Source organism: Ipomoea nil, unplaced genomic scaffold, assembly GCF_001879475.1.
Source record: "Ipomoea nil cultivar Tokyo-kokei standard unplaced genomic scaffold, Asagao_1.1 scaffold0684, whole genome shotgun sequence".
Lineage (NCBI taxonomy): Eukaryota > Viridiplantae > Streptophyta > Magnoliopsida > Solanales > Convolvulaceae > Ipomoea > Ipomoea nil.
The window spans coordinates 676625-748713 of record NW_017617112.1 but is presented as its reverse complement, the minus strand read 5'-3'; the positions used below and the strand labels follow the sequence as shown (position 1 = coordinate 748713).

The following is a 72089-nucleotide window of genomic DNA, read 5'->3' as shown; positions in this document are numbered from 1 at the left end:
GTTTTAATCTTTTTTAAAAATCATATTTCAATCTGTAAATAATTTCTTTTATTAGTAGGTTGATGCCGAGGCATAGTGCTGGATTGAAGAAAAAAGTGAAGACTTAGAAGGGTTCAAGTATTGTGTAGCACATTTTACTATAGGTTTCAAGTATTCTGTAATATAAAAATCTGTTTTTTTTCAAGTGTATTAAGATTGATTCTATTATTTTGAACAATAATATTTAGGGAATTGTGCTCTTCGATCTACAGTACACTAAAAAATTTATTCTATTGGATTCAAATAACTTAATGTATCAATAGATTGACAATGGTGAAGTTGTGGGTGATAGTTCAGTGGTAAAGAGACGCCTTCTGAATGAGTTCTCATCAACCTTAACATCAAAGAACAAAGGGCGAGCCTCTCAGTGTTAAGCTTGAAGGAAACTCATTGATTATAATTTGTGTGGTTGAGGCGTCTATTCTATATGGACAATAATGCCTGGTGGAATTTTATCTTATATATATATATATATATATATATATATATATATATATATATATATATATATATATATATATATATATATATATATATATATATATATATATATATTTTGGGCTACTGGTGGCACATAAGCTTTTCTAAGGTTTTGTAAAGCTCATGTAGATTTTCAAGTTTTCCAAGCACATATTCTTCGAAGTAGGTGATTGCATTGTAATCAAACTGTTTGGATGGTTGAATTATTCTTTTGCAGGCAGTTCAAGTATCATAGGACATATATAGCTAATTGGGTAATGGGAGTCCATCATGAAGTTTTTCTACACAACTCTTTAGTTTTCCATTATTCTTTTGGATGTATATTATCGGTTTGAGCTCTATAATATTGTAAAGTATTGAGAATATGTACTTTTGATAATTCTTATGTTTTGTTAATAGACTATTATAGGTTTGAATTGTATTGTAAAGTATTGAGAATATGTACTCTAAACTTTAAAAAGTATATTACTAATTATTTCTATACCTTGAACATACCCTGACAAACTATATATCCTATACATTGTTGATTTGTAACCTATGGTAAGTTTAAATATATGGAAGTACCAAACTCAAATTTTATTAAACTTTCAATTTCATATAATTTTTCAAAAAGTCTTTTAATATTTTTTTCAATTTCATATAATTTGTATTGAAATTCATGTATATGAATATAAAAAAGATAGAAAAAATGCAGGATTTTTCATTACTTAGACAAACACTTATAATGTCTTCTGCCAATACTTCAGAACTGCACATAACAAAAGTATACTACATACTAAATTAGTGTTTATGCTAAATAAAAAAAAAATTGTACTTCATAAGACTGTATTAAACAAAGTGAACTTAAAGAATAAAATTCTCACTTCTTCTTAGGTTAACTAATTAACATAAATTGATTAGTGATACTCTCTCTCTCTCTCTCTCTCTCTCTCTCTCTCTCTCTCTATATATATATATATATATATATATATATATATATATATATATATATATATATCTTTAAACTATAAGATTTCAGGTTTCAAAAAATTGATACAAAATGCAGAAACTTAAAGTCATTATGTTCTATATTAATTTGTTGAGAAATAACACTGCAAAATATGAATATGCAACACAATTAAATATGAATATGCAACACAATTAAATATGAATATGCAACACAATTAATAATCATAAAATAATATGTTAGACTTTAAACTATAAGCTACCAGAGATTTAAAAAAATAGATACAAAATGACAGAAACTTAAAACCATAATTTATAGATTTTTTTTTCAACATTTAACACTGCAAATATGAATAGGCAACACAATTAATAAGAGAAATATAGATTATGGTTACAAGGTGTACAATGGATTGCTGAAATTTACCACATGTGATGCTATTGAGAAATATAGATCACTCATTAGGACTCTGTAATGGTTACAAGGTTGGTTGATCATGTTTTGGAAGCTCAGATTATGTGTGGAACGAATGCAGGAACAAAGGTTTTAATTTCTCGAATGTCGTTAACACCTTCTGATTCAAGATTGCCTTTCAAGTTACAAAGAAAGAAATTTCCTTTGATGCTATCATATGTCATTATTATAAATAAAAGTCTGTAACACCCCCAAAACTAGGCATACATTAAACATGGGAAATAAAGGCAACGTCTAACCATAATCATATAAAATCCAGTGGAAACTAATCATACTATTAGGGATGTCATGCCACATCTAGATTTCCAACCTAGATGCACAAGGTTACAAAAACTATTATCCAAAGAGTCTACAAGTTCAAGGCTCACAAGCCAAAACATCTAAGCTAGAGGAAGGGGAAACTAGTCTAAACCGGGCTCCAACTATCACGCTCTCGGATTGACTATTCACCTGAAAACATAAGGTATAACAACTGTTAGCGAAAAGTGCTAAGCAACCCAACTCCAACGCGTTGAAATACATAATCGTATACTTTATAGATAAAAACTATTTTGAGACTTGGGAATACATAAGTATATCCTTAAACAACTCTAGCTTTATAAATCACGAGGAATAGAAGTAATACTCCGACCAAACAAGAAATGTACTCAACAATACAACTCAATACCACGAGACAACGATAAAGATCAACCCAAGGAATAGAGATAACGAATCAAGAGATAACAAGTAAGGTAAGGTAAGCACATTCATCAACACGGTGGTTCTCAACAAGTAACACAATCAATTAGTCACCGACAAGGTTCCAAATCCTCAAAGGACATAGCCAAACCAAGTCATTCACCGTAGAGTCATCGCAACGAATCGAATCATAGTGGATCAGTGTGGAGGGCTCCAAATCAGTACCAATGTCACCATTGACCAAACAATCAAAGTACATTGGAAACAGATCTAGCAACTTTAAGTGTATACACCTCCTATTGGGATTCCAAGCCCAACGGGTTAGCTACCTTCTCTGACAACCCAGAATACGTTTTGACCGGGTTGCCCAACAAATCAAATAATCCAAACGACAACCCGGAGCTTTCCAACTACCGGATCAGTTCAAAATGGTTGATTGAGGCTTTCCACACCACTGACCTGTCAAGAGCTTCCCACACCAACATAACCCATTGCAAACAGAGCCAGAGGCCCGCCAATCTCATATCAGTAACAAATAAGTCCCCACGCTGTCCACTGTTCCAACATAATCATCACAACACGAGTTCAATACACAAGGAATCTAAGATACAAAGCAAAGATATAGATTCCACAAGAAGTGTGTACAACAACGGATAAGCTCAAACAATAGCTCAATCGAAGAATCATCAAGGATAAAGTACAACGAATGTACAAGCTCACAACAATAGATCACAATGAAAGGGATTCACGAAAGAGATACGAAGAAGATATTCCAAAGGCTATACAATGATATCAAGGATTCCAATCAAAGGATTACAACGAATAGATAGGCTCTAGTATCAATCCAATCACGAACCAAGGAGTTATCACAAGGAAATCACACACTAGTACCAATAAGCAACGTAACTAGCATGCAAGCCAACAAGGTAATCACAAAGGCTCATACAAACAACATAAACTTCATTCGAATCCAACGAGTCACAATATTGGATTACACCCACGATTCAAGACTCATAACCTAACCATAAGGTTCACCCAGTGTTGTAAAACTCGGCCGCCTAGCCGCCTAAGCGCCCGCCTAGGCGCTAGGCGGCCACTTGCCTTGGAGTTTTGGCCTATAGGCGGCCAAAACTCGGTCGGCCGCCTAGGCGGCCTGGGCGGCCGCTAGGCGGCCTGGGCGGTCAAACTCGGCCGAGTCGGTCAACTCGGCCAACTCGGCCGAGTCGACCGATTTCGTCCGATTTTGACCGTTTTGACCGATTTTGATCGATTTTGTCTGATTTTGACCGATGTCGTCTTTCATTAATTATTGATTTTAATATTATTATGACATTATGACTTATAAATTATCATTATTTCATTTATTTAGATGTGTTATTTGAGTGAACGTTGAAAACAACCTCATTAAAATTGTCGAACTACAAGTCTGTCACTATTTTTTTTAATTTTTTTGGTGCCCGCCTAGCGCCGCCTAGAATCCGCCTAGGCGCTAGGCGCTGCCCGGCCGCCCGACTAGCGCCTAGCGCCTACTGCAACCTTGGGTTCACCACACATCGCTCTAGACTTACGAGACATCAATAAAGACACACAAATACTTGGGGATCAACAAATCAAGAAGCCAACAACATTCGTACCAGTGGGCGGTTTGGACGGGTGGCAAAGTACCCGCCGAAAACCCCACTCCGTACCAGCGGGTGGTTTCGGCGGGTGGCAAAGTATCCGTCGAACCCCTGCCATACAACCATGTACCCGCGGGTGGTACTGGCGGGTAGTAAAGTGCTCACCAGGTACCCGCTGGTACCGAACCAGTAGGAGGAAATCTCACTTCAGGAAAAATTTCAAGAATGCACAAATCCAAGTCCAAACACCTCACTACTCACATCAACAACAAAAGGGACTGGAATACAAGGAATAGCTCAACAAATAGCATCAAACAATCCTAGATACAAGCTCTACAATAGCATAATCACAAGAATATGCATTTCACCACTCAAGAACATCAAGAAATCATATTAGCAAGAAAAATAGGCTTTGTTGGACATACGGTTTCCTCCTTAATTATCTTAGCAAACACCTCTAATCTTCACCAAGATCACTCTAGCAATCTTCAACTCCTTAACATCTAAGAACCCAAAAACCCCAACATAGAGATGAAGAAGAAGAATCTCAAAGATGGTGAAATAAAGAAGGAAAATAAAATAGGAAGAAGTTTCTTACCATTATCTAGCTTGAAGAGTTATAAAAGATGGATCTTTCTTTATTTCTTGAAGATGAAATGAAGACCAAATGTTTGAGTGGGGAAGAGGGTGAAGATGGCGTGAGGAAGAAGCTAGGAAAGAAAGAGGAATGGTATTGGGTAGGGTTTTAGTCCTCATCATATAATACAATATAGATATACATATATGTATAGATTAGGGTAGGAGATATTTTAGAGTAAGGTAACATATGGGCTAGGGCTTTTATTTAATTCAAGGGGATCCACATTGGGCTTTTGCAATTGTAAGGAACATTAGTGTAGATATAATAATGTTTACATGGGTTTGGGCTAGAAAGGTTAAATAGATTTATACAAGGAATATATCACGAAGTTCATACTAAGGATCCAATTAGATATATAAGACTTAGAATATTTGAGATTGGAATAAATATTAGGCTAGGATTATTTAAAATAGGGAAATTGGACTCATTAAATAAGGAACTTAATTCCCAATTAAGAAATACTCGTAGGGATTGGTTCAGAAATTAAGTAAAGATTTTCGGGGTGTCACAAAGTCAATGGCAAACACTATCACAGGTGGGATTATTTTTGAGAAGGCCGGTCTTTAATCATGGTCAAATATACGTAGCAGTCTGATGAATGTCTAAAACTAATGCTTTTTCCTTGCACATTTTGGTATTTTTATTGGTTAATCATTATATTATGGAGTCAATTTGGTAACTTATGGAATGGTTGTTTGTGCTTAGGTGACTTGACAAGAAAATGATGTTTTGAGCCAAACATTGAGCTATTTGATCAAGATTTCAAGTCATCATAGCATGAAGATATTTTTGTGAGGCAAAATGAAGAAAAGAAGATTGAACAACACTTTTTCATGTGCCAAATATTTGTGCCTTAGTGGTCTTGATGATATAGGCAATTCAATGCAAAGGCAAAGAAAAAGATAGTAAGGTGGCATTTCTCGCCCAGATTGGCGCTGTCTCCGTATTTTGACCATATCTCGGTCTAGGAGTGTACAAATCAAGTGATTTTTATATCATTGGAAAGCTAACTTCAAGGGCTACAACTTTGATGAAGACCAAAAAGGCTAATTCAAACGTTTCAAGGGTGAAAATATGCCTAGAATATGGGCTCAATGCACAGGCAGTGCACACTGCCTGTGGCCACGGCTCTGGCCACACCCGTGGCCACTGGGCAGTGTGCCCTGCATTTCTGGCCACGGGTGAAGCCACACCCGTGGCCAGCCTCTGCAACTCAAACCAAACCCGTTTTTACCCCTTTAAATTGGATTTTTCCACCCCAAAAACATATCTTTCATTTCTTTTTCATTTCTCTAGTTAGAGTTAGTTAAGAATAGCTTAGATTAGTGTATATTTGTGTATCCTTTCCATTTCCAAGCTCAAGAACACATTGCAAATCTTGGATTTCAAAGCTTCAATAGAAAAGTTTTCTTATTCATCTCTTCTCTTTTGTTTTCATCTATGTTTTCAATTACTCTTTTAATATTGTGTATCTATTGTTATATTATGAGTAGCTAAGTGTTTTGGGACTAGGATTTGGTTTGATTTCTTGCTATTGATGCCTATTTGAGTTGTATTGCATAAAGGGGATTATTTGGGTGATCTAGGGTTGTTGTGTGAAATGGGTTTGTTGAGAAATTTGTGTATGATTGTTGGATCCCAATTATATGCTTAATTTGGAGTGTGTTTGTTGCTACGAGAGTAGAGCTTGTACACTAGCCACACATTCACCCACTTAATACCCAATACGAGAGTATTTTGGGTGTTAAGGGGAATCTTTGCCTTGTGTTCTTGTTTGGGCATCCTTGGGTTGAATTGTCACGAGAGTGGAGTTCAATGTGAGGCTGCAAGTTCAAATAGCTACGAGAGTGGTATTTGGACATTTTTGTGCATCTCACTTACCCTATGTCTTGATTTAATTCCATAATCCTTAGTACAATATTTGGCATCTTAGCTTGAATCAACCAAATCCCGGTCCTTTGTTTTACTTGTTCTATTTGTTATTAGCTTGTTCGTATCAAACCATCTCCTTATCGATAGGTCTAGCTTCTGAAAGAATTGTTCTAGCTTGTGCTTAACTCCACTTTGCATCAATTCCTAACATTACAAGAGTCATCTCCAGTGGAACGATATCTAAACTCTATACTGTAATTTGATACTTGATGGATGTGTGAAAAACGTCCTCATCACAGTCTCAAGAGTAAGTAAATTAAGGAGATTAAAAAATTTGATATGTGGGATATTGTACCATTTGTAAGTACAACTAAAAATGTCGTATACAAAGAAGTTTTCAATAATGGGTAATACAATTGTAGTGTTAATCATTTTTAAATAATTATTTCATATATAATTCTAATTTTTTTTAAATATTGTTAATCTTTTGTCTATGTCATATGTTCGTGCATCGCATATATTTGCCCCGTGCGATGAATTAAACACGGGTCATTGAATTTTGTTATAATTACAATTAATTATTTGATTATATATATATATATATATATATATATATATATATATATATATATATATATATATATATTATTTATTTATTTATTTATATTTAGGTATTATAATATGAGAACAAGATAAATTAGCATTCTCATTATTCTATATAATTTATATGGTAATCTTATGCTAATCTCTCTATATACTTTATATTCATAAGGTGTAATAGTATAATTGCACAATATTAATATATTTACATAATAATTATTATGGTAATTAAGGAATTAATTGCACAGATATTAGTATAATTAACTAATAATTATTATGCTAGTTAAGTTAATAATCTATACTATATATAAAAATAAAATTCTAAACTTTAACTTACCGCCCAATTCCTAAAACATCTCGATTTCTAATAAAATATATTGTTTTCTTTTTTTCTATTCGTACTATAATTCTAGGTTAAAATTCCTATTCTAATCTATACTATATATAGAAACAAAATTCTGAACTTTAACTTACGGCCCAATTCCTAAAAAATCTCGCTTTCTAATAAAATGTACTATTTTCTACTTCCTATTCGTACTATAATTCTATGTTAAAATTCCCATTCTAATATTATAAAATAGTGTAATACAATTCCTATGTAATAATCTAATCTATACTATTATTAAAACCAAAATAATAATAATAATAATAATAATAATAATAATAATAATAATAATAATAATAATAATAATAATAATATGATTAATACTAATAATAGAATAATAAAAAAGTTAGCACTACAAAATGAAAATAACAAAAAGTATCTCTAATTCACTTAAAATTGAAAAAGGAAACAGAATTTACTGATTAATACAAATAATAATCATTAAAAAAAGTTATAAGTAAATAAAATAAAAAAGGATCCCTAATTCACTGAAAATAAAGTAGGAAACAGAATTCACTGATTAATACAATATATTATTTCCTACTTTCCTATTCATAGTACAATTCTAGATTAAAATTACTAATCATAATAATAATAAATAATAATAATAATCTATATCTATACTCTATACTATTAATAAAAGTAAAATCCGCACCTTCAAATTCCTATTCTAATCCATACTATATATAAAAACAAAATCCTGAACTTTAACTTCCCTGCCAAATTCCTAAAAAATCTCACTAATTCTAAGTTAAAATTTCTATTCTAATATTATAAAATAGTGTAATTTAATTCCAATGTAATAATCTAATATATACTATTATTAAAAACAAAATCATAATAACAATAATAATATGATTAATACTAATAATCTATACTTCTATCTATACTATATATAAAAACAAAATTCTGAACTTTAACTTCCCGCCCAATTCCTAAAAAATTTCGTTTTCTAATAAAATATATTGTTTTCTTTTTTTTCTATTGGTACTATAAGTCTAGGTTAAAATTCCTATTCTAATCTATACTGTATATAGAAACAAAATTCTGAACTTTAACTTACGGCCCAATTCCTAAAAAATCTCGCTTTCTAATAAAATGTATTATTTTCTACTTTCCTATTCGTACTATAATTCTATGTTAAAATTCCTATTCTAATATTATAAAATAGTGTAATACAATTCCTATATAATAATCTAATCTATACTATTATTAAAAACAAAATAATAATAATAATAATAATAATATGATTAATACTAATAATAAAATAATAAAAAAGTTAGCACTACAAAAGGAAAATAACAAAAAGTATCCCTAATTCACTGAAAATGGAAAAAGGAAACAGAATTTACTGATTAATACAAATAATAATCATTAAAAAAAGTTATAAGTAAATAAAATAAAAAAGGATCCCTAATTCACTGAAAATAAAGTAGGAAACAGAATTCACTGATTAATACTAATAATAATAAGTAAAAAAGTTAGTAGTAAAAAATAAAAATAAAAAAAAATCATTAATCCATTGATTAATGAAAAAGAAAAATCATATCAAAAATTACTAAATAATAATAATAATAATAATAATAATAATAATAATAATAATAATAATAATAATAATAATAATAATAATAATAATAATAATAATAATAAAGAAAGTTAGCAGCAAAAATAATAATAATAATAATAATAATAATAATAATAATAATAAAGATCCCAAATTCATTAATTAATGGAAAAGAAAACGGAATTCACTAATTAATGAAAAAGGAAAATTCACCACTAATGATGCACAAACACTATTTTGAGGCTTTAGACAAAACCATGAGGGATCTATGAGGTTCGTCATATCGGGTAGTGCTAAAAAGACTTTTGGTGGAAAGACAATAGTTTTGGGCGGCGATTTTAAACAGAGCCTACATGTTATTCCGAAAGCAACAAGACCAATTGTTGTCGGAGCAAATATTAATTTCTTCATACATGTGGACAAATTGCAAGGTATTAAGGCTCACCAAGAACTTGAGACTACGGACCTTAGCTTAAGATGAAGATAGACAGACGATTGATTAGTTTTCAAAATGGATTGCAAACATCGGAGATGAGATTGCAAGGGGTTGTAAACAACGGTTCATTTGAGATCGATATTTTGGCACAATTTTTGTTGAAGTGTGGACACAATCCCGTAGCAACTATAGTGGAAAGCACATTCCGAAGCTCAAGATATGGCATGCTTGATGAATCGCATCTAGAAGGTCGAGCGACCCTCTCACCGACTTTAAATGTTGTTGATCAAATTATTCAGTACATGTGCGACATAAATAGTGCAAAAGGATGAATATATTTAAGTTGTGACTCTTTATGTAAGGTAGAATCAGACATTGAAAATCTATTAGAAGTACACACTCTTGACTCCTGAATTCTTAAATAGTTTGAGATTGTCGGGTCTTCATAATCATTCATGGACATTAAAGGTTGGTGCACCTATTATTTTATTGTGTAACATAGACAACTCCCTTGGTCTTTGTAACGGGATGCGACTCATCTTCACAAGATTTGTAGATCACATTGTCGAAGCAAGAATAGTTAATGGGACACATGACGGAACCAAAATTCTTATCTCCCGAATGTCTCTCACTCCTTTTGATATGAGATTGCCCTTCAAGTTCCAGCGTAAACAATTCCCGTTGATGCTTGCCCAATTGCCCAATTTATAAAAATCCTAAACAATGATATATAAAAATCTCTAAAGTTATATCACGGCATACGTACATCTACACATTAACTATTAATTTGAGCAATTACTTGCTCGAATTTAAGCAATGATAACATCAACAAACATAAACGATCCAAACCATATCTTAATTGTACTATATAATACGGAGTATTTAATGTTATAATTTAAATAATTGTATATCGATCAAAATATTCTTAATATATTATTACAAATAAACATGGGTCATTAGATTTATTTTTTTTTTTTTTGACTCTATTACATTGTAGTATCTATTCACATACTTTCTCAACCTACTGAAACACAAAGAACCAACCAATAACGCCTCCACTGAAGCTCGAACTCACAACCTTCTAAATGAAAGTCCAACCCGGGTACCATTAGACCACATAGTGGTGGTCAATTGATTACTATAACTAAGTTGCTAGAAAACAAGCACATTTGTCTAATATATAAAAATTTTAAACAATGATATATAAATTAAGGAAAAACAACACCTTTGGCCCCGAAATTGTTTCACTTTTGAAAATTTGGTCCCTAATAATAGATTTAAACAAATTTAGTCTCTTAATTGTCCATTATGTTGTACTTTCAGTCTTTTGTGTTAAATAATTATCCAATTCTGTTAACAGATGCTTTTTATAAGGTTCTTTTTGTCATTTAGAATCAATTTCCATGGATAAAGTTTCATTCTATCCATGTGAATGTCTTTTTTAATCGTGAATATTAATTCTAAATTATAAAAATAATCTAATATGTTAATCAAGTTTGACAATTATATAATACTAGAGACTAAAAGTGAAACATTATGAGCAATTAAGGATCAAATTTTGTTTAAATTAACTTACAAAAATCAAATTTTCAAAACTAAAAAAATTCTCAAGAGCTAAAGGTGTCGTTTTCTCAAATATTAATGTGCACAAATATAATGAGCTTAAAAATTAAAATTGTGCACTTTGATTGAGACGATGTCCATTGAGTTGGGCTTCCGTAAAAGACAAACTTTCATCAATGGATGAGTCATGAAACGCAAGAGGAAGGCTCATGTGAAGGTCAAGACCACCATACTTTTCCTCTATTTCTTCTGGTCTCAAAGGCTTCCACTTATGTGCAAAGGGACCAAGAACATTAACAACATGTTCCGTATTAGGTCGTCGAAAATATTTGTTAGCAGTGCAGTGAGCTGCCAACTCTGCAACCTTAGAAACGCTCTCAAATGTTTGGTCATCAAGATCAAGAGTTGGGTCGATAGCGTTTCGAAGGTTGTGACCTCTTCTTATAATCTTGTGAAACCATGTGACCAAGTGACACGTCTCGTCAGGCAACGTCTCGTCTACTGCTTTTTTGCCGGTGATTATCTCCATTAAAACAACTCCAAATGCATACACATCTACTTTGTTTGTGGCTCTCCCTGTTGCTGTTAGAAACACATCCACATGTATAAGCTAGACTAGAAGCTTTATAGTGATCAATTATGACTTGACACCACAATTCAAACAATATATATGATGGATATATTAGAAATGGAACAAATCGGTCCGGATGAGCAGAGCAAGGAGGATTCGGAGCCTCGGGGTTGGGTCTCGTACTTGACCCGGGCCACCCAAGCTATGGCCGAGCCCTAGGTCGGGGTGGGCCTAGGCCTCGGCCAAGGGGAACGCCTCAGCTAGCCCGAGGTCCGGTTGCAAGATCAAGGCGCGGTCAAAGACCATTGTAACCATTCCCACTCATAAATAGCTCCCTTTTTATCACACTAAGATATTATATCTATTCTTTGTTCTAATCCACGATTATAATAGCATTACATTCTCCCTATAATAGCTTTGGAACAATGATCTAATACAATATTTGGTCTTCGATTCGTTCTACCCGCATTAATTAAATCCATCCACATACTTTTTTTTTAAGACTGCTCCATTTCCAAAGCCAATGATAGAACCCTTATGTTTTGGTTAAGGATAGATAAGTCCCTTTCACTCAACCACACTCTCCATGTTAAATCCATCAATATACTAGTTGTAGGGTGAGTACATAATGAATTATTTGATTTTACGAAACTTCTATTGGAAGTGCGGATAAAAAGTGCAGTAGCCATCTTTTTCAGATAGTTTTAAACATTGGTATTTTGTCCTTTTTTGGGTATTATAATTGACTATTCTACCACGTACTTTTTAAAAATATATTACAAGCTAAAATTTAATGTAAAAATGTTAATGTAATGAGTTTAAAATCGGCTTAAATATGCTGAGAAAATATATTACAAGCTAAAATTTAATGTAAAAATGCTAATTGGGATTAAGCCTCAGTAGAAGTGATATTGACTCTTTTTGCTTTAATTAGTTGAGAAAGTAGTTATGAATAGATACGACATTATAATAGAGTCATAAGTATTCAAAAAAATGTAAAAATGCTAATGAAATGAGTTTAAAATCGGGTTAAATATGTTGAGTAAATATATTACAAGCTAAAATCTAATGTAAAAATGTTAATGGAATGAGTTTAAAATCGGGTTAAATATGTTGAGTAAATATATTACTCCCTCCGTCCCATTTTATGTGTCTGGTTCGGTTAACGAGGCTTGACTGAAGTTATTTTTAATTCAATTTTTCATAAAAGTAAGTTTAATGTTAGTATACAAAATTTATATATTTAGAAACTACACTAAAAGTACTATTGAACACAAAAAATCAAATTTAAAAATAAGTAAAAAATACTAAGGAAAATAAACAAAGAAGAAAGAGTTAGTTAGACCAATAAATAGCAAGTAAGACAGATAAAATGGGACAAAGGGAGTACAAGATAAAATTTAATGTAAAAATGTCAATGGAATGAGTTTAAAATCAAGTTAAATATGTTGACTCACACTGGTGTGAGACAATCGTCTCATGGATCTTAATCTGTGAGACCGTTTTATGGATTTGAATTCGTGAGACATGTCAAAACTAGGGTAGTTGTTCGTTACTTATGATAGAAATCATAATACTTATTACATAAATTTTAATATATAAATTTAAAATAAATAAATTGTTACTTATAAATATTGTAATAATATATGTGAAACTTTAATATTATTTAGGATAAAATAATTGTTACTAATGATAAATATTGTAATACTTATAACTGAAATTATGATACTTACCCACCAAGTTGTCTACAACTTGTCCATCTCATGGGATCGGATATGAATTCGTAAAACGGGTTCACACAAGTTTTTGCCAAACATATTTAAAATTTTATCATCATTGCATGTTGGGTTAGTTTTTTTAAATATCTATCTAGATTTTCTTCTTTAAAAAAAAAAAAAAAAAAAAAAAAAAAAAAACATCTATCTAGCTTATTAGTTACACACAATCATATTACTTGAAAAAATCATATAATATATCTCAAATTGTAAAAATTAAATATGCCATAACTAATACTTACTAGCATATTCAGGTGCAAGATAACCAAATGTTCCAGCCACTCGAGTCTCAAAAGAAGATTTGTCATTTGGAGCCTTTCTAACTAATCCAAAATCCGCGACCTTGGCTCTCATGTCATCACTAAGAAGAATATTCGAGGACTTTATGTCTCTATGAATGAAATTTTGATGAGCGAAGCTATGAAGATACTCGATTCCCCTGGCCACATCTAATGCAATGCTCACCCTTTGCTTCCAACTTAGAGGATCAAAGCCATGCTTCTCCCATTCAAATAAATGATGACCCAATGTACCTTGTGACATATACTCATAGACCAAAAGTCTATTGTTGTCATTGATGCAATAACCAATTAGTGCAACTAAATTCCTATGCCTAACTTTGGTAAGAAAGGCAATTTCTGCTTGGAACTCATTCATTCCTTTAGTATGCATTGCCCCATCTTTCATCTTCTTCACAGCAACTTTAGTTCCATCATCTAGTTTACCCAGGTAAACCACCCCATATCCTCCACTTCCTAACACATTCTCATGACTGAAAAAGTTGGTGGCTTTTTGAAGAACTTGGATTGGAATAGAAATGTTTCCATCTTCGAGAGCAGGAAAAGTTCTCCCATAATCAACTATGTCCCGTTTCTTTATCTCAATCGAAACAGTAGTGCCGTTTACATTAACCTTCATCTTATGTTGCCGCTTCATGTAACACTTGTAAGACACAAAAAACACAACCACAACAACAATAACAACAGCTATAACCACACCAACAATCATTCCACCTGAAATGGAGGACCCATTTGAATTGCCAGATAATGGATTGTCACTGGGGATCAGAGCATCTGAATTCTGGCCTGAACTCGGTGATCCACCAATACTCACATTCTTCCCAAGAAATAAGTTGCCGCCATGAGAAAAGATTACAGAAGGTGGAAAAACAGGTATAGGCCCAGACAAATTGTTATTGGACACTTCTAGTTCTTGAAGATTAGGCAAAGTTGTCAAGCTCTCCGGGATTGGGCCAGTAAGATTATTATCATTCAAATACAGGTTCCTCAATGAAGTTAAATTGGCAAGTGCGGGTGAAATAGTACCTGAAAACCCCTGCTTTCTAAGAGTCAGGGAAATCACATTCCCCTGTGCATCACATGAGATAGGTGCCCAATTGTTGCACGCATTATTCCCATGCCAAGATTGGACGAGCGTGATTGGATAGCCAAGATCCCCAGCAACAGCAAGAAGTGCAGTCACTTGTGGATCACAAGGTCCAGGTTTATCATTACAGAAACCATTACCAAGATTCTTCTTGACGTTATTTCCAAACTCAGGCATGGGACCCTGCAAAGTGTTGTGCTGAAGAGTAATGTTCACCAATTTCGGAAGACCCGTTATGGAAACTGGTACAACCCCGGTCAATTGGTTGTCTCTGAGCTGCAAATCGAAGAGATTTACGCATTTGGAAAGGTCAGGGATGGGACCCGTGAAGGCATTGGCATGAAGCCATACTTGGGAGAGTTGGGTCATTGAGGAAAGCACATCAATAGTCCCCGAGAGCCCCTGTTGTTGGTTATTCAGCCACAAATTCTGTATCTCAGAGCTCCCAAACGACGCAGGCAGAGACCCGGCGAGGTTATTGTAGGATAATCCCAGGTTCCGGAGATTCGGGAAAGAATTGAAGAAATTAGGAATGGCACCGATGATGCTGGCGTTGCTCGCGCAGAAAGATCCCAAGTATGTGCTTTCGGCCAAATAACTAGGAATTTGCCATGGGCTGAGTTTGTCATTGTCGGAAATGTTGAAAGTCCCCAAATTGGGAAGACCCAAGAGGAAATCTTGGGGAATTGAGCTGAACTCATTGCTGTCTAGGTAGAGTTCTTCTAGGCTAGACATATTAGCGAAAGACGGCAAGGGCCCGGAGAGGGAGTTTTGCTGGACGGAAAGTGATCGGAGAGACGCCAGCTGTGTGAGCTCGGAAGGGAGTTCGCCGGAGATGGACTGGGAGGCGAGGCTGATGATGTACACATTTCCGGACTGGCACGCGACATAGTCCCAAGCACAGTAATCTGCAGAGGTGGACCAGCCGGAGGGCGTCGGAGAGAGCGCGGCTAAGAGCTTAGCCATGACGGCGGCGTCATCGCAAAATGAAACAGTAAGGAGGTTAATTAAAAGTAGTAAACGGAAGAAGAAGAATAGAGCTTTTGCGTAGGCCATTGAGCGTCGGGGTCTAATCGTGGGTGGAGGAACCATGTTATTGTTAGTTGCCCAATTTGCCCAAGTAAGAAATTTGCATCAAATGGTTGACTTTTAAATAATAATAATAATAATAATAATAATAATAATAATAAATAAGAAAAAAAAATGATAGATGTAGATTTACAATAATATTAATGGGTGAGATAATAGAAGTTATAACGGTAAAGATGTTTATATCTAAAAAAAAAAAAAAAAAAAAAAAAAAAAAAAAAAAAAAGATAACGGTAATGATGTTTAATGCGTGTCATCCCGCCCCATTAGATCAGCATCCAATCATTATTACATGGACCATGATCCACACAGCTGTGTGGACTATAAATAAAAAGTATATTTTTAATATACTAAAATTACATTATTTGTCTACGTAAATTACATTATTTGAGCACAAAAAGTATATTATTTTATATACTATCAAATAATGTAGATTCATTATGTTGAAAGTATATTAAAAATGTACCGTATATGCATGGTCTATACAATAATTTGTCGTCCGCCTCGCATTGAGCTTTTTTTGTTGGCCTTTTCGGGGCGGCCCGCGAGCTAGGACTATGAAACCCTGTGGGCCAACTTCAATTTTTTTATAAAAAAAACTTACAATAATATTATACTATATTTTAATAATTTAACCTAAATAATATTAGATTATTCCTTCTTTAGAAATTAGAAAATTTTAATTTTTTAATTTTTAATGTTGTGTGTATGTATATATATATATATACTATTTTGTATGGAGACACGCAGCCTGTTCGGACCAAAAACTTTAGGCCCTAGCTCGCCCTACTGCAATGCAGTTTAGGATTGACTTGCAAGTTTCGATCCACTTTAACACCTCTAATATTCAATTATACTTTTGATAAAATACTTTTAAGGAATGTATTTGATGGAAATGACTTTATGGGAAAAATTAATTACATGTTAAATTACCTTGAAAATATAAGAATTAAATTACTTACAAAATTAAATAAGATATTTGGTTCATTTAAACTTTTATATGAAACTTTTAAAAATCTCTTTATATCATTTATGTCCTTCCTAGGAATTAGATTATAAACAAGATATAAAACTATATTAAAATATAGTAAATGAAATTAAAAAAGAATAGGCGTACATCATTATTGATGATTATATTTGAGATAGAAAACTAGTCAAGATGATGAGAACTGTAATGAATTGTATTAACAATGATGAATTACAGTAGTACAAGACCTATGTATATATACAAGAAGAGACGGAGACTAAGATTGGGAATCATAAGTAGACTCAAAATACATAGATAGAGTCCTAATACGTACTCCCCCTCAAGCACAGGGTACAGATGTGACATGTAGCTTGTCTCTAACAAAAGAAAACCTAGGACCTGCTAAAGCTTTTGTAAATATTTCAGCAAGTTGATCTTTGGTGGAAATAAAGTGGACATGAATCTCTCCCTTGGCAACTCTGTCACTCACAAACTGATAGTCAATTTTAACATGTTTAGTGCGAGCATGAAAAATAGGATTAGCACACAGATATGTAGCACCAAGATTATCACACCACAGCTTTAGAACAGAAAAGTGACGCCAATCTCACGTAAGAGGGAGAGAACCCAGATTATCTCAGCACAAACATCAGCTAAACCCTTGTATGCAACCTCCGTAGAGGATCTTGCAACAGTTCTTTGCTTCTTGCATACCCAAGATACAAGATTTAACCCAAGAAAAGCAGCATAACCATTGGTTGACTTACGATCCTCAGGGCAGCCAGCCCAGTCTGAGTCCGAGAATGCATGCAACTCTCTTGACTCAGATTTTCGAATACGTAAACCATAAGATAGAGTCCCCTTGACATACCTCAACACACGTTTGGCTTGTTCCCAATGGGTGACTGTAGGGTCATGCATGTGCTGACAAAGTTAATTGACTATAAAGGATAAATTAAATCTGGTCTGGTGATAGTGAGATACTGAAGAGCTCCAGCCAAACTCCGATACTGTGTAGGATCATCATACAAATCTGTAGAGGTAACAAGTGATTTTGAAACAGGTATTGGAGTGGAAAGAGGTTTGCAATCAGTCATACCGACACGTTTTAAAATATCCATCATATACCGTTGTTAAGATAAAAGAATTCCATCATTGCATTTAATGGTTTCAATACCAAGAAAGAAACCCGGTTCACCAAGATCCCTAATTTTGAAAGCGGTAGATAATTTTGACAATAGATAATTCACAAGATTGGGATCACTGCCCATAACTAGAATGTCATCAATATAGACAAGAAGATAAACATAAGTAGAATTCTTGGAATATTAAAATAGTGGAGTTAAATCCACTTTTGGTCCTACATTTATTGCGCGATAGACACATTTTGTCAAGTTTTATTAATTTAGCCACATTTTACCCAGCCTTTTTAAAAGGTGGACATTTTTTGTCCACCGTTACATTTGTTGTTAAACAACCGTGAAGTGGGAGGGCAATTGTGTCCTTTCACGTGCTATTCTCGAACTTCGTTGTCCTCCGCTCTTCTTCAACCACTGTTACCTACTTCTTCTCCTCTTCGGCACCATCCTCTTCAGCGTTCTCCGATTTTCTGAAACCATGCAAGTCTTCTATCTAGGCCAAGCTCATAGTCGCCGGCGGCCTCTCGGCTAACCCAGAAACGACGTGCTTGCAGCTTGTGTTCTAGTGGAACAATTTGATCAATACGATCACGTGGTTTTGCTTTTCCTTATGTGCTCAAGGCTTGTGGCGAGCTGTCTTCCTTCCGTAGAGGAGAGTCTGTCCACGCTTTTTGCGGTATATCAGAGGCACACTCGACTATGGCCTTCGCTTCTCTTCCACACCGTCTTCAGATATCCATGTCTTTTCAGACTCGGATTGGGCTGGGTGTCCGATTGATCGCAAGTCCACCAGGGTGTGCAGTGTTTCTTGGTTCCAACTTGGTTTCATGGGTTTCTCACAAGCAGCGCACCGTTGCCCGATCGTCGACTGAGGCCGAGTACAAGGGGTTGGCTGACGTTTCAGCAGAAGTCACGTGGGTTGTATCACTCCTACGTGAACTAGGTCTTGATTCTGGTAAACCAGCAACACTCTGGTGTGATAATCTTGGGTTCACTTACCTGTGCGCCAATCCGGTGTTTCATGCAAGAACCAAGCACGTTGAAATCGACTTTCATTTCGTCTGTGAAAAGGTTGCCTCAGGGGACTTCCTGGTTAACTTTGTGTCTACGAAAGACCAGCTCGCCGACATTTTCACGAAGCCTCTGCCAGCATAGCGCTTTGGAGTGCTACGTGACAAGCTCAATGTTGTCTCCCTCCAACCTTCAGCTTGAGGGGGAGTGTTAGATATATTAGGAATACTTGGTATTACTTTCCTAGTCTATAGCCTATTGTATATGGAGTCTATTTATCTCTATTATTGTAATCCCTCGATTAGATAATCAAATCATAACAAATCACTTCATTGTTCCTGGAGTACCGTTCTTTCCTTTTGAATGTTGATTATCATCCCGATGGTCATTTTTACATGGCTCTCCCCACAGGTGGTGGTTGATTGACTCCATTATCATTTCCATCTCCATTGAGATTCAAATTGATTTGGTTCTATCCATGGGCCATCCTTTCTTGCTTTCTAAGAAACTTGGCTCTCTTTTCAATCTCAAGGTCCAAAGGCAATAATCATTCTTTCCCAAAAGATACAAAACTAAGTTCTTAAATCCAAAGATCACAACTCAACAAAAGAAACTTGTTATCGGTTAGCAAAAATAAAGTAAAACAAAAAATGAATTATACTCCTAGAATAAAACTTTCACTAATGTCAATACTTAAACGCCACTTCCCCAGCAACGGGGCCAATTTGGTTGCAGTATATTCCTCAAACAAATAATTACCCGGAGTATCGGGTTATCGATCCACATGGAAGCGGGACATATTAAGCACTAGTTACTAATTAATTTATTCTTGTGAAGCTAATCCTAACGAAAATCACGGATGGTTGATTGTAAAACTAATTAAAAGAAAAGAGTAGCAGGTTTGTGAAAACAATAGAGAGAGAATAGAATTTCTGGTATTCAAGTGTTTAATCACCTAGTGCCAATCTAAGGATCAATATTTAATTCGGGTTCAAACAAGTGTGAGAATGCAAACAAAGGAAGAAATTACTCCCATAATTCCAACCTAAAATAATGCGAGTTAATATTCATTTCCATGATATAAACACTCAACAATTTAAGAACAAGTATTCAATGTAGACTCTTAACTAATCTGCCATCTCCTAACGTGCAATCGTCAAAAGTTAACTCCTTAACAAATATGTCATCTCCTAAGGTGCAATAGTTAAGTACAATTGTGGGTGCTCTAAAATATGCCCTAACTCCCATTAAGACATAAAGATAGCTATGAAACAAGTAATTTGGATCCTTAATTACTAGCATCAACAATATAGAACATAGTTGCAGCACAAGTTGTAAACCCAAAAGTAAATATATTAATGAATTTAAGAACAAGGCACATGGGTTCATAAACACTTTAACCCAAAAATTCCTAAGTGAATATTTAGCCAAGCTAAAATAGAATTCGTTACAATAATACAAAAGAGTTCACAAGCAACAAAGAAAGTAAAAGAATAGACCAAGTGATTCTCCCAAATCTTCCTAGCTTTTCTTCTTTATTCCCAAGACAACTTGTAGCTCTTGATCTCCTCTTTTCTTGTCTCCAAAATGCAGCTTGATTCTCTAGGGTTGAGGAAAGATGGGCTTTTTATAGCAGGTGCCAAGTAGAGATAAATTAGGAAGTTTCCGTGCCACTTTCCAAATCCAAATAACGAATTCTCGACGCGTCAAGTCCTGATTCCCGCCTTTCTTCGCATCGCGCTGGAAAGTTTCGACGCGTCGAGTCCTCGACCTTCGAACATCCTAAGCTGCTGGAAATTTTGGACGCGTCGAGCCATCTCCTGTATCAGCACCCCAACTTTGTTTTGACTCCAAGCATGCTTTAAAGGCTTCACTTTCTTTTGCATTTGCACTACAACGGTTTCAAAACACTAACAAACACCGTAAAACATTCAAAACAAGTATTAGACCATATCTTCATGAGAAAGCAAGGAAATAGGCACTAAGAGTAACAATTTAACGAACTTAAGCCCACAAGTAGATTCAAATTAAAAAGAGAAACAAGTACAATTAAGCTCACATCATATACACAGCAAGACAAATCTAAAACTTCTTATATCATAATCTCATTGTCTGACGATGCTCTCTATGCTACCACCAGTAATCCAATTGCACATGACACACTACCAATTAAAAAAAATGACAAATACGTACTGAAGATGAAGACAAAGGCAATGCTACCCAAAAGAGAATTGAAAAGACTATCGTTAAAGACTAAATGTTAGGAGAATTTAAACCAAAATTAGTATTTATTTAGACTATCGTTTGTAGACTAAAAATTTAGATTAACGTTATTACAAAGTTGTAAACGTTTATTTTAGTGACAATTATAATCAATCTCTCATGTATTATCTTACATTTATATACTTTGAATTATTTATTTAAATATAAACAAATTCAACATTCAATTACATATGCATGAACATCTCCTATATAATCTTACATTGATATACTTTGAAGTACTTATTTAAAATAATCATTAAGCATTATCTCATTCGCGTAATGCGCGTAAAAAAAATAGTAACACGTATGAGACAACCAATACAACCACAAGAATTACAACAACAGCAATAACCACACCAGAAATCATTCCAGCTGACATGGATGACATATTTGAATTGCCAAATAATGATGGATATTGTCACTAAGAGCATCTGAATTCTGCCCTGAACCGGGTGGTCCGCCACCGGTAGTCACATTCTTCCCAAGAAATAAGTTGCCGCCATGGGAAAAGTTTACAGAAGGTGGAAAAGGAAAATGTTATGTTTACTCTATTTTTTACTCTTAATTTTTACTTTCACACATAAAATTTTGATGTAGATATTTGTATTGTGACTCACATGGAAAAGGTAGCTTATCAGAGTCTGTCACATCAGAGAATAAAATTAATGGAGTAAGATTTGCGAGTATATGTAGTAAAACTCGGTGGAAAAACAAGTATAGGCCCAGAAAATTGTTATTCAATTGTTATGCCATTGAACAATATCCACCTTGCAATGTGAACACAATTCTATATTCATAATTACTGAACTCTATGTTTATAATTATAAAATTGTATGCTCATAATTTTTGAACTTCATATTCACAATTATTGAACTCTATATTCACAATTACAGAACTCTATGTTCATAATACAAGACACAAAAATTCACAACATAAGATACATACACATGCACCAAGATCCATAGTGCACTGTGAACCTTGGTCCATGGTACAAGGATTGGTTAGATCAAGTTTACTATTATGCTAAAATCTATAGCTCATAGCGGAAGGGAGACCATAAAAATAAAAATTACATTACTTGTATACTGAATGTACATTATACAAAATAATGTATTTTCAGTACTCAAATAGTGTACTTTTTTTTAATACAAGGTATATTTTTAATATACTAAAACTATATTATTTGATAATATACAAAATAATGTACTTTTTATTTATGATCCACACAATAATTATTGTAGTGAATGCATAATTTTATTTTCTTATATACTGTCACATTTTCGAAATAGACTTGGCCCTTCATCGACCTCCGTCCAACAAAATGTTTATTACTATATTTTTTTTCTAGAACATACGGAGACTAATCCATAAAATAAAGAGTTAATGTCATACTGGGTCCTTCGAGTACAATAGGTTTGCCACGGTTAGTCCTAAACTTTTAAATTGATCATCTATAGTCCTTCAACTTTTAAATTGTTATCATTTGTGGTCCAAGTTAACCACTCATGAATCATGATCCTTTTCAACTTTCAAAATTTAACCGGTTGTGATTCTCTTGGAAGGACCATGGATGATTTAAAATTGATAGTTGAAGGACCATGGATGGATAACTTGAACCACAGATGGTAACAATTTAAAATTCAAAGGACAATGGGTGATCAATTTGAAAGTTTCAGACTAAATACGGCAAAATCACTATACTGGAATGACCTTAGATGGTATTATCTCTAAAATAAACTCCGGACAAGAATTGGACTCCGTAGATTGGAGGAAGAAAAAAAACTCCGGACAAGAATTGGACTCCGTAGATTGGGGGAAGAAAAAAGAAACTCCGGACAAGAATTGGACTCCTTAGATTGCGGTGTACTGTATGAATGACGAAGTCTATGAAAATGGAGAATTTTAAGCAAATGCCACCGTTTCAAGGGAGAAAAAATGTCATATTAGCTGTGTACAAATAAGTAAAATAATGTAGTATTTGACAATGAAAAATGCTGAGTCATACTCCATACCATTTTTTCTGCTGCTTCCACCGGCATCAATGGCTGTTATTACTGCTGTTTTCATCACGAGTTATTACTGATGTTTTCAAAAACGATGGTTCCGGCAGACTGGTTTCTGCGGGAAACGAGAGCCTTGGTTTGGAATCCTTCATCATTGTTGGTTGATGTAGCATTGGTCCAGAAAATGACTTTTGTTAAATTTAATGGAAGTCATTTTTCGTCAAAATGTAAAAAAAAAATTCAATAAACAAAAAATATTTTTCGTTGACTGAATTTTCCAAGCGCATTCAAACACCGGAAACTTAAAAAATGATTATTGGGTATAAATAACTCACTTCTTGGTCTTCGACCCCCTCAGTCACTACATCAGTGCAATGGGATGTATCTATTTATGTACCTCTTGACTCCAAATGGGAGCAGGTTTGAAAAAGAATCTTCGAGTGTCTATGGTTGGGCTAGGAGGGTCTCTTAACGCCTTCTTTTTTTCATTGGAATTCTTTCACAAAGACTTGCCAAGGTAAGGAAGAAGGGGTGAACAAGCACACTTGAAGAGCGCAGTACAGCGGAGAGTTGTATGATGCGTTCGGAAAAGATGAATCGCTCCCGAAAATTAAAGGATGAATCGCTCTCGAAAATGAATCTAGTTCAAGTCCAGTATGACCCAATTGCACCAGGGAAAAGAATAGAAGAAGTATCTAACTACTTCATGCATACTTCACTTGGCTTCCTAATTCAAAATGTACAATGACCGGGTAAACAAGATTTCCCTTTTCATAAAACAGAAAAAAATATATATATACAATCCCCGTCTTACCGAGCATTTTAAAAAAATGCTCATTTTTTAACGACTATGTATTTGTATATTTTGTATCTAGGAATAAGGTTCAAATTGGCCACTGAATGTAACCTGAAAATGCAATTAGGCCACTGAACGAAGAAAAAAAAATGCAGTTAGGCCACTGAACACTCCAAAAACGTGCAATTAGGTCACTGAACACTCTAAATGTATGCAATTTTACCGGATAGCAGGTTACCCATCAATTTTAGTAGGTTACCTGCTTACATGGCAGCTGAGTTGGCATTTTTAATAATTTTAAAATAATTTTTAATAAATTTTAAAATAAATTTTAAAAATAAATTTTAATTTTTTAATAAATTTTAAAAATAAATTTTAAATTTTACCTGCTTACCATCGTTTTTTTAATTTTTTAAAAAAAATTATTATTAAAATTTATTAAAAATTATTTAAAATTATTAAAAATACCAACTCAGCTACCACGTAAGCAGGTAATCTGCTATCAAGTGAAATTGCATACATTTGAAGTGTTCAGTGGCCTAATTGCACTTTTTTTTCGTTCAGTGGCTTAATTGCACTTTTTTTTCGTTCAGTGACCCAATTGCATTTTCAAGTTACGTTCAGTGGTCAATTTGAACCTTATTCCTGGTATCTAATCTATATGAGAACTCTTTTCCTTTGACTATTCTTTTATTTATTTATTAACTATATATTTATATTTCAATTTCTTATATGTAACATAATATGTTTCTTTATTAACTATTATTTATATTTCAATTTCTTAAATGTAACATTATATGGTACATGAGACCAAAAAGACGAAATGATAAGAAAAAATGTATATGCAAAAATTGTATATATAAAAGGCTCAAGACGAAATGATAAGAAAAAGTGTATATGCAAAAATTGTATATATAGAAGACTCTTGCAATTGGGTCGATGTGATTACAGGTTGGATGTCTAATTGTCCCTTCAAACACACCCTTAAATGAAAGAAATTATGAAAGGTTTGGCCTCCGAAGATCTTTTAAATGATATACATTAATTTTTTTTTCAAAATTACTTTAGTGTAATATATATATATATATATATATATATATATATATATATATATATATATATATAAACATTAAGCTTTGTTTTATGAGCATATAAAAGAACCTACAAAGTAAATTAAAAATTAAAAATAGATATACGGGAAAATGACACTTTTTTCCCCTAAGTTATATACTTATAGCACTTTTTCCCCCTCAATTATTTATGTAAGCACATTAGCCCCTTCAATTATTTTAAAAGTGGTGGTTTTTTCCCCAAATATATTAAATTGACATTTCTACCCTTAAAGTAAGCATTTTATTTATTTTATTTCTCCAACAAATTATTGCGTATATGTAGCGATTACCACGGTTCGGTTCGAACTGAACCAGACACTATAGCAATCGAATTAAAAATTTTCAGTTATGATTCAGATCTAGAACCCAATATTTTGATTTCAATTTATTAAATTTAAGAATTAAAAAAAAAAAAAAAAACTAGATCATGAACCGTGAACCGACAGTTCCAGATCCAGTCGCGATTTTGAACCGTCTTTATTTTAAAATTTTATTTTTTATTTTAAAATAGTCTAAATTCAACAATAAATGTATTTTATTTTTTCAGTTCGGAATATGAACCGGTCATTCCGGTTCGCGATTTTAATAAACTCTAAATATCGCGTTTTGATTATAAATTGTAATTGGAATATTTTGGTTTGGTTGATATAGTATCTGTTTGGTTTGAACCAAATTATAGTAATAATTTGTTGGAGAATAAAAATAAATGAAATATTTATTTTAAGGGTAAATATGTCCATTTAACATTTCAGGGGGAAAAAGAGCCACTTAAATAATTGAGGGGGAAAAAGTGCTATAAATATATAACTTAGGGAGAAAAAGTGTCATTTTCACTAGATATAATATACCAACAATTAAATTTTTTTAACATATATAGTGTAATGTTTATGTAATTATGTACATTAAGTTTTATTTTTATAAATATATAAAAAGAATATTATATACCTATCACAAAATAGAAATATATATGGAATATCTGCAATTTTAATGTTTATATACATTAATATTTAAATTTATTAAGATATAAAGCATATAAACATAGTACATAATAAATGTAAATATGCACAATGCACTAGTTGATGTCATTAATGACTTTTTTTTTATATAAAATAACGTATTTTGTTCACAAAATAATTTGTAGCCGAACTCTCATTTTCAATGAGTTCAAAGGTGCATGCATTGTTATAATTATACTAGTTCTACTAGTCTAATAATACGACAACAATCAAAATAGTGAAAGCCAGCCTTCTATTCTACATGATGTTGAGGAAAACTCCCCCTGGGGGGAAGAGGCAAATAAAATTGGAGGAAAATAAAATAAAATATTGCAGAGATTCATCCATCCATCAAATGAATCTCAAAACAATGAAACACAAAAGGGAGAATCCACTCAGGATTTAGACCAACTGGGGGCAGGCAGTAGAAGATGATGACCAGACAGACAGAAGGCAAACATGAGGGTGTCTCTAAATGAACCCCTTCACAAGAACTTGGTTACAGCTAATCAAAAATTTTATCTCCTTGGTATGCTGTATTTTATAAGACCTTGAAATTATGGATTATTAATTAATGGGTGGCAGGGTTAGCACCAGAAAATCCCTGTGTACCTGGAGACATGGGGGACATTGCAGATTCAGGAGCAGCAGCAGCCTCAACACCTGATTTCTGCTCTGCCGTATCAGCAGCTCCTCCTGCAAATCCACTTCCTTGCGGAGGAGGATGTACAGCCACCGATTGCCTCCCTAGCTCAGGAGCAACCTCAGCACCAGGCACCTCCATTTGATCAAATTTACTTACGCGAGGCCTCCTACGGTATCTATCATAGCTGCGGCTGCGACTCCTGCTCCTGCTGACACTGCGGCTCCGTCTTGGACTATAACTGCGGCTCCAGCTCCTGCTTCTACTACGACTCCTGCTGTAACTCCTGCTTCGGCTGCGGCTCCTACTTGTGCTTCGACTTCTACTTCGGCTACGACCCCATGTTCTCACCCTCTCAGGACTCGGGCTGTGGCCTCTGCCCCTACTCATATTAGAGGTGTCCCTTCTATTATCAAAGCGCCCTGCCCCACGGCCTCTGCCACGTCCCCTCGAATCTAAGTTGTTGAACCTATCACGTGGACCCCGGTCATTCCTATCCCAACCTGTATGACCCCCAGGAGCAACTCGTCCACCGCGCCCACCAAAATGGCCATCCCTCATCCCCCCACGACCACCACCAAAATTGCCATCTCTTCCACCGCGGCCCATAAAACCACCATCCCTTCCACCAACACCTCCAAAGCCACCATCCCTTGCTGCACCACGCCCACCAAAACCACCATCCCTCATCCCTCTTCCCCCAAAACCACCATCCCTCATTCCACCTCGACCACCTGAATCCCAACGTGTACGAACTCCATTATCCATACCTGAATCAGAACGGTTCATCTCAGCTCGATCCTTGCCAAAGTTGGGGCCATTGCGTCGAGCCATATCTCTGATTTGTTGAGGCACTTGCTGGTTGGCACCCTCCAGAACTTTAACAAGATCAGCTGCATATTTCCAGTCTTGATCAGAGAAAAAAGTATAAGAAACACCTGTTGCACCTGCCCTCCCAGTTCTCCCAATCCGGTGAACATAATCTTCAATCCCAGTTGGAAAATCATAGTTTATTACAACCCTGCAACAAGTAGACACAAATATATTATTGGTTAAGTGAAAATAGAGAATCAGAGAAAAAAACAAAGGTATTATGGACACAGTTTTGCACCAAAGTAATGATTCAGGGAAAAATTACAGGTCACCACTTACAGTGGCATCCAGTCAAAAGTAAAAATGCCTCACCTTACATCCCGTATGTCAAGCCCCCTTGCAGCAACATCAGTTGCAACTAAAATTGGGGACCTTCCACTTCTAAATTGATTGAGAGCCCAGTCCCTCTCAACCTGAGACTTATCTCCATGGATAGCAGCAGCACCAAAGCTACGTCCAATACTTCGTGCAAGCTGGTCACACAGTCTTTTTGTGGAGCAGAATATAATAACTTTAGAGCCTCGTTCTTGGGATCGAAGAATCTGTTCGAGGCGTCTCTGCTTCTCCATTTGTGGGACTAGTTCAACATACTGCACCACAAGTCATTCCCATTATGCAATAGCTGTAGTTAAGTTAGTTACCTCTACTTCAATATATACTAAGGGCAGAGCATACAGAGGATTGAACTTCAATACAGTTCTTCGAACTTTTTTGTTTACTACTACTACTACTACTACTACTATTACTATTATATTATTATTTATTTTGGTGGGGGGGTAACAACAGTATCTCAATTACCAGAATCAAGAATTATTTATTAAATTATAATAATAGTCCATATTTCAATTCCTAGATTCTAAGTTGTTTGGATTACCTGCGTGATGGACTTGTTGGCTTCAAGCTCATTGACACTGCCGATGTTCACTTGGACAGGATTTCTAAGAAGATCACTAGCTATCATTCTAACCTCCTTAGGCCAGGTTGCTGTGTACATAAGAGTTTGTCTGTTGGAAGGTATTACATTCACAATCTTACGAATCTGAGGCTCAAAACCCATGTCAAGCATTCGATCAGCCTCATCAAGCACAAGAAGAGAAACTTGTCGAAAATCAATCCTCTTCATATCAAGGATGTCATTGAGCCGACCTGGAGTTGCCACAACAATGTCTGCTCCTCGCTCCAGCTCTTTTAACTGTGGACCCTTAGGCGCACCGCCATACAAGCACTGAAACAAAGAGATGAATCTATAGTTCATTCCACAATAATGAGAGTACATACTGACTAATCAATTGTCAACTTACTGTGCAAGAAACCCTTGATGATCGTCCAAATTTTAGTGCTTCATCCTGTATTTGTGTTGCAAGCTCACGCGTTGGAGCTAAGACTAATACAGTTGGCCCATTCTGGGGATTATTGCGCCGTCGGGAAAGCTGGATAAATGCAGGCATAAGATAACCCAGCGTTTTGCCAGATCCTGTCTTGGCAATCGCTACAATATCCCGATTTTGTAGTGCAATGGGCCATGTTTGTGCTTGAATTGGTGTAGGAGCTGTGAATCCAGCAAAATGAATCTGCAGGAAAATTAGAAGCATAATTAATATCAACAAAACCAACTGGGGAGAGCATTCAAGCACATATAAGGATATCGTTAGAATTACTATAAGCCTGAGATAGGGAAATGGATCTGAACTTTGAGAATGAATAAATAGCTGACTAAACTGAAAATTGGAAAAGGATCCTAAAAGAAACTTGAAGGAATGCAGTTGCTTACAGAAGCAACTCAAGGCAACAAAAGAGAGCAATAAAAACAGAAGAGGCAGAGCCAATAAGCTAGAAATCCCAGTCACAAATATTGTAATTTGGATGAAGGGCCAACCACCCTTCAAGAAGCTACAGCAAGAGGCTCCAATTATCCATTTTGCAGCCTCAAAAACTCAATATACTGGTTGTGGAAGTATGAGCATATCATAGCACTACAGCGTACGACATGTGCTCCTCCTCCGGAGCAGATATCGCACCTGCGACAAGCGAGAACTGTTAAGCTTGAAGCATGTCTAAAATATAAAAATATTACACAGATTTCAAAAACAATTGAAGTACCACTTCAGTACAGAAGGTCAAGCTATGAGCATAGTACTTACATCTCTAAGTATTTCTGGAGGAAAGCCTGTAGCTTCAAATGTAATGAATGGATCCGGAACATTATCTCCCTAGACAATGGAATTTTATTTCAGTTAAAATCAATCTCAGACTGTCAAAATAAACCAAATCCAAAAGAAACAGAAGAAATGCATACAGCAGCAGATGAAAGCAAAGAAATTTAAGCACAATAAACACTATCAGTAACAACTTGAAAAATTAAATAATAAACATTCAAATAGGTGTCAAGATCATGAATTTCTTACAATGTTGAAGGAATGAATGGCATTAAAATATACAAACCATTGTCGAGACTTCATGTTTTTGACGATAATCCTCAGCATCTGAAGGTCCCATAACTGCTGCAGGAGGCCGCATTTGGGCATGATTTGGAAATTGGGGGCCACCTGTTGCTTGACCATAAGTATTATGCAAAGGTGGACCTCCAGCATTACTAAATCCACCAGGAAAACCATGTGCCGGATTCTGAACGGTTATATCCCCCATCCTCATCTCCTAATAAGAATATGCAACAAATAAATTTCGCCCATCTTTTAGTTTTCATTACAGAAACATAATACGAAAGACATGCAAAAGTTTGCAGCTAAAGAAATCCAATTACAAGTAAACTAGTAAATCTACAATAAAAGAATTGATCAAACACACACACAAGCAAAGAAAAAATAAATAAATAAATTACTGAACTTAATGTGGAACATGAGGACAAAGGTTCATAACTCAGAGGTGTGAATTCCACTGAAGTTTAAACAGAAACTCACATGCTGAGATCTTGCATGGGGTATGGCTGCAAGTGTGGGATGTGAAGCCTGAGGAGGCATAGCATGGCCATCCTTACTAGTATTATCAAAATATTTATTTCCTACTCTTCCATGTGAGTTTTCTTCATAGCTCGTCTTTGATCCAAGTGGTGGCACATTTAACTGCTGACCATGAGATGACCCTGGACCCATCTGACTTTGGAACCGGGAAGAATGTTGGTGGTGAACTGAATCTGTCCCACTGTGCTGCCACTGTACTTGAGATGTCGGCTGCTGCATATTGACTGAAGAACCGCTATATTGCATTGTTTGAGAGGGTTGGACAGCCATTTGAGGCCCAAGGGAGGGATTGGCTCCAAGAGTTGGGGTCTGTCCAGATGCTGAGCCAGGTAACTGAAAGGGCAATGGTGAAAACCCAATTTGTTTGCCTTGGGGGAAATCTACATCCTCCCTCTGACGGAACTCCATATTATGCTCTTGCTGATGGGGAAAATGTTGTCCTTGCATGATATGAGGTTTTTGCTGCTCTGGAACATTTTGGCCTTGGGAATTCATGTTCTGAGGATACAAACCATGTGAAGTCTGGTGCTGAGTAAATTGAAAATCTGGGGGTTTCCCTGTCTGCGCTCCCTGAAATGGCTGCACTTGCTGGACCTGTGGCTGTGGAATGTGCTGCATTGTTGGTTGAGAAATCTGTGGCCCTGGTTGTGTAGCCATTTGGTGACTTTGCTGTTGAATTCCATGGGGCCTATGTTGAGGTACATGGTGTAGTTGCTGTTGCATGGTAGGGCTCACAAGTGATCCCTGTTGCTGTCCAGTCGGAACTTGTGAAGGACCCTGCTGTGTTACTTGTGAATGCTGCTGCAATAGTGGTGCCATGTGCTGCCCTTGTTGCATGTGAAGACTTTGCTGGCCTTGAACATCACTTGATTGCACAGCACTAGCCCCTGGTATGGGAGCAAGTTTAGGAGTAGTAGACGCAGGAGGTGGGCCAGGTGGCAGTGGAGGAGGCAAGGCTGATGGCTTTTCATATTGTGTAACATTAGTTTCAGGATTCCAGTAGTACAATAATCCAGTAGTACCATCAATTAATCCCTTCCAAGGTTGAGGCAAAGTTGGATCATCAGGTGCATAGCGTGGTCCAAGTGAAGATGTTGCTGCCTCAGCCGTAGCCATGCTGAAAAGCTACCTAAAGAAGCAGAGAAACGCATTATAAATGATGAATTTGAGCATAAGTACTCATAAATACATGAAAAACTAATAATAATAACAACAATATCCTATCTAAACATCATAGCAGATGGCACAAATATAATTAAGAATCAGATAGTACTTTCTTTTCCAGAAGTAACTGCATACTCAAAACTACATAAGATTACACAAAAAGAAGTAACTAAGAATTAGATGGCACTTTCTGTCATTCACTCTTTCCCAGATTAAACTACATGCTCGAAATTAACTTTTTTTAATAAAAACTACGGTGTTTAACTAACAACTTAGGGTCTTAATCCTTCTAACATTATCAACTTCACAAATAAACAATGAATGTAACATAACGGAGTACATATACATCAAGATACCCTAAAAATCAAAACATTAAAAAAAAAAAAAAAAATTAATCTCAGAAACAAAAGCAATTCCAATTTAACCTATAATTCGCAGTGTCAATGCCAATAAAATACTCAAAACGTCATTGAAAATTCGCACAATAACAGAGCAACAATTTAATTTATCGGTGACGCGAAATCACGGCGTTGATGGGATACATATGTACGAAGAGAGAGGAAGGAGAGAATTAGCTAACCAAAATTAGGGTTTGAGTCGATACAAAGCTTGGCAAGGTGGCAGCCGCCCGCGAACTCAGCACAACCTAGCAGGTGGGCAGTGCGATTTTGTATGAATTGGGGATTTGTGCTCTCTTAATACGGAAAGAAATCAAAGTTGAAGATAACACGCTGTCGTTTTGTTCGGGCGTACTTCTCTTCGCTTTCCTGTTGCCGATCTGCTTCAAAACCATAAATAGGATTTTTATTTTTTTTTAAATAATGTATAAAATAAATTTATGTTTTAGTTGGTCTAAGAATTTTAGGGCAACTAACCGTCCACACAGTTTTGTGGATCATGGTTTAAAAGGATGTCATTTTTTATGTTACAAAAAAAAAAAAAAAAAAAATTGTTGTTCTACCCGCGTGTTAGAATAATAAATATTTTAGGGTAAAATAATGTATTTTATGAGTTAGAATAAATAAATAATGTATTTTATGTGTTTTGAACCGTGGTCTACATGATCCACGCAATAATAATTGGAATTTTAGTCACCCGGGAAAAAAAAAAAAATCTTACATATTTCGAGGGTGTTTGTTAAGCATGAAAGATTGAACTTTCCAAAAAAATTTAAATGTAAGAAAATTATTCACACGTTTGGTGCAATCTTTAACTTAGGACAGTTCGCTTCAATAGAAATCACATTCCATGATATCAATAAAAGTAAATCCCACATATGGGAGGTAAGATTCTTTTTTCTTGGGTAAACTAAGAATCTACCAAATTTATTTAATTTTGTATTTTATCATTTTTTATGCCAGGTTAAAAGTCTATTATAAATATAAAAATTTGTTTCTCCCACCATTGCACAATGTTTATATATAACTTGATTAACTTGATTTTAATTTTTGGGTACTTAATTAACTTTGATGGCTTGGTGATCTTTTTATACATATGTATTGCTTTGTATTTTGAATATTCTTATTGTAGACGGTAATTTTTTGACATATGGTTTATTAATGTATTTTGACCACTGGAGAAGGTCATCGGTTTTTTTTTCAAATTAAACATTCGCCGGAATTTTTTAGTCACCGGAATTATCATTGGTATTGTTGTCGGAACCCTAATGACTGGTTATTCCATGTAGATAACCGGATATTGATTTAGATGCACAAAAATGTCAAGTTTGAGTGTTTAATTGCACTTTATTTTAAGTTCAGAGATCTAATTACACTTTCAATTAAAGTTTAAGGACATATTTGATTATTTTCCCTTAACTTGTCTTGTAAACTTATTCTAATCAAACATATTCCTTGGAACATTTTCGCAAAAATTTAATTGATGGGAAAGTACCATATGACCCCATATGTGAATTTACTTTCTTTGAGATCACGTAATTGTATTACGATTACCTGGACTTTCCTAAGTCAAATATTACACTAAACATGAAAACAATTTTCCTACCTTTTATTTCTCAGGAAAGTGAATTTCATAGCTACCAAACCTCATATCTAAATAATAAAAACATAATAAGTGTGAATGAAAGTTATACATCTGATTTATGTCCATTTTTTCCGTTAAGTTTTTTTATACATTATGCTATAAAGGTTGTACATTAAAATATTTTGGACAAACATACACCTACCGTTATAATTTTCGTTATCTTTTCCACTATTGTTACCATGCACATGCATCCACCATATATTTTCTTATCTTCTTCATTAATAATAATATATATACACATTAAATATTTGAGTTATATGTTAATTATTACATAAATATAAATATCAAATTTATAAAAATGATTTACATTATTATTATTATTATTATTATTTAAAATAATTTAAATATCTAAAATCTAAATATATTTAAAATTTTAATATAATGTATTAATATTGGGCACCTATTTTTTGAGCATCGCGCATAAAAAATACTAGTAATAGAATAAAAAAAAATGACGAATAGATAGTGATCTAATAAAAATAGGAACAACATGTCTCATAATGTCGTTGGTTGGTTCATTGAATATGTTAGGATTTGTGGGAGATGGTTAATCCATAATGGTGATTTAATTTATATTGACATGTTAGTGACCGTCACCAAGGGTGTTTTAATTTATATTGACAAGTTAGTGACAGTTATCAAGTGAGAAGTATTTAGGATCCTCTTTGAGATTTATCCTAGTCACTTCTAATTTCCATAACTTAAACCCACAATTAACACATGTATTGGCGATTAAGCAGTAGTGCAGTACCCTAGTCTAATCATACAAGTGGTTAGTACATACTACTGCATATATTTCTAGCAGTTTGTAGCAACCTAGTTTAGCCATCCCAGTGGCTAGTTAAGACTTTCCAAACCCAGATATAGTTGCATACTTACTTGACAGTACAGACTGTCTTGTATTTACTGACATTTTCGGTAACCTAGCCTAGGATTGTAAATGAGCTGAGCCGCTCGGTCAAAGCTCGGCTCGAGCCGGCTCGTTAGATAATTGAGTCGAGCTCGAACCTAAATATTTTAGGCTCGAGACTCGTCAAGCCGCTTGCAAGCCTATATATATATATATATATATATATATATATATATATTATATATATATATATATATATATATATATATATATATATATATATATATATATAATTACATTCAAATAAAAACACCCCTTAAAATAAAAACGTGTGGACTATTTTTAATCGTTTGATTTGGGTGTTGGACGGTTTGGATCATCCAATCTGTAGTGTGCGGTTTTAACAATATTTTATATTTGCTGTTTTTATTATTAGTGCGGGGGTAATTTAGTATTTTTCTTCACATTAACCTAGGCAGTCCGGTTTTTACTCCCACGTGCACGTACCTGTTGAAACATGAGCGGGCTTCTCTCTCTCTCTCTCTCCGTGGCTCGTGCTTGAAGATTTCTCTCTACCGACGTCATTCTTTTTTTGCATCGCGTGACCTCTATTCTCCGTTGTCTTTGTCCACAAGCAAGCCGAATGGTTGTGAGTGGGGACCGCATTAGAGGTAAGCGGCGGGGATCACATAATCGCCGTATCGGAAGAAGTAATTTTTTATTCCCCATTCATTTTTTCGCCATTGTTTGTCGTTCTTGTTGTGTTTCGTTTGTGTGTTGTCGTTTTCTTGGTGTGGATATGCATTTGCTCAGTCATATTAGTCGTGTGGGTGTCGTTTGCGGTGGATGGGATCCCGAATTTGGGTTCAATTTTTGTATTTTGTATATGAAATTGTGCTTAGTTTGTGGTTAGGGTTGGTTTTTGGGTGCTTTTTGGTGTCTGTGTTTTCTTCATTTTTTTTTTGATTTTTTTGATTTTTTTTTTTTGGTTTTCAGTATTGGTGGCAGTTTCTTGTTGTGGATATGCAAACAGTCCTGAATCTTTTTCACTTTGCTAGAATGCAATTTAGATACATTTTGTCAGTTGCAGGATGATTAGTAAAATATCATTCTGTTTTCATATTAGTTTAAGAAAAACTATAACCAGAATAATATCAGTATCACTAATTCTTCCAGTTTACCTAATGAGCCTATGAATCACTAAATCAGTAAAAACTCATTTAAGTAGCGACCGAAGATAGAGGGACAGATAAAAGTGTCACTATGTTATGTGTCTAGATTAAAACACTTATCTAACAGCATCCATATAAACTGAGGAACATAAAACAACTTTGTATGATAAATTTAAATAGTCATGTAAACAACCAAATGCTAATAAGGTGCAACTTAAAGATGTACATAACCAGCTTTTTTTTTTCTTTTTTCTTTTTGCTGTTTAGTTGGAAAATGGAGTGTGCTTAGGGGCAGATTCGGTATGTGCATCAATTATATCATAGTAGTTTGTGCACACTGTCACAGTAATCCGTGCACACTCCTGCATGCCGGCTAAGCGCTAGTGACCTTTGTTGTCTATTATTTTATTGTTTTGATGGCTGTGTGGGTTATTAGTTCTAGAAGATGGTTTCTGTTGTTTTTGTAGGAGTTTGGTACTAAATTTGTTAAGAATGTTGTTGGGGTGAGGTGGGGGTGGGGGCCTTCGACTGCTGAGGTTGTGGGTACTGACGCGGTTATTAACCCTCAGTCTGTGTCTCCAGAGTTTGCCACTCCTTCGGAGGTTTGCTTCCTTCTGACGAGGGCACAATATGTGATATTGGTTAACGCCTTGAAGGGTTTGAGCTTTCAACGGAAAATTGATATTCGGGAGCTTGAGATTGGGGCTTTGTTGGATTTCAAGGTCGGGGCTTGATATTCCTCCGCGCCTTCTGCGATGGCTGCTCTATAATTTTGATGCACCCATGTGCTCATTTTTTTCAACGTAGGGGTGCACCCACCTAATCACACGAGATTCCAAGAGATTTATTTATGCACAATTTATTGTCTGTTTAGTAGTAACAATTTTATGATCTTAAAATATCTGTGTTTATTAAATTCTCTGAGTGCACGCACTTATATTACCATGTGCACAAGCTTGCACAAATGAATAAATCTCAATCATGGCTAATAATTAAATAAATTTCAATCATGGCTAATAACTAAATAAATTTCACATGCATAAATCTCAAGTCGGAACGTGTGCACATTCGCGTGACATTGTGTGCATGCAAAACCAAACAATTCTCATAGAAACTCCCAGTTCAGCATTAGCTCATTGGCTTAGTAATTACGTACATGTGTGCATATTGGCGTCAAACTGTATGCACGCATGTATAAAAACATTGCACACAACGATAATAACTAAATTAATTTCACATAAATGACTAGTGCGCTATTAGCTTTTACACTTAGTGAATAGATACATGTGTGCACGTTTGTGTTAAATTATGTGCATGTTCAACTTAATAAATTACACCCATGTATAATAACTAAATAAATTTCAAAGAAGTCAATAGTTCACTATTACCGTGTAGGCTTAGTAAAAAATACATGTGTGCACATTAACGTTAAACAGTTTGCATGCACAACTAACTAAATAAATCTTAGTCGTGGCTAATAACTAAATAAATTTTACATGCATAAATCTCAAGCTGGAACGTGTGCACATTCGCGTTACACTGCGTGCATGCAAAACCAAACAATTCTCATAGAAACTCCCAGTTCAGCATTAGCTCATTGGCTTAGTAACTATATACATATGTGCACATTGGCGTCAAACTGTGTGCACATTGGCGTCAAACTGTGCGCACGCATGTCTAAAAACATTACACACAAGGATAATAACTAAATTAATTTCATATAAATGACTAGTGCTTTATTAGCTTTTACACTTAGTGAATAAATACACGTGTGCACGTTGGCGTTAAACTATGTGCATGTTCAACTTAATAAATTACACCCAAAATATGCCCGGTAGAAGTCGAGTTCGTCTTCTAGTGTTGCAAATTGTTACCCAACATATGGTGTGCTTTCGATTTTGCAAGTAGGTAACCACTGTTTTGTTCCATCTGGTAATACGACCATGTCGCAATTCGTTATTCGTCCTCCATTATGCTCTTCGCTTATAACTCAACATTGTAATTGCGTTAATATAAGTTGCCTTATTCATTTATGGCAGCACAGTTAGAATTGGACACACATTAGAGCACAAAATATCCAATGCACACGTGTTCTTCCACATTTACATAGTTTCATCTATGCTCGCATATGTGCACATGCGCCTAATGGTGTGTGCACACAAACCCAAATAACGTCACCCCTAACTTCCCCACAATCGTATCCTCACCATACATGCTAATTCTACAAATTTCTATTCACCATATTCATAACTCTCTATTACGAGTATAGACCGAGACAAATATTTACTACTTTTGACCCCAAACAAATTATACACACGTATTGCATTGTGTTCATATAAGTTGCATTATTCGTTTCTGGCAGCACAGCTAGAATTGGACACACTATAGAGCACAAAATAGCCAATGCGCACATGTTCTTCCACATTTACATAGTTTGCAGCTATGTTCGCATGTGTGCACATGCGCCTAATGGTGTGTGCACATAAACCCAAATAACGCCGCCCCTAACTTCCCAACAATTATATCCTCTCCATACCTGCTAATTCTGCAGATTTCTATTCAACATATTCATAACCCTCTATTACGAGTACGTACCGAGACAAATATTCACTACTTTAGACCCCAAACAAATTATACACACATATTGCATTATGTTCATTAGCACTCAAACAACATACAATAATACTGTTCAGTTTTTGTCCTAATTACCTGGGCGTGCACCGTCCATGGAGTCTTGGTTGACATCGTAATTTATTGGTTGTTCGCCATCCATGGAGTCTGTGGCCATCGTAATTTCTTTGTGAGCACGCTGGTAACAGTTCTCCAAAAAATCGATCGTGAAAGGGATTGCGTTGCCAGGGATGTAGTCAAGTCCTACCATACTTAAACCTCCTTAATTTTAGCTGATTATACAAATTAAATATATTTCTTATTTACGTTGAAAATGCATTACCATTATTGCCCTGGTTTACATTAAAATCATAACATGCGTGTAGTTACTAAGCGTACATCTAATCCATCCATCTAAACACATCCTATGGCTAGATTTTGTCCTCATGTTTGTATTTTAAGGGGGTTTGCATGTGAATGCAACCCATATATATATATATATATATATATATATATATATATATATATATATATATATATATATATATATATATATATATATATATATATATAGAAGAGCGCTCATATGTGGTCATGTCATTAGGTGTGGTCGTGTGGTCGTATCTGTGTCGTTGAATCAGTTTAATCTAACGGCAGTGGTAATTCTGAAAATTTTCGCGCATTTTTGTAAGTGGGGGTGTTATGTTAATTACAGTGGCCATTTATAGCGGGCGGGTTCTAGAATACACCAACAGTGTTGACAACATACACCAATAGTGTAATAAAACACACCACAGTGAAACACACCAATAGTGTATTCCCGTGTTATGGTAATTACAATGGCCATTTATAGCGGCCGGGTTCTAGAATACACCAACAGTGTTGACAATATGCACCAATAGTGTAATAAAACACACAACAATGTGATTTTTCCTATTCCGGTGTTTTATGACGAGTTTACTCTTGCAAGTCGCTGGGTAGGAGAATGTGCGCGAAAATACTGAAAAAATCTTGATTAATATGATTCATTGGATATAATCTAATGGCCTATAATTGACCATATGACCACACCTAACAACATGGCCACATGTGATCACCCCTATATATATATATATATATATATATATATATATATATATATATATATATATATATATATATATATATATATAAACTACCCAGGAGAGAACTGAGAACGATCTCACACGCGCCACGTGTCCAGATCTAAGTGCACCTGACGTTATAATTAGGTGCACCTAGGTGCATGAATGTTTGCGAGTGGTTTTCACGGGTACTAACGATTAGAAGGATTAATTCGTTCAATTGGAAACCGTAAAGGAAGATACAATAGTATATCAGAACTAACCTGTAACTACTCCTAACATATAGGAAATACTAAGCCAATACTGTTACAATTAAATAACATAACATAAGACTAATAATAATAATACTAACACACCCCCTCAAGCACAAGGGTGAGGAACAACATTGAGCTTGTCCCGTAGAGTAGTAAAACGAGGTGACGGCAGCGGTTTGGTGAAGATATCGGCAAGCTGATCAGCAGTAGACACATAATTGACCAGAAAATCCCCACTGGCGACTTTATCCCGAACAAAGTGGTAGTCGATTTCCACATGCTTCGTGCGTGCATGGAAAACTGGATTCGCGCATAGATAAGTAGCACCTAGATTATCACACCATAGCGTGGCCGGCTCCCCAGAGTGCAACCCCAACTCCCGGAGTAAAGATACTACCCACGTTACTTCAGCGGATACGTCAGCTAATGCTTTGTACTCTGCTTCAGTGGACGAACGCGCAACGGTACGCTGTTTCTTGGATAACCAAGAGATAAGATTAGTCCCGAGATAAACAGCGAAACCACTCGTGCTCTTGCGATCAACAGGACACCCAGCCCAATCTGAATCTGAATATGCATGAATCACAGTGGAGGATGATGGTGAAAGACGCAACCCGTAGTCAAGTGTGCCCTTGATGTACCGCAGGACCCTTTTAACAAGACCCCAGTGTTCTGTAGTTGGCGAGTGCATGAACTGGCATAGTCGATTGACCGCGTATGCCAGATCAGGCCGAGTAATAGTTAAATACTGCAGTGCCCCAACTATACGGCGATATTGAGTAGGATTGTCGTGTAACTCATCTGCTGATATAATTGTCTTTGTGATAGCAGCCGGTGTAGTTAGTGGCTTACAGTCAGCCATCCCAGACCGCCCAAGTAGATCAGTCATATACCGGCATTGTGATAATAGAATACCCTTCTGAGTAGGAACTGTTTCTATACCCAAGAAAAACCGTGGACTGCCGAGATCACGAATTTTAAAAGCAGAAGCCAGACGCTGTAATAAAGTGGTGACTAGAGCCGAGTCGTTTCCCATCATTATAATATCGTCAACATACACAATTAAGAACACTCATGCATCCCCCGACGTGTAGTAGAATAAAGACACATCCGTTTTTGACGAATTAAACCCTGCAGACAACAGAAAATCGTGTAAACGCTTGAACCAGGCCCGCGGTGCTTGTTTCAAGCTGTAGAGAGAACGCTGTAGGTGACACACATGACCAGGATTAGTCGGATCTTCATAGCCTGGTGGTTGTTTCATATAAACGGTCTCAGATAGATGTCCATTAAGGAAGGCATTATGGACATCCAATTGACGTAAGGTCTAGTTATGTGATACAGCTAGAGCAAACAGCATCCGTACCGTAGTCGGCTTAATCACCGGACTGAACGTGTCAAAAAAGTCCTCACCTGCAACCTGATTGAACCCTTTAGCTACAAGGCGTGCCTTGTAGCGCTCTATAGAACCATCAGCCTTCCGCTTTGTGCGGAACACCCACTTACAACCAATGATATTCATATGTGATTCCGGAGCTACTAACTGCCAAGTGTTATTATGCAATAATGCATTAAATTCCTGATCCATAGCCTCGCGCCAATGAGGGTGTCCTACGGCTTGAGAGTAGCAAGTTGGATCAGTGCTGATAGTCAGTGCATGAAACTGTTCATCTGCGCCTTTAGTCATATGACGGAGGCGCATGACGTGATCTCGGCTCTGGGGTTTAGCCCGTGGTTTCCTAGTCCGTGCTGGTGCTGTATGTGTAATAGCCAACCGAGGTGGTTCACTGGCTAGTGGCACGGGTTCCGGTCCTGCAGGAGACTGAGCAGGAGTAGGTGGTGTATAGGCCACCTCCGTAGGCGGTACAATAGGCCCAACTGCCCACGGTAAAGACGGGTGAGTAATGCCTTGTTGAGTTGGCCCTGTTGAAAAAGGAAACACAGTTTCGTCAAAACGCACATGACGACAGATGTAGGTTTTCCCACTCGTCAGATCAATGCACCTGTATCCCCTAAAGGAGGTTGGGTAACCTAGGAAGACACAGGGTGCCGAGCGATATTTAATCTTGTGCCTGTTATATGGGCGTAGATATGGATAGCACCGACACCCGAAGACACGTAAGAAAGTGTATGGGGGTGGAGTTTTAAAGAGACGGGTATATGGTGTATCAAACTGTATAGCTGATGACGGTAGGAAGTTTATCAAGCAAGTAGCTGTTTCAAAGGCGTAGTCCCAGTATTGTTGGGGGACTTTACCTTCGGCGAGTAAAGCTAACCCGGTTTCGACAATATGTCGGTTTCGGCGCTCAACTCGCCCATTCTGTTCATGTGTGTAAGCACACGACTGACGGTGATTTATACCAAGTTGTACGAAAGTGTTATGCAACTTACGGTATTCACCCCCTAAATCGGATTGAATAGATTTGATAGAGCGCGAGAACTGTCGCTCTACCAAGACACGAAAAGACTCAAATATTTTATATATGTCTGATTTTACCCGTAACGGATAAAACCAGCAGAAACGCGAAAAATCATCTACAAACAGTACAAAATAGCGATAACCGTTTGTAGATATTACAGGAGAAGGGCCCCATATATCAGTGTAAAGTAAATCTAATACATTTTCACTGGAATTCGAAACCCTATCTAACTTAAATCTTGAGGACTTCCCAAGATGACATGTCGTGCAAGACTCCAACGACACAGTTTTATTTGTGGTGACCGGGCAATTTTGAAGCACTTTATTCAAGAATTGCTTATGCGGATGACCGAGCCGGCTGTGCCAAACTGCGGGAGAAGTCCGGGAACTGACAAAAGCAACATGTGACCAGGAGACCGGGAGCTTGTACAGACCGCCTGAGGTGGGACCTTTAAGTAGCGTGGCTTTGGTCGTGGAATCCTTCACAAGAAAACAATTATTATGAAATTCAAAATAAACATTGTTTTCTTTTGTGAATTTATGTACAGACAAAAGCGGAACAGACAAAGACGGAACATAAAGAATGTCAGATAAATGCAGAGTTTTAGACTGAGATGGGATAGATGCATGTCCAATTCGCGAGATCGTCAGACTTGCGCCATTCCCAACGCGTAACACGTCAGACCCAACATATTCATCAGAATGGCTCATCATCCCGGGGTTCGGCGTAGCATGAGCCGTAGCCCCCGTATCCGGGAACCACCCATCGCCGGAGGGCGGTACTGCCGCAGACGGAGCCTCGCCCGAGACCGCGACGTGGGCTTGCGGAGGCTGTGTGGTGTAGCATTTGAAGCAGTAAACGGCGGTGTGTCCGTGGCTTCGGCAGATTTGGCACCGAGGACCACCGCGACCACCGCGCCCGCCACCACGCTGCTGTCCATGCCGTCCAGAGCGACCACCGCGACCGGGCTGCTGGTGCTGCGATTGGTGCGACTGCCATCCGCCACCATGAGGTCCAGCACTGCCGCGACCAGCGGCTGTATAAAGGGCAGTGTGCGATGAACCCATATCAGCTGCAGATGGATAGTCATCGACTAAAATGAATTCGTTAGCCTGCAAAAAATCAGAGAGGTGAGCTAACGAGACCGGAGACCCTGTTGCCGTAAGCGAGGTGGCCATGGCCTTGAGTTCCGGCCGCAACCCACGGAACACGTAGAGATTTTGTTCCGTGAGCGACAGAGGACGACCGGCGAGCGCGAGCGATTCTACGAGTAATTCGGCTCGGCCTAAATACTCCGTGGTGGTGGAATTCCCCTGCTAGAGCATTTGGAACTGCCCAAATAAATTGAGACAGCAAGCTTCACTCGAGGAGCCGAGAGCGGCAATTATCGAACTCCACACCTCGGCCAAGGTGGTCCTGCCGACAGCCAAATGGAGAATCTCATCCGCCATTGATGAGATGAGAAGCGAGAGGATGGCCTGATCTTGCTTCTCCCATATTTTGTAAGCCGGATTGGGCACTGCTGCACTGGCCGGCGTGACTGCCGACGTGGATTCGCCGGATTCCGGCGTGATGAAGGCAGGCGGACATTTGATGCTCCCATCAACGTAACCAAGCAGGTCCTGACTGCGGAGAAAGGGGACCAGGTGTGTCCTCCAGAACAAAAAGTTCCGGGTTGTTAATTTCATGGACACATAGTGGTGTGCCCCTGCCAGAGGATTGGAAGCAGCCGGAGATGGTGTACCTGCGGAGACTGTACGCTCAGAAGATTCGGATGCCATGGCCGGAGAGAGAAAAAAAAGGTGAGAGGGGGTAATATGTGGTGGAGAGGATCGATACCAAAGTCTGATACCAGATTAGAAGGATTAATTCGTTCAATTGGAAACCGTAAAGGAAGATACAATAGTATATCAGAACTAACCTGTAACTACTCCTAACATATAGGAAATACTAAGTTAATACTGTTACAATTAAATAACATAACATAAGACTAATAATAATAATACTAACACTAACTACCCGTTGAACTCCTCCGCAAGAACAAAAGCGATGCCAAACAGAGCGAACTCAGATCGATGAATGTTAACAAGACAAAATTACATTGTAGCTGAAAGTATGTGCACTTGTAAACGATTTTACTTGCACTTTTTACTTGCGAAGGTGCACCAACTACTTGCACATATAACACATTTATATGCACCAAAGAACACGTGACGCGCATTGGATGGTTCTCAGTTCTCTCTTGGGCGGCCGTTCACATGAGAGTGTTATATATATATATATATATATATATATATATATATATATATATATATATATATATATATAATTATATATAATTATATATATATATATATATATATATATATATATATATATATATATATATATATATATATATATATATATATACTTAAAAAGTCAAAACCCCAAATCTAAATACATTGAGACGCAGCATTCTCCCCTCACTCAGCAGAGACGATGGCAGCGTCGTAGCAGATTGGACGCACCTCATGCCGCCGCTGCAGTAGAGATTGACCCCGCCTCTCACCGCCGCCGCCGACGTAGCAACCGCACGGCGCTGCCTCCCGCCGTTGCAATAGAGTCTGCTTCCCGATTCTTCTATTAACTCATGACAATGCAACCCAACCATTCTTATCGAGCTCGAGCTCGAGCCAACCCAACCTCAAGCTCGGCTCAGTTCGTTTGTACCCCTAGTTTCATGGAATTAGAATCTCATTCCCCCATTGGTATTTTTATTATGTAGATTTTAAAAAGAAGAAAATAACATTGAGATAAAATTACTCCTCCATATTTTTAACCTAAAATTGATGTTTGACATTTCTCTTAACGGGATGGTAACTCTTGTTAAGGACAATTTGCACTTGAGCAAAAAGTTTGAGGCTATTAAGTTCACGCACATAGCTAGAGAGGAAACAAATGCACGAATTTTTTTGCCAATTTGGGTAAAGGGATGGATTGGGGTACTACCGTCCTCGACCAGGCCCCGGGCGGCATGATTCATCTCCTCTCGGCTGATGCCAACAGAGTGTGGACGGCTAGAGTTAGATAAGGCGCCTTGCGCCTCTGTTACACAAAAAAAAAATAAAAATATTTGACCTCTGTCTTTCGATTGTAGTGTGTCTTTCTCTTTTACCCTTAACACAAAATGTCAATCAATAGGTCAACCTCAATCAAATATGTTTTTATCAAAACTTCCTTATCTATTTTGTTGCTTTGCTTATGTAATTCTATAGTTTATTTACGGCGTGTTATATAAATTTTCAAAAGCAAAATTTGAATTTGGTCATTTAGGATTTATAATAATAATAATAATAATAATAATAATAATAATAATAATAATAATAATAATAATAATAATAATAATAATAATAATGAGTATTTTTTGACTTTGCACAACTTAATCCCTTTCAATTCCTATTTATACCAAATATATTGAAATTTAAATTCACAGTAATTCTATTCCTGCAAACCAAATACTGGAATTTAAATTATCACTTTATTCCCATATTATTCATCCCCATGAAATGACAATTCTTTTCTACCTAATTCTCTCACTCCAACCAAACGCCCCATTAATGACAGATGAAACTCAATTTCATCTTAATTGCAAACTAGAATAATCTAAAAACATAATACTCAAGTTTCAATCAAAGTTATATCCCTAATTTGTGTCCATGTTTTTAATGCTAACCATTTTTTACATTGTACTTTTATAGTTGTACTATATAATTTTTTGGACAAAAATACCTATACTATTATAACTTCCGTTATCCTTTCCATTATTTTTACCATACACATGCATTACATCCACCATATATTTTCTTATATTATTTAATGATAATATTTGTAGACATTATATATTGGATTAATATAATAAATAAATTTGATTACTTTTAATTAGTAATGATTTGTTAACTATTTTTAAAAATATAAATGTTGGGCATATGTTTTTGCACATCGCAGAAAAGACTAGTTTAAAAAAGACACATGAAAATAAAAAGTAGGGAGAAAATAAAAAGAAAAAGAAAAAATAACACTTTTTCTCCCTGAGTTATATACTTATAACACTTTTTCCTTTTGAATTATTTAAGTGGAAGTTTTTCCCCTGAAATGTTAAATGGACACATTTACCCTTAAAATAAATATCCATTTATTTTTCTTCTCCGACAAATAATTACCACGATTTGGTTCAAACCGAACATATACTATAGCAACCAAACCGAAATATTCGGATTACAATTTAGAATCGAAACACGATATTTAGAGTTTATTAAAATCGCAAACCGGAACGACAGGTTCATGTTCCGAACTGAAAAAAATACATTTATTGTTGAATTTAGACTATTTTAAAAATAAAAATAAAATTTTAAAATAAAGTTTGAACCAGCAGTTCAAGTTGGATCAGGAACCGTGAACCGACGGTTCAAAATAAAAACCAAATCGCGGTCATATATACTTATATGTGAGAATTATAATAAATGTAAAAAAGAACATACAATATTTGTAAATATTATAATTCTAATTTGAAACTAATGCTAGTAGTTGTTCCAATTCGAACCGTCGATTCACGGTTCATGATCCAGTTTTTTCGATTCATATTTTAATAAACTGAAATCTAAATATTGGGTTCTGGATCTGAATCACAACCGGAAACTTTCAATTCGATTGCTATAGTGTCCGGTTCAGTTCGAACCGAACAGTGGTCATCCTTACATATAAACAATAATTTATCGGGGAAGAAAAATAAATAAAATATTTACTTTAAAGGTAAAAATGTAAATTTAATATAGAGGAGAGGGAAAACCACAACTTTTAAAATAATTAAGGAACTAATATGCTTACATAAATAATTCAGAGAAAAAAAATGTCATTTTCACAAATAAAAATAAAGAATAAGGAACTTGCATAAATACAGTTCAGTTGCAGCTGTCAACTGTCACCATAAGCATAAATCCTTCAAGAACATGATAAACCACCAGAACATACGCTTTTCTTTTCTTCTCTAACTTTTTAAAAGTCTTTTCAAATTCCAAAATTCATACCGCGCCACCACCACCACCGCCGCCGTGTACCACCCAACCTTATATGCTTCCTCCGCCACGAAACTAAACCCCACCTGCAATGTCCTCCCAGAAAGCTCCATCCTTTCTCCGTTTACTCCTCTTACTCGGCCTGCTCTCTGTTTCATTTTGCGATGACGCCGCCGTCATGTCCAAGCTCTTAGCTGCCCTCTCTCCGGCGCCTTCTGGCTGGTCCGCTTCCAAAGATCCGTGTACTTGGACTAATGTCAACTGCGACAAGCCCACCGGCAATGTGGTCTCCATCAACATCGACTCCCAGTCCATCTCCGGCAATCTCCCTTCTGAGCTCACACAGCTGGCGTCTCTCCGATCACTTTCCGTCCAGAAAAACTCCCTCTCCGGGCCCTTGCCGTCTTTCGCTAATATGTCCAGCCTCGAAGAGCTCTACTTAGACAGCAATGAGTTCAGCTCAATCCCCCCAGATTTCCTCTTGGGTCTTCCCAATTTGCGGATTTTCAGCATTTCCGACAATGGCGAGCTCAGCCCATGGCAAATTTCTAGTTATTTGGCCGAAAGCACAAGCTTGGGATCTTTCTTCGCGAGCAACGCCAGTATCACCGGCGTCATTCCTAATTTCTTCGATTCTTTCCCGAATCTCCAGAACCTGAGATTATCCTACAATAACCTCACCGGGTCTCTGCCTGGGTCGTTTGGGAGCTCGGAGATACAGAATTTGTGGCTGAATAACCAACAACAGGGGCTCTCCGGGACTATTGATGTGCTTTCCTCAATGACCCAACTCTCCCAAGTATGGCTTCATGCCAATGCCTTCACGGGTCCCATCCCTGACCTTTCCAAATGCGTAAATCTCTTCGATTTGCAGCTCAGAGACAACCAATTGACCGGGGTTGTACCAGTTTCCATAACGGGTCTTCCGAAATTGGTGAACATTACTCTTCAGAACAACAATTTGCAGGGTCCCATGCCTGAGTTTGGAAATAACGTCAAGAAGAATCTTGGTAATGGTTTCTGTAATGATAAACCTGGACCTTGTGATCCACAGGTCACTGCACTTCTTGCTGTTGCTGGGGGTCTTGGGTATCCAATCACGCTTGCCCAATCTTGGGAAGGCAATAATGCGTGCAACAATTGGGGATCTGTCTCTTGTGATTCACAGGGGAAAGTGATTACGGTGACTCTAAGAAAGCAGGGGTTTTCAGGTACTATTTCACCCGCTTTTGCCAATTTGACTTCATTGAGGAACCTGTATTTGAATGATAATAATCTTACTGGCCCAATCCCGGAGAGCTTGACTACTTTGCGTAATCTTCAAGTCCTAGAAGTGTCCAATAACAATTTGTCTGGTCCTATACCTGTTTTCCCACCTTCTGTGAGCTTTTCTCATGGTGGCAACTTATTTCTTGGGAAGAATGTGAGTACCGGTGGTGGATCACCGGGTTCAGGCCAGAATTCAAATGCTCCCGGTGACAATCCATCGTCTCACAATTCAAACAGGTCCTCCATTTCAGGTGGAATGATTGTTGGTGTGGTTATAGCAGTTGTTGTTTTTGTTGTAGTTGTGTTGTTTGTGTCTTACAAGTGTTACATGAAGCGGCAGCATAAGAGATTTGGAAGGGTCGAGAGCCCTGATGAGAAGAGTGAGCAGATGATGAAGGCTAGTGTAGTTGGTTCTGCAACTGGATATTCGGGTGTCCCGAGTGAACTGCAGAGCCAGAGCAGTGGTGACCATACTGAGATCCCCATTTTCGAAGGCGGAAACGTTGCCATTTCGGTCCAGGTTCTTCGACAAGTTACAAACCATTTCAGTGAAGAGAACGTGCTGGGGAGAGGAGGGTTCGGAGTCGTTTACAAGGGTGAATTACACGATGGGACTAAGATTGCTGTGAAGAGGATGGAATCCGGGGTGATGGGTACCAAAGGAATGAATGAGTTTCAAGCTGAAATCGCGGTCCTTACCAAAGTTAGACATAGGCATCTCGTCGCCCTTCTCGGCTATTGTATCAATGGCAACGAGAGGCTTTTAGTGTACGAGTATATGCCACAGGGTACCCTAGGCCAGCACTTGTTTGAATGGCAAGAGCACGCCTCCGAACCTCTGACTTGGAAGCAAAGGGTAACGATAGCATTAGACGTGGCAAGGGGCGTCGAGTATCTTCATAGCTTAGCACAGCAAAGTTTCATCCATAGAGATTTAAAACCCACTAATATTCTCCTTAGTGATGATATGAGAGCCAAGGTTGCCGATTTTGGATTGGTTAGAAACGCCCCCGATGGGAAGTATTCAGTCGAGACACGATTGGCTGGAACATTCGGTTATCTTGCACCCGAATATGCTGGTAAGTACTACTTATCTATCCTTATTTCGTTTTCTTGTATGAAATAATCGAACACCCTTTTATAGTCATATCATCTTTCTTGACATCGTGCTCATTGAACATTTAGTCAAGCTTCATTGTATGAGTAGGTGATATAAAATGGGACATAGAGAGTATACTAGCTGTCCAGATATGGAGAAAGGAGAAGTAATTTAAGAAAGAAATTTAGTTGGATAACTAATTAAACTCTAGATTATATTGCCAATGATCTTGTGGTCTAGTGGCACGAAGTGGGTTTGTTCGTGCCTCAGTGGACTTTCTACTGACTCTTGAGAAAGTAGTTATGAACAGATACTGCATTGTAAGAAAGTAGTTATGAACAGATACTGCATTGTAACAGTGTCTGTAGTACTAAAAAAAACTCTAGTTTGTAATTATGAGCATGGAAGCTTATATATATCTTTCTATTTCGTATAGCTACTGGGCGAGTCACAACCAAAGTTGATGTTTATGCATTCGGGGTTATTTTATTGGAGATCATCACGGGCAGAAAAGCGCTAGACGAGACCATGCCAGACGAGAGGTCTCATCTGGTGACATGGTTCCGAAGGGTCCTCATCAACCGAGACAACCTCCGAAAGGCTATTGACCCTACTCTCGACCCCGATGAGGAAACCTATCAGAGCATTGCCAAGGTAGCTGAGCTGGCTGGCCACTGCACCGCTCGGGAGCCATTCCAGAGACCCGACATGGGCCACGCTGTGAATGTCCTGAGCCCACTCGTGGAGCAGTGGCGGCCTTCGAGACCTGAAGAAGACGAAAGCTATGGCATCGACCTCCATATGAGCCTCCCGCAAGCCCTTCAAAGATGGCAAGCCGACGAAGGGACTTCCAGGATGTTTGACGATCTCTCCTACAGCCAAACGCAGTCGAGTATTCCCACGAAACCTTCGGGATTCGCTGATACCTTCAGTTCAACAGATTGCAGATGACCTTAAAGTATGCAAGTTCATTTCATTCATTTTTTTTTTTTCCTGACAAATTTGTGGTTTTCATATCATATTCTTAGCCTCTTAGGATTGCCCTGGTTTGATTGGATTGTTTATTTGACAGCTTGGTGTGAGCAAAGGCTTTATGACAGATATAATTTTGTTTTTGTCATTTTTGGGAATAGAAGAATCATGTACTAAATTGTTGACCTCTCAAATTGTTATTGTAAATAATACAGAAATTCTTTACTCAAACGCGTTGTGTCATTCTCCATTATTTGATCCCTTTTGCTTCTGTCTTTCCACTGATTGCGTGAAAGATTGAAAAACTAAGCTGGAAGGTTCCCAATCAATTGTTTTTGGGCATACTAAATATCAGTGGATGGGCAAATTACATATAGCGCGATAACACATCTGTTACTCTTTTAAATGAGTGGGTATATGGTCAAATTCAGTGGTGGGGTATTAATTTTTTAGATTGAAAAATATAGTGTATATACTTTTCTCAGAAGATTGAATTCCCAACTTCAAAAGCCCCACACCCGACTAGACAAAGCATTTGGGAGGATGTAAATTACGATAATTCAATGACTCTTCAGATATGGTCAAATGTTGATGCATATAAGAGATTTGTCTATTTTAAACATAATTCTTGCATTATCGTTATTAAGATATTAGAATAAATACTACCTTGTAATGAGTCATGGGTATTTAAGAAAAACAATGGATTTGTTGGACAAGGCAAACTGTGTATTAGTTTTTCGGTTAATTACAGGCTGTAAGAGAATATATGTATCCACTCTGCATGTGGATTCTATATGTGCCACCAAGGATTTGGTCAAGAATACTAACACAGATTTGCTGAATATAAGCTGGCAAAATAAAATAAAATAAGAACTCTACGCTTTGGTTGGTTTGTTTGTTTGTCTTTTTATTACCATCAGTGGGTTGGTTGAGTTAGTTTAAGTTTTGGTCACCTTATTTGAAGTGCTTGATTCACACTAGTTATTTATTAATTTTGGAGCAAAATTCAATTTTAGTCATCGATTATTGTGACATTGTAACATTCAGTTTTGTACTTTTAATTTTGTCACATTAAATTGACTTTCACTTGTTTACCACAATTAGTCATCCTTTTAATTTTTTTTTATTTCATAATTTAATAAATATGATTAATATGTAACTTAATCATCAAATTAAAAGAGTTTACAAGAGATGAAGAGAAATTACACATTGAGCAAGATGCTTAAATTATAAAATTACATGTTAACTTCCTGTATTAAATTGTGAAATAAGAAAAATTTAAACAAATGACTAATTGTGACAAATATATCATAGTCAAGGACTCAAGGATGTAATGTGATTAACTTAAAAAATAAGATTAACTATATCAATGCCACAATAATTAATCACTAAAAGTGAAATTTGCTCTTGATAAGCAAGTGGAAATTTTGATACACCTACCCCTCAATCCAGTGACCCACTATATTTAGGTGAAAATTTTAAATATTCATTTTAGACACATTGCGGGCATTGATCTCAATATCCATTAACATGTTTTTAAAACAATATCTTAATTATAATTACATGTTATAAGTTAAACTTAAAAAAAAAATTATTCGAATACTACTAACAAAATTATTTGTCAAAATCTAAAAATTTAAATTAAGTTTATATTGATATATTATGTTAAAATAACAAGCTTTCAAAAAAAAAATATTAAAATAACAAAATTATACCATATATATAAATTTCTAATGATAAAAAAAATAAAAATAATAAATAAATAAATTGAGGATTGATATGATCTATCCATCTGGATAGATTAACGAGAGTGACTAAAAAGTAAGAGGAAAAAACGTGTAGTAAAATATCTCAAAATTTAAAGTGCATCGATCAACATTACAAAGTACATGAAATAATAATATACAGTGCACCGAATGGTATGTGAAGTACAACCTCTTGAGTGTGCTTCTACAAATCATTTGGTGCACTTTTGCAGTTGTGTTGTGTGTAATAATGTACTTCAACGCTTGAAATATTGACCAAAATTTCATTGCATTTTTTCTTCAGATTGCCTTGATTTAGAGCAGTTGATCTTCTCCAAATCAACGGCTGAGCAACACCAACGATAGCTTAGAGACGAAAATTGAGCAAGACCAACACTTAAAACGAATTTTACCATTATCCTATAACTTAGGGACAAAAATTATAATTTTTAATTTTTATCTAATAAAAACCCCTCAATGTAAGCTCAGATAGTTATTAAGGCTGAACCCTAACCCTAAGGGTCCCACACCCCGACCCGACAGAGCATTTGGGAGAATGTAAATCATGATAACTCAACTGAACATGAACCACAGAGGCTAGACCGTGCTCACTGTGCACAAGGAACCCCCCTCACTTTGAGAGGTTGCTCCCACACTGCCGCGGGTGAGACTCAATCCCTGGTCATTCTTCCAAAGTTTCACCTCTGTGACCTGTTGAGCTGCCCATGCGGGTTGTTTTGAGATATCATGAATTTTTAATTGGTGGTCTATTCAAAATGAATTGGAAGTCATAAATCACATGGGGGCGGGGAATAATTTGCAGATTGGCGGAAGTTAAGCGACGCGTCTCAAGAACAAAAGAGTTGAAGGCACGCAGGAAGACTTGCACATGTTGTAGGGACATTTCATTCTCCTTTTTGCTCATTTTTTATTCTGAAAATGGAGATTTAGTACATAAGTAGCATCAGCAAGAAATTAATATGTTTTGGCATCATGATGATGACTTTGGATTAATATCGAATAAAGTAGTCATCTCAAGCTGGCTGCCATCTTACTATCTTAGTGGTTGGCCACCGATTCTTCTAGTAACCTAGCTTCTTTTACCTCCCCCCCTCCCCCCTTTGGGGGTACAAAAACATTGCGAGTCTTATTGCTCTAAAATATTCAAACAAAATTTGACAATAAGGATTTAATATGCTTTAAAACTATTTTGAAAATAGTTTGTATATACATAATAATTAGAGGTTTCTTAAAGATGACTTTTATGGCCTGTTTGGTTCACGGAATAGGTCTGGAATGGCATAACATTCTCGGTAATATGCCTATTCCTCTGTTTGGTAACCACTTGTATTCCCAGGAACATTGTTCCCGAGAATGACCTATTAGGCTATTCTTGAGTTCTCAGGAATAGCCTAAAGTTTCTATTTCATATTTTACTTCCCAATTAAATTTATTTCCTATTTCACCATCGTCATCGCTGCCGCCGTTGCCACCGCCACCACCACCACCACCGCTGCCACCACCGCCCCACCACTACCACCACCACTAGCACCACCACCGCCACCGCCACAACCGCCGCCACTACCACCAGCACCACCACCCCACAACCGCCACTACCACCACCACCGCCACCGCAGCCGCCACCAACGCCACCGCCACCGCCACCACCACCACCACCGCCACCATCGCATATTGTTATAAGGGTATTTACGTCTTTTAAAACATATTTCATTTCTATTCCTAAAATCAACCAAACACTATAATATAATTTCTAAAGTCTATTTCTTCCGCGAACCAAACAATAGAATACAATTCCTATTCTATTTCTTGGTTATTCCATTCCATATGGAATAGCATTCCTATTACCTCAAAATTCATTCCGTGAACTAAACGTGTTCTTAAGGTTATTCAACCATACATAAAATTCCCCTAATATGTGTAGTTCCCTTCTCATAAGTTAAAAAATGTTAGATATATATTAAACTCATTACATAAAGTCTTCTTAACGTGATTTACGAACTATTTATTATACAGAAACAACGTTTAACATATATATACCTTCACATAATGAATACGAGTTTTCCTTCCAAAAAGCTTAGATATGCCATTTCACCCTGTTTTAAGTTGTTTTCCTAATCTTGATACGAAGGTGATCAAGCCATGTTGACCACTAATAACTAATCACACTAGGTAACTAATTGAGAAATGCGGCATATCTTTATTAAAATTGTTGGGTTGAACTTCCCTCCTATGTGGTAAATAGCTCATGTTTGGACCAAGCCAACTTTTATCCACTATATTTTTTAGCCTAATTATTATTATTATTATGTTATATAATAATAATATTAGGGAATGTAAGAGGTTGGAGAAACAAACGTTTTTGGCATTTGAAGGGGTGAAAAATTAATTCTCTATTTATTCTTCATTACTCCCATGTTCATCCATTTTGGCTATAAAAGGGGAGCAATCTACATACATACATAGATTGAGAGAAAAAGACAAATAGAGTGAGAGAGAGCTTGAGACAGTTGGCGGCAGCAACTCCAAGCAAAGAAGAAAGCAATTTCATTTTTTCTTTCTTCAACTTTGGCGCATGGTTGCTTTGGTTTGCCGTGAGTTTCTCTAGGTTATTTTGGGTAAAATATTCATCAATCTTTTGAAGGTCAGCTTGTATTTATTCCAGGCATCTTTTGGGTAATCTCGTACTACTTATATTCATTTTATCTTGTACGTGGTAGTTGAATATTTTGAGTACGAAGATATTATTCCTGTTTAGCCTGTGAATGTTAAAGGATGTATTTGGCATAGAGTTGATTTTGTTTGATGATTTATGGATGTATGGCTCGTGTGGTAGCCTGAACTTGTGTACCCGAGATTTGTTATAGTGGAATTGTTTGTGGTGGTGGTCCCGTGGTTTTTCCCGTGGTTTTGGGGTTTCCACGTAAATCTTGTGTTCATTGCTTTGTTATTTATTTTTGGATATTGTGTATCATCTTGTGTTTGTGCTCCTGTCGGTTCTGTGATTTTTTCATTGTCACAGGAAGTGGGATTTTTCCCAACAAAGTGGTATCAGAGCCTTGGTTGTTGATTGAGTACATTTGACATGGAGACAAATATGAGTAATATGGTACGATTGAATGGTAGAAATTATCACATTTGGAAGGCCAAGATGAAAGATCTTCTGTTTGTGAAGAAATTACATCTACCTGTGTTTGCAACTGCAAAGCCAGAAAGCATGTCAGACGAAGAGTGGGACTTTGAGCATCAACAAGTTTGTGGTTATATTCGCCAATGGGTTGAAGATAATGTTATGAATCACATTATCAACGAGACACATGCCAGAAGCATGTGGGATAAACTTGAGACCCTGTATGCTTCCAAGACAGGCAATAACAAATTGTTTTTGCTAAAACAATTGATGAATCTAAGATTCAAGGAAGGTACATTGATTAATGATCATGTCAATGATTTTCAGGGTGTTCTTGATCAGTTGTCTAGCATGGGCATCAAATTTGAGGATGAGGTACTTGGTCTATGGTTGCTTAACACTCTACCTGATTCTTGGGAAACACTTCGGGTTTCTTTGACCAATTCTGCTCCCAATGGTGTTGTGACCATGGAGTATGTCAAGAGTGGTATCTTGAATGAAGAGTCAAGAAGAAGATCTCAAGACACCTCCACTTCTCAGTCAGATATTTTGGTTACAAATGATAGGGGGAGAAACAAACAAAGGGGTCAGAAGGGTAGAGATAAAAGCAGAAGTAAGTCAAGGTCATGGCACAAGGATGTTGAATGTCATTATTGTGGCAAGAAAGGACACATCAAGAAAAATTACTTCAAGTTTAAAAGGGAAAAGAAGCAAGACAAGAAAGATGATAACACCGAGAACCAGGTTGCAACAGTTAAAACAGATTTACTTGTTGCTTGTGATGAGAACGCCATCAACATTGCATGCCACGAAACAACTTGTATTGTGGATTCAGGTGCATCCTCATCAAGGAAGGAATTCTTTACTTCATATACTCCAGGTGACTATGGAGAGTTAAGAATGGGTGATGATGGTCAGGTGAAGGTGATTGGTACCGGTACAGTTTGCCTTGAGACAAGCAATGACACAAAGCTGGTACTTAAAAATGTAAACCATGCACCAGGTATCAAACTAAATCTCATTTCTACAGGAAAGCTTGATGATGATGGTTTCTGTTGTTTCTTTGGTGATGGACATTGGAAAATCACTAAAGGTTCGCTGGTTATTGCACGAGGTAACAAGTCTTCTAACTTGTACTCTTTGCAAAGCTTTATTTCTGGTGATTCAGTGAATGTGGCAGCAAAAGAATGTGCATCAGAATTGTGGCATAAACGACTTGGCCACATGAGTGTGAAGGGGATTGATTGTCTTGCCAAGAAGAGTAAGCTTTCAGGGGTAAAAGAAGCTAGGTTGGACAGATGTGTTCATTGCTTGGCGGGGAAACAGAAAAGAGTTTCTTTCATGAGCAACCCTCCTTCGAAGAGGTCAGAGCCACTTGAGTTGGTACATTCTGATGTGTGTGGACCAATGAAGGTTATGTCACTTGGAGGTGCGTCTTACTTTGTGACCTTTATTGATGATTTTTCTAGGAAACTTTGGGTTTACACTTTGAAGCACAAAAGTGATGTGTTTGGTGTGTTTAAAGAGTTTCATGCTCTTGTTGAGAGACAGACAGGGAAGAAATTGAAGTGCATCCGTACTGATAATGGCGGTGAATACCGTGGCCCATTTGATGAATATTGCAGAATGCACGGTATTAGACATCAGAAAACTCCTCCTAAGACTCCTCAGTTAAATGGCTTAGCAGAGAGGATGAACCGGACAATTATGGAGAGAGTTAGATGCATGCTTGATGGTGCGAAGTTGCCTAGATCTTTTTGGGCTGAAGCAGTTTCCACAGCTGTTCATATTATCAATTTATCTCCTGTTATTGCTTTGAGTAATGAAGTTCCTGATAAGGTTTGGGGTGGAAAGGAAGTTTCTTATGATCACCTCAGAGTCTTCGGTTGTAAGGCATTTATGCATGTCCTAAGAGATGAGAGATCTAAGTTGGACTCGAAGACCAGACAATGCATCTTCATCGGTTATGGTCTTGATGAATTTGGCTACAGGCTGTATGATCCAGTTGAGAAGAAGCTTGTGAGAAGCCGTGATGTAGTGTTCTTTGAAAATCAAACCATTGAGGATGTTGATAAAGTGAGGAAGCCAGAATCTCATGACAACGGAAGTTTGGTTGACCTTGAGCCAGTTTCCAACAAAGATACACATGACGTTGATGAGATTCAGGAGAATGGTCATAATGATGATCTTGTACCGGACCTTCAGGATGATACAGTTGATGTAGATGGTCATGTTGATGATGTTGTGTACCAGGAACAAGAAGTTCCTTCGCAGGTTCCAGTTGATCCTCCTAGAAGGTCTAACAGGGAGCGGAGACCATCTACTCGTTACTCTTCCGATCAGTATGTGATCTTGACTGATAGGGGAGAACCCGAGTCTTATGAAGAAGCCATGGAGAGTGAGCAAAAGAGACAGTGGCTTGAGGCTATGCAACATGAGATGAACTCCTTATATGCAAATGATACCTTTGAGTTGGTGAGGGCACCAAAGAGCAAGAAAGCTTTGAAGAACAGGTGGGTCTACAGATTAAAACATGAAGAAGGCACTTCAGTTCCACGGTTCAAAGCTAGACTGGTGGTGAAGGGTTTCAGCCAGAAGAAAGGTATTGATTTTGATGAAATTTTCTCACCTGTTGTGAAATTTTCATCCATTAGAGTTGTGTTGGGTCTAGCAGCCCGTTTGAATCTAGAAATTGAGCAGATGGATGTGAAGACAACTTTTCTCCATGGTGATTTAGATGAGGAGATATATATGGAGCAGCCTGAGGGTTTCAAAGTTAAAGGGAAAGAGGATTATGTTTGCAGATTGAAGAAGAGTTTGTATGGTTTGAAGCAAGCTCCGAGGCAGTGGTATAAAAAGTTTACTTCTGTTATGAGTAAGCATGGGTACAAGAAGACTTCTTCAGACCACTGTGTTTTTGTAAACAGATATTCTGATGCTGACTTTGTTATATTGTTGCTTTATGTTGATGATATGTTGATTGTTGGTCACAATGTCTCAAGAATTCAACAGTTGAAACAAGAGTTGAGTAAGTCATTTTCTATGAAGGACATGGGACCAGCAAAGCAAATTCTTGGGATAAAGATCATCCGTGACAAGCAGAATAAGAAGTTGTGGTTATCTCAAGAGAAGTATATAGAGAAGGTACTTGAGAGATTTAATATGGATGAAGCTAAGTCAGTGAATACACCTCTTGGTATGCATTTCAAGTTGAGCAAGAAGCAATGTGCTTCTAGTGAGAAAGAGAAGGAAGAAATGCAAAGAGTTCCTTATTCTTCAGCTGTTGGTAGTTTGATGTATGCGATGGTATGCACGAGACCAGATATTGCTCATGCAGTAGGTGTTGTTAGCAGATTTCTTTCAAATCCAGGGAAAGAACATTGGGATGCTGTGAAGTGGATTCTAAGATATCTTCGGGGTACTTCAAGTCTGAGTTTGTGTTTTGGTACAGGGAAACATATCCTTACTGGGTACACTGATTCTGATATGGCTGGAGACATTGATACTAGGAAATCTACTTCAGGCTATCTGATTACCTATGCAGTGGGAGCAGTTTCATGGCAATCAAGATTGCAAAAGTGTATTGCTTTGTCTACCACTGAAGCTGAGTTCATAGCATCTGTTGAGGCTAGTAAAGTGATGTACGGGAAAGAGATGGTGAGTAACGGGTGTAAATTGTCGTTCCGCAAGGGATTGGGACTATGGCACGTACTTGAGTGACAACTAAAATTCTAGGCACCAAAGTATTGGAACCCACAAGAATCCAAGCAAATTCAAATTCATGGTTGGGTAAAGTTAATAATTAAAGGCTAAAAATCTAGTTAAGATAATGCAATTTAAACACAAGTAAACACAATGATAAAAGATGGGCTCAAATTAGGGGATGTTGCCTTCTAGATGCTTTAACAACTTAGGGATTAGGAGAGAACATCAACCAAGGGAACACAAGGGCAAAGCACATAAAAATCCTAGCTTAAAGCCATTTTCATAAGCTAATAAACAAGGATTAGAGCAAGGATTGCCCCACTTTCATGGTGTATCAAATCCTAGCTCTTAAAGCACATAAGCTTTTAGGCCCCCAATTCTTCCCTATTTTCATAGAAAGAAAATGGGTTTAGAGAAAGGAGAGGCTTAAATTCTTCCCCCAACTTTCATTGTGGAGAAAAACTATCCAAAAGCAAGTTAATAAGAGTTACGTACCAAATATTAACAAGATTCAACATAAATCCTTCACAAACAAATGAACCCTAGGTTAGATATCTTCCCCCTTATGCAATAATCACCTATTTAGCATCTAGGTTGGCAATATCACCCTAATCCGAGCCCAAAAACGGACTACTCACACTTCATAAGCATAAATAACAACAAAGCACAAGAAAATATCATAAACATTGCACAAGAGCTTTAAAAGAAGAGTAAGAAGCTTCTCTATTAAAGATGAAGAAATTGTGGTTGAATCCCACTCCAATCCGCGTTTACAAGCTTGCTAGATGAGTTAGAGATGTAATACTAGACTAGTCTAAGCTAAGGAAGTCTAAGGAAATGAAGAGAAATGAGTTCTAGCTATTTAGGGTTCTAACTTCCTCCAAAAATCCAAGAAAATCGCATAAATATTTTACAGAGCACAGAGGTACTGCCTTAGGGATGGCCATCCCTGAGGTAGTACGATTTAATCTTGGTTCACTGGAAAGGGCGTACGGGCATACGTATGGGCGTACGGCAGGGCGTACGCCACCTGCTTCTTTTTTGAGATCTTGGATGGGCTGACGGATGGGCGTACGCAAGGGGGTACGAGGCTGCTGAAAATTCTTAAATGCATTCCAAACTCTTTGATTGATCTCTTGGTCCCAAAATTGCTCGTATCTTCCCACAAATCATTGAATTCCTCACTTGTTGTGAATGATTGTACCTTGAAATAAAACCAACATAACTTAGTCACAATTCACACAAGTTTTTAGGATATTCACATATAAAAAGGGTTCAAGAAGGGGTAAAAATATAGACAAAAATGCACTTATCATAAAGAAATGCTATGGATGAAAAAGTTTATTCAGGAGCTCGGGTTTGTTCAAAACAGGTATGTGCTCTATTGTGATAGTCAGAGTGCAGTTCATCTTGCAAAGAATTCTACGTTTCATTACATGTCAAAACATATTGACACGAGATATCATTGGATTAGAGATATCTTGGAATGCAAGATGCTTGAACTTGAAAAGATTCACACTGATGATAATGGGTCTGACATGATGACCAAATCGTTGCCAAGAGGAAAGTTTGAGGTATGTTGTTCTATCGCCGGGATGGCGGTATCTTCCACATAGTCGGGATGGGGAGATTTGTTGGGTTGAGCTTCCCTCCTATGTGGTAAATAGCTCATGTTTGGACCAAGCTAACTTTTATCCACTATATTTTTTAGCCTAATTATTATTAATATTATGTTATATAATAATAAGATTAGGGAATGTAAGAGGTTGGAGAAGCAAACGTTTTTGGCATTTGAAGGGGTGAAGAATTAATTCTCTATTTATTCTTCATTACTCCCATGTTCATCCATTTTGGCTATAAAAAGGGAGCAATCTAAATACATACATAGATTGAGAGAAAAAGTCAAATAGAGTGAGAGAGAGCTTGAGACAGTTGGCGGTAGCAACTCCAAGCAAAAAAGAAAGCAATTTCATTTTTTCTTTCTTCAACTTTGGCGCATGGTTGCTTTGGTTTGCCGTGAGTTTCTCTAGGTTATTTTGGGTACAATATTCATCAATCTTTTGAAGGTCAGCTTGTATTTATTCCAGGCATCTTTTGGGTAATCTCGTACTACTTATATTCATTTTATCTTGTACGTGGTAGTTGAATATTTTGAGTACGGAGATATTATTCCTGTTTAGCCTGTGAATGTTAAAGGATGTATTTGGCCTAGAGTTGATTTTGTTTGATGATTTATGGATGTATGGCTCGTGTGGTAGCCTGAACTTGTGTACCCGAGATTTGTTATAGTGGAATTGTTGGTGGTGGTGGTCCCGTGGTTTTCCCCGTGGTTTTGGGGTTTCCACGTAAATCTTGTGTTCATTGCTTTGTTATTTATTTTTGGATATTGTGTATCATCTTGTGTTTGTGCTCCTGTCGGTTCTGTGATTTTTTCATTGTCACAGGAAGTGGGATTTTTCCCAACAAAAATTTCTTTCGAATCTTTCCTCTTGAAATGACATAATTTGATTGGAATTTTCTATACATGATTTTTAACTAAATTTGTTTTTGAACTCATGATATGATCAATCAATTTATGAGTATCCAATGAGTGAAAAACGTTTTAATGTCATGTTAGAAAGAGAAGATTAAAGGAGAAATTAAGCAAAAATAACATTATCTTAACTAATTTTAGGGACAATTTATATAGTTGTAGCGAAATAATATTATGAAAATATTAATTCGGAAAAACAAGTACAAGAAAACGAAAGCTAAAGGTTAAGTTCCGGTTATGTAATACTCACACTCATCTTAATACCTTATTTTCTACCTTCCTTTGATGCTAAGAGCGTTGTAACCTAGGTTTCACAGGATAAGACGAACTTCTATTTAATATTTGAACACTCAAACAAATAAGCTCGGCGAACTAGAACACTAGTAGCACACATAAATTTAGAGGAATTGAATAAGAGTAGAGATTTTTTCTAGAGAGAAAAAACGCAGGTGTGTATGGCTTGTTAAAATCCATTTGCTCAACCAAGGATATATATAGGAGAACCCGCATGGGCAGCTCAAATGGTCACAGATGTGAAACTTTGGAAGAATGACCAGGGATCGAGTCTCACCAGCGGTAGTGTGGAAGCAACCTCTGAAAGTGAGGGGGAGGGGGGTTCCTTGTGCGCATGTGGTTCAATTTCATAAATATTACAAACTTCAAAGTTTGTAATATTCACATGAAACCTCACACACACACACACACATGGTTTTGTTGGATTGGGTCCACTATAAATAATTGGGTATGGAAGTACCATACATGGGTAGGAAAATAGTAGTTTATTTCTCCGAGCGCTAGGTCCAAAAGAGTACATACATAGCCCGAGATAATGGCCCAAAACGAAGGTCTAAATAATACAAACTATAGCCCAAATAGTGGACTAGGAATGATACAAACTATAGCCCAAATAGTGGACTAGGAATGATAATAATGTTGCGACTAGGAATTGAACCCTATAATGCATGGGTTAAAGGTTATTAGGACTAGAAACCAGCAAGCTAGGGAGGTTTATTATTATGGTCTAATGGATGATGTCTTTAGAGGAATTGATGGTGCCTTATATAGTGTAGAGGGCATTCCGGATGGTTGACAAATGTACGATATAATTGACTAGTTTTCATTCTTGGCGACACATGTGTCCCCCACTACTTTGCTTCCAACGCACTTCCTATGCATAACTAGAGCTTCCTGCCTTCCAGTACACAAGATAAGTAGTGGTTTGGCGGGTTAAGGTGTGTGTTGCCTTGTGGAGCTCACAAGTTTGGTACCCCTATTGGCAACACATCCTTTAATATTTTGCTCCATGCTTCACTTTCGATCACCCCCTTGCAATAAAAATAAACCCCACTTGGGTCAAGACTTTTCCAATAAAATGGGTCCCCGGGGTCCTATGGCCGCATAAACTATTAATATTTATAAATTTTATCATAGACTTTTAATTGGATCATAAATGTCCCATTAATTGTTGACCTTTACCAATTTTCTTCATCGACTTTCAATATAACCATAAATGGTCCATTGACTATTGCTTTTGTTTCATATTTGGTCATCTAGTTAAATATCTATTTAGTAAACATTAAATTAAGGGTAATAATGTAAAAATTGACTGGGCAAATGGGTTTATAAACTTAATATATTAGATCCATCATTAGTGAGAATGTGAATAACTAAAATTTTAAATTATTACCCTTAAATTGACCATTTATGATAAAATTGAAAATCGATGATGAAAATTGATAAATGTTAATAGTCAATGAATCATTTATAGTCAAATTAAAAGTTAATGATGAAAATTAGTAAATATCAATAGCAATGTTGCAAAAATCGGGCCTAGGCGCCGATTAATCGGAGCCTAGGCGCTCTAGGCGCCGATTAATCGCTCTAGGCGCTCTAGGCGTCCTAGGCGGTCCCTAGACGCCTAGCGATTTTTTAAACCTTGATCAATAGTCAATTCAAGGGGCCATTCTTGGAATCACACACACACACACACACACACACACACACACACACACACACACACACACACACACACATATATATATATATATATATATATATATATATATATATATATATTGTTAGAAAATAATTAAGTTCTATGGCTCAAAATCCATTCCACTCACCATGATGCACCACATGCTGCTGTCCACCCACGTCGCATGCATACAGTAGCCTCCTCATTGCACGTCCCGCCGGAAGTGGTGCCTTTCCTCAATGAGCATGCCGTATTTATCTCCTTCTTTCAATTGTATAAATAGCTCATGTTTCTTTGTTATCAATGCATCAATATTGAATTCATTCTTTCTTCTTTCTTTTTTGTCCCCACGTAGAATACATATATATTTATATATATATTTGTTTTCTTTATACTCTTTTAGAGTTTAATATATATATATATATTATATTTTCCCAATTTATTAATTTCCTACTTTTGTCATTTATATATTTTCCTATTATTCAACTTCTATAATTCTCAATTTTCGATTCTTCGCTTCCGCATTATTCCGCTATATTCCTAACAAGTGGTATCAGAGCCAGGTTTAATTGAGAGTTATTTTCAAAGATGTCGACTGTTACCAAGTTCGATATCGAGAAGTTCGACGGGAAAATTAGCTTTTCTATCTGGAAGGTTCAGATGGAAGCCGTTCTAACCCAGAACGGTTTGAAGAAAGCGCTAGCTGGGAAGAAGAAGAAACCGGCTACAATGACAGATGTAGATTGGGAAGATCTGGATGACAAGGCACGTTCAACCATTCTTTTGTGCCTGTCTAAAGAGGTTCTACGTGAGGTGTTAAGTGAGACGACTGCGTCAGATTTATGGTCCAAGTTGGATACGCTTTACATGGCCAAAACTCTGGCGAACACGCTACGCCTGAAGGAGCGTCTGTACACAATCCGTATGACGGAAGGTACTTCTATTAAATCTCACTTGGATGAATTCAATTCAATTTTATTGGACTTGGAAAATATTGATGTTATAATTGAAGATGAGGATCGCGCTGTTTTATTGCTTGTCTCTCTCCCTAGATCATACACGCATTTCAAAGAAATTATGTTGTATGGTAATAGTAGTGATACCCTTACTTTCGACAGTGTTAAGTCAAACCTATTGTCCAAAGAAAAGTTTGACTTTGAAATTAAGTCTGAGGACAAAGGTGAAGGCTTGACTGTAAGGGGTCGTTCACTTGAATCAGGGAGTAGCAATAAAAATTCCAGATCCAAGTCCAAAGGACATAAGTCCAACAAATCCTGTAAGTACTGCAAGAAGCATCGTCATGATGTGACTGAATGCTTCAAGTTGAAAAACAAGCAAGAGAGAGAAAAGAAGTCTGCTGAAGCTAGTGTTGTTGAAAGTGATTCAGAAGGCGATGTTATGTTATCTGTTAGCTCCGGTGACAAACGGAGCAAGACTGAGTGGATTTTGGACTCTGGTTGTACGTTCCACATGTGTCCTCACAAAGACTGGTTCGTCTCTCTGGAACCAGTTAATGGTGGAGTTGTCTTGATGGGTAATGATACCCAATGCAAGGTTAGTGGAATTGGAAGTGTTCAGATTAAAACTCATGATAACGTTGTCAGGACTCTTACCAATGTTCGGTATATTCCTGATTTGAAACGCAATCTGATATCGTTGGGCACCTTGGAATCTCTGGGGTACAAGTACATAGCTGAAGGTGGAGTTTTGAAGGTCATAAAAGGCTCGGTTGTTCTCATGAAAGCTTCTCGTTCTGGAAGCGTGTACGTCTTGCATGGCAGTACTGTGACGGGTTCAGTAGCGATATCCTCATCGATGTCTGATGCGGATCTCACTCAATTATGGCATATGCGTCTGGGGCATATGAGTGAGAAAGGCATGCATCTCCTGAGCAAAAAAGGCCTCCTTGGTGGTTCAGGTACGGGTAAATTACAATTTTGTGAGCATTGTATTTTTGGGAAACAAAAGAGGGTTAGTTTCTCTACTGCTACACACCGTACCAAAGATGTATTGGAATATATACATTCCGATTTATGGAGACCGACTAAATTCCAGTCTATGGGAGGCTGTAGATATTTTATGTCTATTATTGATGACTTTTCTCGTAAAGTCTGGGTCTATTTCCTGAAACATAAAAATCAAGCATTTTCTATTTTCAAGAAATGGAAAATACTTGTTGAGACTCAGACAGGTAAAAAAGTCAAGAAGCTCAGGACAGACAATGGCTTGGAATTCTGTGAGTCAGATTTCAATGACTTTTGTGCGGCAAATGGAATCGCCAGGCACAAGACCTTGCCTGGTAAACCCCAGCAAAATGGTGTTGCCGAACGTTTGAACAGGACTCTATTAGAAAGAGCTCGTTGTATGCTCTCTAATGCTGGGTTATGGAAACGGCGTGATTTTTGGGCCGAGGCTGTTTCTACTGCTTGCTATTTGGTAAATAGATCTCCACATTCATCCCTTGATTTCAAAATTCCAGAGGAAGTTTGGTCAGGTAATCCTGTTGATTACTCTATCTTAAGAGTTTTTGGATGTCCTGCTTATGCTCATTCCAGTACGGGTAAATTGAACCCGAGAGCTGTCAAATGCATTTTCCTTGGTTATGCCTCTGAGTCAAAAGGGTATCGTCTATGGTCTCCTGATTCTCGGAAAATCATTCTGAGTCGAGATATCACTTTTGACGAAAATGCGCTAATTTCTTCTGGAAAAGTTCCCAGTACAGGTGAGACGCAGAGTACTGGTGAAAAGGTGGAGTTTGAGTTCAGGCCTATTGATAGTATTACTACCACTGATGGTAATACTAAAGATGATGCATCTACTAGCACAACACCTCTCGTCGAGCCACAACGAGAGTATTCCATTGCTATGGATCGGCCTAGGAGGACAATCAAGAAACCTGCTAGGTACGCTAGTGACGATGAAACCAATATGGTTGCTTATGCTCTTTCAGTCGCATAGGAAGTTGATGGTGATCCATCCTGCTATTCTGAAGTTTTTCCTATTGCTAAGTTCAACCAATGCTTGAGTTTAATCGACTGTTCCAGTTATTAATTTCAAAATGGATTTGATCCAAGGTGGAGATTGTTAGAAAATAATTAAGTTCTATGGCTCAAAATCCATTCCACTCACCATGATGCACCACATGCTGCTGTCCACCCACGTCGCATGCATACAGTAGCCTCCTCATTGCACGTCCCGCCGGAAGTGGTGCCTTTCCTCAATGAGCATGCCGTATTTATCTCCTTCTTTCAATTGTATAAATAGCTCATGTTTCTTTGTTATCAATGCATCAATATTGAATTCATTCTTTCTTCTTTCTTTTTTGTCCCCACGTAGAATACATATATATTTATATATATATTTGTTTTCTTTATACTCTTTTAGAGTTTAATATATATATATATATATATATATATTATATTTTCCCAATTTATTAATTTCCTACTTTTGTCATTTATATATTTTCCTATTATTCAACTTCTATAATTCTCAATTTTCGATTCTTCGCTTCCGCATTATTCCGCTATATTCCTAACATATATATATATATATATATATATATATATATATATATATAGAGGGTAGAGTTCAGGTGGGGAACACATTCTCTTGTAAAAAATAATGACATATCCTTACCTTTTACCTTCATAAATCAATGGTTGTGATCTTAACATAACTATATTGAGGCAAAATTGTAATTCTTTAAATTTAGAATTAATCACTCACAATTACTTTTTAAAATTTTTGAAAATATTAAAATAATCCAAAAATCATGGTCTACAAGATCAACATAAATAGAAAGCCTGGATAAATTCATAGTTTTTATGTTCTTATTTGAACACTACACATATATTATATTGGTAATTTCAAATGAGAACAACCTTTTCTATAAAAATGTGATGAATGATCTGACAATTAGTTTAAAAAAAAGTTTTTTTTTTTTTTTTTTTGGAAAGCAAACGCAACATGCATCATGCATTAAGATAATAAACTGAAAATAGAGTCCGGAGGGACCAATCCCAGTACAAAGTGTTAGCCTGAGAACTGGCTGCAGAAGCTAAAGTATGTGTTAAAACATTAGCTGATTTAGGAATTAAACTAATAGTGCAATTATTAAAAGTGGAAAGAGCAGTCCTGCACTCATCAATAACTAAGCCAACATAAGAGAGAATAGGCACCTGAGCAGATAAACAATTTCGGAGCTTCGAGCAATCAGTATAGAGATCCACGGCACTGGGGTTCCTTTAACCACGACATCGCCTCCTTTCATGCCATAGACCCTGCCATGAATGGAAAGAAACATATGTCGGAAGAGGGTCGCCACAAGCTGCTATGAACTTCGAGGAGGATGATAGTAGGATGGCCCCAAACGCTGCTCTTCCCGTTGCATGCTGAAATCTGGCGTCAAAGAAACACCTGGGCGAGTGAGCTGCTGCCACTGGAGGAGATTGAACATGTGCGAATGCTTGCAGCTGGGCGGCTACAACACTAGCAGGAGCAGCAGCTGAACGTGGAAATATGTGCCTGTCTCCAAGCATGCAAAGTGGACGTTGCTGCCTCCAACACTCTACGCGGCAATGGCACACTTCCTTCCTAAACGGCGGAGTTGCGCGCTCTCCAAAGATGATAAAGAACTGCTACAAGCAAGGCCATATTATCCTCATTGCACACGTCAAAAGCATGCCAAGTCTCTTTAGAAAAAGTGCTGGCAGTAATAGAGGAGATAGGCAGAAGAAACATTCCACACAATTTGGGAAAATTCACACAAAACTAGGGCATTAGGGCATGCATTGTATCCCCATGAGCACGGTCGCACAGTGGGCATGATGGACTCACTTCTACCCTCTTTAAAAGCAAGTTCATGGTGGTAGGAAGAATATCATTAAGAGCCCTCCATGAAAAAAGTCCATTTAGGGGGAACCTTCAACTTCTAAAGGGTGATCCATCTATCGAAGTCCCCCGGGAGATTCTCATAATCCCCAACAATACGTCTATAACCACTCTTCATAATCCCCAACAATACGTCTATAACCATTCTTCATAGAATAATTGCCCCTTGTGTCTCCCTTCCAGTACCACGAGTCCTCGTACCCCGGGCTAATAGGAACAGTAGAGATGCGACTTACATGAATAGGATCAAAGAAATCAGCCAAGATTTCGGGGTCCCATGAATTTGTACCTTGATCAATCAAACCAGAAACCAGAGCACCATTTTGAGGCACAGGCATGTTTGTCGTGTGATCTGACTCATAAGGAAGCCAAGGGTGTCCCCAGATTGAAGTCGATTTACCATCCCCAATCCCGCGTCTCACACCTCCACAGATCAGAGCATGAACAACCATAATATTGCGCCAACAATAACTAGGGCGATTACCCAAAGTGGCATCAATAAAAGAAGTTCTAGGAAAATATCTTGCCTTGTAAACCCTTGCAACCAGAGAATGGGGTTTAGTTAGGAATCTCCAAGCCTTTATACCCAACATAGCCAAGTTAAAGACACGAAGTTCCTTGAAACCGAAGCCCCCAAACTTCTTAGGTACACATAAACGATCCTAGGCTCTCTAGTGAATTCTTCCTTCATTCCCAGTACCCCACCAATACCGATTTATAGTTCGCTCAATAGATAAACAAACTGTCTCAGGTAGCAAAAAAACACTCATAGAAAAAGTAGGCATAGATTGAGCCACACTTTTCATTAGAATCTCCTTACCTGCCTGAGATAACAATTTCTTGTTCCACGATGCAATCCACTGTCTGATCTTGTCCTCAGTGTAGGAGAAAGCTGCTTTCTTATTCAATTCCTCCCTACAAACGCAGGCAAACCCAGATATTTACCAAAATTTGGCGCATGTATATATAACCCCTAGAACACGTGCCACCTCCTCCTTGTGCTCAACTGATGTGTTTAATAGACACTTGATTTGTGAAAATTAACCACCTAACCTAACAAGCTCTCAAAAACACTTAGACACTGCTTAATAACACCCGCTTCCTGGCCATTTGCTTTAAAAAACAGAAGGCTATCACCTGCAAAGAATAGATGGGAGATAGGGGGTGCACCCCTAGCTACCCTACACCCATGAATAGAACCCTCCTCTTGAGCTTTCTGTAGCAATAAAGAGAGACTCTTCGACAGATAATAAACAATTAAGGGGATAAAGGGTCACCCTGACGTAAACCACGAGTGGGGATTACTCCTCCACTACTAACACAATTAATCAAAAAATTATAAGAGACCGTTGTAACACAGAGAATAATCAGGTTTACCCACTGTACAGTAAACCCCAGCGCCAGTAACATCCTCCGCAGGAAAGCTCATTCCATCCGGTTATAAGCTTTAGCCATGTCCAGTTTAAGGGCACCCCAACTTACCGCCCCACACTACTTTCTATTAAGATATTGACCCACCTCCGTAGCCACAAGGATATTGTCAGTGATCAGCCTGTTCGAGATAAAAACACTTTGGGATTCAGAGATTAAGTCACCCAAGAGTGGTTTCATCCTATTGGCTAACATCTTGGCCATAACCTTGTAAATCACATTACATACTGCAATGGGCCTAAGGTCAGATACGTATTTCGGTACAGTTTTCTTAGGGATGAGGACCACTTTAGTATCATTAAGACCATCCGGGAAAGAGCAGGAGTTTAAGAAATTAATCACAAAAGAAGACACATCTCCCCCAACCACATCCCAAAAATGTTGATAAAACCCTAGGTTCATCCCATCTGGGCTAGGAGCCTTGTCAAGAAACAAAGAAAACAGAGCAAACTTAACCTCTTCGAGCTCAAAAGGGCGCATTAGATTCTCATTATCAAACTGGGAGACATGGGGAACAATGGAATCAAAGAAAGAATCACCACATACAGAGCCATTTGACTTGAAGATATTATCAAAATAGTTAAGAACAACAGTTTTCATGGCATCCCCTTCCACCCAGTCCCCAACATCATTTTTAAGCTTAACAAGAGTGTTTTTCTTCTTACGAGCATAAGCATACATGTGGAAGAATTTAGTGTTTGCATCCGCTCCCTTTAGCCAATGCTGCTTAGCGCGTTGCCTCCAAAAAACATCCTCCTATGCCTAGAGCCGACCCACCTGCAACTCAATATGCTGGAATTCAGCCAAGGCAATTGGATCCCTGAGCCTCCTTAGTGCCAACTGCTCCTTGCGAAGGCTGTTAATCTGATCACCAAATTTATGGAAGTAATCTCCTCCCCACTTTAACAAGCGCTCCCCACAGAGTTGTAAGCAACCCAATAGACCATCCTCCTTCCCATCCTGTCATGCTCCCTCTACTACCCCCCTACAACCCTCATCTAACAGCCAAGCCATCTCAAAAAGGACCCCCACCCCCCTTCGCCCACCGCCCCTCATGCTAGTGTTATTAACACTCAGAAAGAGAGCCGAATGGTCAGAAGAACGAGTAATAATATTCTCCACATTCGCACCAACCTGCTGGCTGCTCGAACCTGTACTTGCCAAGACCTTATCTAGCCTTTCCTCCAAAATATCGATACCAAAATAAATGAAATAGTTATTAAAATGTGATAAATGATCTCAACGTCCCACCGAGGTCAATCAATGGTTGAGAATTAGTTTTAAAACATGATTTAGCTTTTAACAAATGCAATTAGTACATTTTTCTTATAATTTTTTGTGTTATAAATAAAATTTTATGTTTATACCATAATAAATGAAATAGAAATGTTTTGTTGACAATAATCCAATGATTCATATATTATGGAAGGTGAACCATCACATGATCTAATCATTGTCATGGACAATGTTCCACCTTAGTATACTAGATGTTGATTTTTAGTACATTAAATGTTTATTTTTTGAAGTTTCATTTTTTTTTGTTTAATGACTAATGAATGCTTATTTTTAGGTATGCTATCAAAATATAAATTTGTAATATATTAAATTAACATATATATTAAAAAGGGAAAATGACACTTTTTCTCCCTGAGTTATATACTTATAGCACTTTTTCCCCCTCAATTATTCAAGTGGCTATTTTCCCCCCTGAAATGTTAAATGGACATATTTACCCTTAAAATAAATATTTTATTTATTT

General features: G+C 37.0%; 6 protein-coding genes and 1 long non-coding RNA gene across 10 annotated transcripts; 2 read left to right on the top strand and 5 right to left on the bottom strand.

Annotated features, from left to right (window-relative positions):
* Positions 1-11322: 11322 nt before the first annotated feature.
* On the bottom strand, positions 11323-16081 carry LOC109175119 (receptor-like kinase TMK4). Its single transcript, XM_019324370.1, has 2 exons — positions 13882-16081; positions 11323-11875 (listed from the first exon to the last, which is right to left on the bottom strand). Exons 1-2 carry the CDS (start codon positions 16079-16081, stop codon positions 11400-11402), a joined length of 2676 nt encoding a protein of 891 aa, XP_019179915.1. The 3' UTR covers positions 11323-11399.
* Positions 16082-17663: 1582 nt separating this feature from the next.
* LOC109175118 (uncharacterized mitochondrial protein AtMg00810-like) lies at positions 17664-18178 on the bottom strand. The gene is made up of 2 exons (XM_019324369.1): positions 18066-18178; positions 17664-17898 (listed from the first exon to the last, which is right to left on the bottom strand). The coding sequence occupies exons 1-2, from the start codon at positions 18176-18178 to the stop codon at positions 17664-17666; spliced, it is 348 nt and encodes a 115-aa protein (XP_019179914.1).
* Positions 18179-26486: 8308 nt separating this feature from the next.
* Positions 26487-32759, bottom strand: LOC109175173 (DEAD-box ATP-dependent RNA helicase 46-like). Of its 4 annotated transcripts, XM_019324430.1 has the most exons (9): positions 32638-32758; positions 31164-32031; positions 30834-31133; positions 30358-30570; positions 30057-30125; positions 29217-29486; positions 28790-29140; positions 28228-28505; positions 26487-28063 (listed from the first exon to the last, which is right to left on the bottom strand). In XM_019324430.1, the coding sequence occupies exons 2-9, from the start codon at positions 32007-32009 to the stop codon at positions 26971-26973; spliced, it is 3420 nt and encodes a 1139-aa protein (XP_019179975.1). In that variant the 5' UTR covers positions 32010-32031; positions 32638-32758; the 3' UTR covers positions 26487-26970. The 4 variants fall into 4 exon arrangements, with proteins under 4 accessions (XP_019179975.1, XP_019179972.1, XP_019179974.1 ...); XM_019324427.1 differs by having other exon boundaries at positions 30834-32031; positions 32638-32759; XM_019324429.1 differs by having other exon boundaries at positions 30834-32018; positions 32638-32759.
* A 7345-nt stretch (positions 32760-40104) lies between these two features.
* On the bottom strand, positions 40105-41125 carry LOC109175117 (uncharacterized mitochondrial protein AtMg00810-like). Its single transcript, XM_019324367.1, has 2 exons — positions 40220-41125; positions 40105-40110 (listed from the first exon to the last, which is right to left on the bottom strand). The coding sequence occupies exons 1-2, from the start codon at positions 41123-41125 to the stop codon at positions 40105-40107; spliced, it is 912 nt and encodes a 303-aa protein (XP_019179912.1).
* A 2700-nt stretch (positions 41126-43825) lies between these two features.
* LOC109175116 lies at positions 43826-44290 on the bottom strand. The gene has a single exon (XM_019324366.1). The coding sequence runs from the start codon at positions 44288-44290 to the stop codon at positions 43826-43828; it is 465 nt and encodes a 154-aa protein (XP_019179911.1).
* A 3186-nt stretch (positions 44291-47476) lies between these two features.
* On the top strand, positions 47477-51134 carry LOC109175174 (receptor-like kinase TMK4). Its single transcript, XM_019324431.1, has 2 exons — positions 47477-49911; positions 50368-51134. Exons 1-2 carry the CDS (start codon positions 47655-47657, stop codon positions 50880-50882), a joined length of 2772 nt encoding a protein of 923 aa, XP_019179976.1. The 5' UTR covers positions 47477-47654; the 3' UTR covers positions 50883-51134.
* A 4288-nt stretch (positions 51135-55422) lies between these two features.
* On the top strand, positions 55423-61807 carry LOC109175175. The gene is made up of 3 exons (XR_002053259.1): positions 55423-55433; positions 59077-59082; positions 61698-61807. It is a non-coding gene; the product is annotated as an uncharacterized LOC109175175 (long non-coding RNA).
* Positions 61808-72089: the final 10282 nt, after the last annotated feature.

Coding starts and splice junctions, on each gene's coding strand:
- LOC109175117 (XM_019324367.1), bottom strand. CDS start 41,125: ATGGGAAACGACTCGGCTCTAGTCACCACTTTATTACAGCGTCTGGCT.
- LOC109175116 (XM_019324366.1), bottom strand. CDS start 44,290: ATGGCATCCGAATCTTCTGAGCGTACAGTCTCCGCAGGTACACCATCT.
- LOC109175118 (XM_019324369.1), bottom strand. CDS start 18,178: ATGACTGATTGCAAACCTCTTTCCACTCCAATACCTGTTTCAAAATCA. Junction 17,899..18,065: donor AGTTTGGCTGGAGCTCTTCA/GTATCTCACTAT, acceptor ATCTGAGTCAAG/AGAGTTGCATGCATTCTCGG.
- LOC109175119 (XM_019324370.1), bottom strand. CDS start 16,081: ATGGCCTACGCAAAAGCTCTATTCTTCTTCTTCCGTTTACTACTTTTA. Junction 11,876..13,881: donor TCTTGCACCTGAATATGCTA/GTAAGTATTAGT, acceptor TGTTTCTAACAG/CAACAGGGAGAGCCACAAAC.
- LOC109175173 (XM_019324427.1), bottom strand. CDS start 32,009: ATGGCTACGGCTGAGGCAGCAACATCTTCACTTGGACCACGCTATGCA. Junction 29,141..29,216: donor CATCAAGGGTTTCTTGCACA/GTAAGTTGACAA, acceptor TCTTTGTTTCAG/TGCTTGTATGGCGGTGCGCC. Junction 28,064..28,227: donor CTTGACATACGGGATGTAAG/GTGAGGCATTTT, acceptor TACTTGTTGCAG/GGTTGTAATAAACTATGATT.
- LOC109175174 (XM_019324431.1), top strand. CDS start 47,655: ATGTCCTCCCAGAAAGCTCCATCCTTTCTCCGTTTACTCCTCTTACTC. Junction 49,912..50,367: donor TCTTGCACCCGAATATGCTG/GTAAGTACTACT, acceptor TATTTCGTATAG/CTACTGGGCGAGTCACAACC.